Source organism: Aristolochia californica, unplaced genomic scaffold (assembly GCF_029961685.1).
Source record: "Aristolochia californica isolate CCGP_79_NKW_82.1479 unplaced genomic scaffold, dmAriCali1.0.hap1 SCAF_11, whole genome shotgun sequence".
NCBI classification, from domain to species: Eukaryota; Viridiplantae; Streptophyta; class Magnoliopsida; order Piperales; family Aristolochiaceae; genus Aristolochia; species Aristolochia californica.
In genome coordinates, this window is record NW_027181782.1 from 8,066,889 (window position 1) to 8,138,977 (window position 72,089).

General features: G+C 36.0%; 4 protein-coding genes across 5 annotated transcripts; 3 read left to right on the plus strand and 1 right to left on the minus strand.

Annotated features, from left to right (window-relative positions):
• The first annotated feature begins 16,061 nt into the window (after window positions 1–16,061).
• On the plus strand, window positions 16,062–17,185 carry LOC137944610 (uncharacterized). Of its 2 annotated transcripts, none has more exons than XM_068790303.1 (2): window positions 16,062–16,677; window positions 16,825–17,185. In XM_068790303.1, the coding sequence occupies exon 1, from the start codon at window positions 16,307–16,309 to the stop codon at window positions 16,664–16,666; it is 360 nt and encodes a 119-aa protein (XP_068646404.1). In that variant the 5' UTR covers window positions 16,062–16,306; the 3' UTR covers window positions 16,667–16,677; window positions 16,825–17,185. The 2 variants fall into 2 exon arrangements, with proteins under 2 accessions (XP_068646404.1, XP_068646405.1); XM_068790304.1 differs by having other exon boundaries at window positions 16,833–17,185.
• Window positions 17,186–25,345: 8,160 nt separating this feature from the next.
• On the plus strand, window positions 25,346–26,426 carry LOC137944316 (cyclin-dependent kinases regulatory subunit 1-like). Its single transcript, XM_068789965.1, has 4 exons — window positions 25,346–25,455; window positions 25,535–25,655; window positions 25,739–25,799; window positions 25,936–26,426. Exons 2-4 carry the CDS (start codon window positions 25,603–25,605, stop codon window positions 26,083–26,085), a joined length of 264 nt encoding a protein of 87 aa, XP_068646066.1. The 5' UTR covers window positions 25,346–25,455; window positions 25,535–25,602; the 3' UTR covers window positions 26,086–26,426.
• Window positions 26,427–41,857: 15,431 nt separating this feature from the next.
• Window positions 41,858–47,588, minus strand: LOC137944665 (uncharacterized). The gene is made up of 9 exons (XM_068790379.1): window positions 47,215–47,588; window positions 45,543–45,687; window positions 43,989–44,160; window positions 43,781–43,869; window positions 43,594–43,636; window positions 42,912–42,968; window positions 42,728–42,821; window positions 42,354–42,448; window positions 41,858–42,259 (listed from the first exon to the last, which is right to left on the minus strand). Exons 1-9 carry the CDS (start codon window positions 47,315–47,317, stop codon window positions 42,110–42,112), a joined length of 948 nt encoding a protein of 315 aa, XP_068646480.1. The 5' UTR covers window positions 47,318–47,588; the 3' UTR covers window positions 41,858–42,109.
• A 17,067-nt stretch (window positions 47,589–64,655) lies between these two features.
• On the plus strand, window positions 64,656–65,782 carry LOC137943563 (protein SENSITIVE TO PROTON RHIZOTOXICITY 2-like). Its single transcript, XM_068789048.1, has 2 exons — window positions 64,656–65,431; window positions 65,470–65,782. Exons 1-2 carry the CDS (start codon window positions 64,656–64,658, stop codon window positions 65,780–65,782), a joined length of 1,089 nt encoding a protein of 362 aa, XP_068645149.1.
• Window positions 65,783–72,089: the final 6,307 nt, after the last annotated feature.

Consider the following 72,089-nt stretch of genomic DNA (forward strand, 5'->3'; position numbering starts at 1 on the left):
TGTATGGAGTGTTTAGACTATTTTATGGAGTGTATAAACAATTTCATAAAGTGTTTATGGAATGTATAGATAATTTTATGGAGTGTTTATGGAGTGTTTATGCAGGTATTATGTATATTGATTATGCCCAATTTGAAGTAGAGGTCATGCCGAATTTTATATAGGTATTATATACATAGATTATGCTCAATTTTAAGAAGAGGTTATGCCCAATCTTATACATGTATTATATATATAGGTTATGCCTAATTTTATGTAGAGGTTATGCCCATTTTATGTAAAATGTATGCATTATTTTATATACAATTTATTTGTTATATATTTTTTGAAAATTTTTAAATGTATGTTGATGCTCGAGTTCCGCTCGAAGCTCGGCTAGAGCTTGGTTAAAATTTTTGGGCTCGAGCTCAATAAAAATTTTAGGCTCGAGACGAGGCTCGGCTCGAAGCTCCACTCAAAATATTTAAATCAAGCTCAGCTCAAACATACGCAGGTTCGAGCTCGGCTCGGCTCGGCTCGATGCCACCCCTAATTGGGACAAATATAGTTTAATTGTAATTGGACTCTACTATTTTCCTCGATTATAAAGAGGGGTTGATGTATTCAGATTACATAAAGTTAATGAAATTTTTATCTTTTCCATAAATCCAACATGGTATCAGAGCAAGTTCTGCGAGTTGACTCGATCAACCCATAGAGATAATGTGAGAATTTTCTGATCTATTATCTCTATTAGTTTAGGTTCATATCCATTCTTTTTAATCCCTATACAAGTTGTTTGATTTGCATTTTCACCTCTATATTTAGTTTTTCATATTTCATATTATATATTGATGGAAAGATATTCGAGTCTATTTTCCAAAGAAAAATGAATTTTGGCATTCAGAGTTTTCTACAAATAGAAATTGATATTTGAAACAGAAAAGGTCAGATTGCAAGAGAGGTTTGAGCAACAACAAAAGGCTTCCACTTTCGAGCCGGCTTATGCAATAAAAAACGAGACTTTATTGGGAGAATTATATATTCAAAGAAAGATCTGTTAGTCTATTTTCTTACTTATTCAACCAATTCTCGATATGAGTTTTATAGATGGATATATCGATCTTCGAAAAGTCAAGAGCCACTGGCCAAGAAGAAAGAGTACTTAGTTCAGCCAGATTATAGATTCCAAAAATCTATAAGTAACCTATCCATTTATTTAGAAGCTCATGAAGAATGTAAATATTTTTCACATTTTTTTAGTTGAGATTTCATCAAGTTTTATAGAAGGACTTAATGTCCCTTTTCAAGCTCAATGACTTAGTTTGCGATGACTTTTTTATTTTAAAAATCTCTTCACTCATATTGCAAAAGCAATCACTCCTCATTGATCTCACACTTTGAAAACAAAATTAGTGATTATATTTGAATTTTCAAAAACATAATCTCCAAGGAGCAGAGTATTTTATGAGCCATTAATTTGAAATCTTTATTCACGTAGCATTAGAATCAATGTTTTTTTTTTTTTACTTTGAAATCATATTATTCATTCCAATAATTGGATTAGAAGTGGCTTTTGTATAGTACGAATCTTAAAGTTATTTCAAGCATAAACTTTGAGATCTATGTAATTTAAGGACTTACTAAGCTACTATTACATAGTGGGGGTAATAGGATTGATTGTACCTTTTAATTGGGGTGTCTTGTAAAATCAGCCTATTGAGAGGCAATGGTGAATTGTAAGGAAGAAATCCTTGGAAACATTGCTCCACCCATATGTAGGCAAGATAGTCCCCATCTTAGAATAATTAAAAAATCTTTTGCTAATAAGCCCTTTGTGGGTCTAAGCTAAGCTGCTTAGTTGACTGCTGAAATTTCCTTTGTGGGTCTAGATGACAATGCCTAGTTATTGAAAAACCCCTTTGTGGGTTTTGGTTGGAGAGTCTAACCGGGTACTCTTCCCTTCCATAGCTTGTAAGGGATTTTTCCTAGTTTAGGTGTTAAGTATTCTCGGTTGATAATGTAGCAACTCAGACTAACCACTTCTAGGTAGGAAATTCATTTAGCATAGTTCTACACATTGCTTGAAGAGTTCTATTTTTCCTCTTTGCTTCCATATTTTACTGAGGTATTCTAGGAACTCGTGCCTATATCGCTTTTTGTCATATTATTTTTCAAACTTTGCTCCTCTATCATTCATTCTAGTGGTTTTACGATCTATTTCATTTTCTATCAAGGTAGACCATTTTGTGAATTTCCTAAGTACAAAACTTTTATGAACAAGGAATAAGGTTTATGTGTTAGTGTAGTCATATCTAATGTTTTCTACCCAAGCTTGCATATTCTAATGTCTCCAAACAGATCGATATGAGTGATTTGTTGGGGTTGGGAGGTGGAAATTACTTTCTTGGGCGTGAATGCAATTTTTAAATGTTTTTCTTCCATACATGCATCACATAATTCTTTTTTTAAAACTAAGTTTAGGGCAAACCTTGAACACTGCATTTCGATGAAAGATTTTTCACATGATTTTTTTTTTTCAAACCTTGAACACTGCATTTTGATGACCTTATACAAATAAAACATCGTCTATTGTAGGATAAGGGTACCGGAAAATAGTTTCCAGTGTTAGTGTCCCAAAAATGAATAATATAACCAAAACAAGAGAATGAGTGACTTGTTATAATATACTTAAATAGAACATATATACCTAAATAAATAATTAACCAAAACAAATATGATTACCACACTAATAAATAATTTAATGAAGAATTGAACTATATTAGTATACTAATTAATTAAATAAAATATTATATTAATTAATGACTGTAGTTTATTGTACATTAATACAATAATTATGTGTGACAATTAACTGTGCACTGATTAATTATAAAAAATAAAAATAAAAAGTAAACAATAACAGAAACAAATATAATAAATAAATATATAAATTTAGTAATAACATAAGACACATTTTAGCATAAAAAAGGAATAATTAAACAAAAATAATTGATCAAAGGCTAACTTTAATAATATTTAATTACCACTCTTTAATCACTAATTTAATATAGTAATAAAAATAAAAAATAAAAAAATAAATTATTTTGTCAACAAAACAAGATATATTTTTATGTATTATTAATTAATAATATATTTCATCTAAATTTAAAACCATCGGTTTAATTAATTATTAAATGGGATAATTAAACCAAAATAATTGATCAAATGCTTACTATAACAATAATTCAATTACCACCATTAAATTACTAATTTAATACAATATTTTAAAAATGAATATAATGAATGAATAAAGATAATATTTTATTAATAACACAAGTTGGATTTTTTACATAGTATTAATTAATAATATATTTCCACAAAATAAAAAATGATTAGTTTAATTAATTACAAAAATGGGATAATTATAAAAAAATAACTGATCAAATGCTTACTTTAACAATAGTTTAATTACCAGTATTAAATATATAATTTAATATAGTAATAAAATTAATGAATATAATATATAAATAAATATGATAAATTATTAATAATATATATATAAAATTAAAAATTAAAAAATGCTTGCTAATGAACTGAGTTACTTGTAGTAGTCCAGAATTTACTGCATAAAAGAAAATGTTTATGCTTTGGAAGATAACAACGAGTTCATGCTTTTAATATTAAAATCATCAAGTTATTAGTTTAGTACATATGAACGACACGATACATGTTCACAAGGAATAAGATACAACCATCAATTATCATTCCAAATGCGAGTCACTATGATATTTTAGTATTGTGCGGTTTTTGTGGATTCTAATGCACGCTGCCTCCGAATGTTTGTTAATTGGCTGTCTTCATCCGCAAGACCATCACTTTCATCGCAAGACCATCATCTCCTCCACCAAGATCATCACCTGAATCATCATCTTTCGTTTCAAACATATAATTATAATCCTCTCTACGTATATAATTATGTAATATGCAACAAACAATGACAATTTTTATCTGGATCTTACAAGAAAACGGAGGAACGCCTTTCAACATTTGAAATCGAGCTTTTAAAGCATGTGGTGGATATTGATAACTCCCGAATCTCCCCACGACAAGGCAAGATCATTCCATAGCACTTCAAAATTATTCAACAACATTCTATAACATTTAAAAATTAATCAAACTAATTCCATTGTAGATGACTAGGTTAATGCAAAAACACACTCACCAAGTTCAAATTCACCGAACACCCCTATTAGAGCCCCATATGACTTTGCAGTCACTACGAACCGTACTTAGTCGGTGATAGGGTTCGGGTTTCGTTGGGTAATGGATGCCTGTGCTGGCGACTCAGCCTAGTTTGAATTGAACTCAATCCACCCTCGATTACCCAACATATCTTAAACCCTAAATCCTAACCCCTAAACCCTATTTCTAGAAAGTACACACTACTAAACTAAAAGCCCTAAACCGAAAACCCTAAACCCATTACCCAACATATCCTAAACCGTAATTCTTAACCCCTAAACCCTAATTCTAGAAAGTACACACTACTAAACCATAAACCCTAATTCTAGAAAGTGAACCATACTATTAAACCAATACCCTAAACCCCAAAAACCCCAAACCCCAAACTCTAAGACCTTAAACCCTAATTTCAATTAACCCTACCTTAAGACCGAGAACCCTAAACTAAAAACCTAAACCGTAAATACCATAAACCATTAACCCTAAACCCTAAATACCCTTAACCATACCCTAAATACTCTAAACCCTAACCCTAAACCTGAAATTATAACTTATAAAGACGAAATTGAACCCTAAATACCATAAACCCTAACCCTAAATATTGAAATTATGCAGTAACTAAACAATCAATACAAATACCGCACACGAAAATTAAAATAAAATCCAATACAATAGTAAATTAATTGAAAAAATTAGGGTTAGGATTACGTGATGAAATTTGGGAAAAACCGAAGCCGAATGTGGAAATCAAGGGAAATCGAAGAAATCAACTCCGCTATGGGGAAAATTGAAGGAAATAGGGAGGATTATTAGGGGAAAAGAGAGTGAGAAGCGAGAGAAAGGGAAAAAAGAAAGGTAGAGGCTAGAGGGGAGGAGGGTCAGAGACAACGTAGAGAGGAGGAAGGTCGAAAGGGGAGAGCAGTGAGAGGAAGAAGGGAGAGGGAGGCTGAGAGGGAGAAGAGAGACAAGAAGGGAGAAACGAGAAGGAGAAGGGAGAGGGAGGTCGAGTGCGAGAGGGAGAAGGAGACGATGCTGAGAGGGAGAAGAGAACGGGAGAGGGAGGAAAAGAAATTTAAGGAGGAAGAGGTCACGAGAGGCAGCGTCTTGATGGCTTCAAGTGGATGAATCAGGATTTTGGACGGAATCCTGATTCAGCTGCTTAAGCCTTGGGCAACTTCAAGTGAATTACATGTTTCATTCACTTGAACTTAGCAGAGGTGCACCACTAACGGGTTTAAATCAATGAGGCATATAATCACATGAACTTGAACTAGTTCAAGTTCACTAACCCCCCGTAAATTACTTCTTTTCTTTTGCCAAATGTGTTAGTGTTTCCTTTTTTCCTTTTTGTACCAGCAATCAATGGTGGTATGCCCATTTTTTCGACAATTGTTGATTTCCAGGGCCAACACACAAACACAAGAAATCTCAAGGGAAGGAGAGAAGAGAGGAACTCTAGCTCTTCAGAGATAGGAGAGAAGAAACCAAGGGAGATAAAGAGGAGGAAAAGAATGAGAAGTGTAAGGATAAATTTTAGCCAAGAAGAAGATGCTTGAATGCTATACCCTGTCTTGAGGTTGTATTTATAGTTGTGGGAAGATGTTTATAATGACTACAATGCACTTAGGGCTACTTGTTTCAAAAGGAAAAAAAGACATAAGAGGATGTTGATTTTCAAGATTCCATAGATCACATTGTTATGCAATGGATAGAAGAAAGAAGCAGATGTAAAAGTAAAAAAGAAAAGAGATGAAAGGAGAGGGAGAGAGAGCACGTTGAGAAAAAAAGGAGAAATAATTAGGTTGTTTATTTCACACCCTCCCCCATATGCTTTATTTATAAATTCCAAAACTACCAATATTACAAGTATACCCTTCACCCTAATAAGAGTGAAGAAGAGACAAAAAACTTAAACTAATTACATTAGTGACACCCTAATTACATCATATCTTCCAACACTCCCCCTCAAGTTGGGAGGTAATGGCAGTAATTTCAACTTGAACCAAATAACATAGATATAGTAATAAGCTTCTCCATCATGGTGTCCCAACACTGAGCATCGACTCTCAAAGGTATAATTGGGTGATAAAACATAAGTCAAAATCAAACTCAAAGGATTTTGAACAAATATATTGATAATAATCACTAAAGTGGGTAATGCCTGTCATTCACAGATGATGAAAAAACACCCACGAGTACCAATAAAAAGTCTTAATGGACTTAAAACACCCATATTAAATAAAAGGGACCAACCATAGCAATGCTCCAATAGAGGTAAGTGAAAGTCAAATAAAAGACGGTAAGAGAAAGGCTGCCAAATAACCAATGGGTAATGGGTAAAGATGAAGATAAGATGCTAAGGCCACCATGTGCTTTATTTTTCTAAGAAATTTAAATTCTGCTTCAAACGAATCAATGCCGACAACAATCAGTAAATAATGAACTCATGGCAAGCAACCGAGGAGTTCATCTTAAAAATAATGCCTCAATCAAAGAGACAAAATAGCAGTAGCATAAATGGGCCAATGCCCAAATAATATATACCGAATGTGCAGTTGTATAGCAGTAGATAACCGGTAAATAATGGAAGTTATTAAAAGTAATGAGGATACATGAAATAATTCGTAGTGAGTCCATCAGAAAGTGGTGCCCGAAGTAATAAGCTCGATATAATAAGTTTACATGAATTGTGCCAAGTCAGGTATCAGACCAATATAGCCATGTCATGGGATGAATCGATATAAAATTCGGGACCTGGACTAGTATGACAGAAGCAAAGAACAAGTGGACCGAGTCGGACTGACTCGAGTTTGAGTCGACATGAGATAACTCGACAGAACAATAATAATAAGCAGTAACACAGACAACAATAACTCTCCAGATTAAAGTTGTAGTTCGAGTGAGGAAATGCAAAAACTAGGATAGTAGTTGAAAGAGATAACTCAGATAAGTAATAATTAGGTTTGATGAATCATCGTCTGTTACAACCAGAGCGTGATCGGCGGCGGGAATAGAAAACAACAAATCAATCGGATCCAATGCCAGCGAAGAGATGAGGTAGAAAAGTTTCCAAAAAAATAATAGCAAGATCCTGGAGAAGCAACAACGAACGTGATGGAATAACAACAATACAAGATGAAATCAAATAATCTTCGGTTGTAGCTCAGATTATGTGAGCTGTTCTGGAAGATCACGAACCTTGGTTGTTTGGTTCACTCTTTTCTCGGCGGACATCAATTGGAGTGCTAGGTGTTGATTCCAGAAATAAGATCTCAATATCAGTTGAGTTTCTTCCACTAATGTGCAGGATAACGAAAGTGCCAATGAAAAGAATTTCAGAAATGATGTAGATAAGATCTAGAATGAAAGTATTTTATCGGATTTCTGGCTGATGCGTAGCTTTCCAAAAATTCTGGATGATACGTTTGTGGCCTGATCCTTCAATATATTGAATATGCTTACTGGATCCTTCAGTAAATCAACCATAGAATATACATGCCATGCCACACCATGGAAGATAGAGTTGATCCCTTAGGCGATGCCAAAAGCCATAGGAAGTTAATTGAGAAGAAGTCACTGCTGTTGCAAATAGAGAAGATACCGATGCTGATCTTCAATCAGCAACATGCCATAGATGCGCAATCTCTATTGAATATGGCTGCTCCTATAATAGATGTCACAAAGAAGATATTACAGAAGTAAGAGAGTTCTGAACCTAAGCTAAATCCCGCCTATAACATTTGACTTACAACGAGCAACAATATGGATTAAAACGACAAGTTTCTAATCAATAAGGATGGAAAGTTTCTCTAATTGCATATGTTACTAGCAAATAACAAAGATCTAGAAAGAAACCAAAAATCTGTAATAAGATTAAATAGAGCAGCATTTGATGATCAAAGCTGTTGATAGAATAATCAAATTCGTCTTCTGATGAATCAAAGGAACTAAAATCGAAATCCTTACTCTGTTGCTACCCATCGGTGGTGGCAAACACTTGTTAAAACAAAGAAGAGAACAAGCTCTGAGGCTTAGAATATCTTCTTCATATGGACGTTGGAATACACACAACTTCTTATTTCATGATTCATGAAGGGACAGAGGATCCTTCAAGGCATATGTTACAAAACCATGATCATCCACCGAGCAGAATTTGATTATGCTTTACAAACTTATTCACCGAGTAGCAGTAAACAAACAGAGAAGATGATTCTTAGAATAAGACTCATGTCTTCATGATTCATAACCCGAGCAAGGAAAATAATTTGTATCCTGAAAATCATAGTTCTGATAGCATGTTGATTTTCAGGATTTCATAGATCACACTGTTATGCAATGGATAGAAGAAAGAAGGAGATGTAAAAGGAAAAAGAAAAGAGACGAAAGGAGAGGGAGAGAGAGCACGTTGAGAAAAAAAGAGGAATAATTAGGGTTGTTTATTTCACACCCTCCCCCATAAGCTGTATTTATGGATTCCAAAATTACCAATATTACAAGTATACCCTTCACCCTAATAAGAGTGAAGAACAGACAAGAAACTTAAGCTAATTACATTAGTGCCACCCTAATAACATCATATATTCCAACGGAGGACATATACCAGTTTGCATAATGACAATTCAATGCCATCTCTATGGAATTTCTCCTTATTTACTAGCCATACCACCCCTACACACATGGGTGTCTTTTTACACTCACCCTCAAACTAGTGTTTGTAACTTCACTTTGCAAATAATCTTGGTCAATTTGTTTTTTAATATTGTGTGGGTTGAATAGAAATTTGATTGGCTTGCTTTGATTCATCTTATTCTTGTTCACATCTTGCTTGTAGTGTTCATCTTGTTCTCCCCCTTATTTGAATATTCTAGTCACATAAAATTTTATTACCGTAACACGTAGAATTCTTTATTGTTAATTATCTCTTTCTTCTACTTGTTGTACTTCCCCCCGTCAAGCTAGGTTCTTAAGCAAGAGACACAACTTGTACAAAATAATGGCGGGAGAAATAATTGACTCCTAGCTTTATGAAAAAGCTCTATACACCAGCCAAAATGGTGATAGTTTGAAACACAATTTTTAAGGCATAAAAAAGACCTAACTTTAGGGCACAATAAAAAAACTATTTAACTTTTAAGTGTAGGTCAAAAAAAAAAAATCTCTTGGGTGAAGAATAAAATGACTTGCCTGAAGCTAGATGTTGGGCACACTCCTACACTTTTAGGTAGTGTATCTATAGGCATTGCGCTAAAGTGATTTAAAAATATGAAAAAAATTACTTTGAGGAATTAAGGGTGTGAATAAAAAGATAGTAGCTCTCACACTTCAAATGGAAGGAGGAAAATAATGCAGCTCTTCATACTTCCAAGTAAGAAGGAGGTGCTTTTAGATTAATAGATGGATAAAAAGTAACTCGGTTTGACTCTAAAGGGAGATAAAAATAATAATTTTCTATGCATATGTTGATTAAGGAAACTTAAAAAACTCCAATAATAAAGTTTAGAGATGAAACATAATAATGAAATCTTTTTAAAAATTGAAATCTCATATAAGACAATTACTTTTTAACATGACTTGACCAATTTGAAAAGAAAATATTCAAAAGAGAAACTCTGGAATAAGGGAGATTTAGGACAGGATGGAACAATTTGATTTTTTAGTTAACTGGATGATTGCTAAGACGTTTAAAGGAAAATGAGGAACAAAGAGAACATCTTGTAAGTGAAGTGTAGGTGTGGCAAAGGTGGACCGGACATCATGTACTTTAGTTTGGGATCCATCTACTATAGAGACAAACTTATCAATTAGTCAAGAAGTATAGAACACAAAAGATTACCATTACCTGTCAAATGCTCAAAGGCTCTAGAGTCAATGATCTAGGATGAAGAGGGTGAAGTAGCAGAGACTATATCTGTGATAGTAGTTTAGCAGTCATGGGAGTGGCCTTGTTGGGTGTAGGAACCATCATATTTTTTAACCTTTAAAGTAATTCAAAATCCTCTTCGGATACAATCTTCTCGCATTTATCAGTCTCAAGTTTGACTTAATTCTTGTCTCCATTGTTTGTAGATGTTGAATTTATGGAAATGAGAAATACTTCATCAACTTGTTGTAATAAGAGTATATGAACCCTTATTTATAATAGAGGAAAATAGTAGAGTCTATTTACAATTAAATTACCCTTGTCCCAATTACACCCAAACTCTAACACTTAAAGATAAGTCCTAGCATAATTAAATAAATCAACATAAATAGAAGACTAACATAACTAAAACACCTTTAAAGTGAGAAATACTTCATCAACTTGATGTAATAAAAGTACATGAACCCTTATTTATAATAGAGGAAAATAGTAGAGTCTAATTACAATTAAATTACCCTTGTCCCAATTACACCCAAACTCTAACACTTATAGATAAATCCTAGCATAATTAAATAAATCAACATAAATAAAAGACAAACATAACTAAAACACCTTTAAAGTGAGAAATACTTCATCAACTTGATGTAATAAGAGTACATGAACCCTTATTTATAATAGAGGAAAATAGTAGAGTCTAATTACAATTAAATTACCCTTGTCCCAATTACACCCAAACTCTAACACTTAAAGATAAGTCCTAGCAAAATTAAATAAATCAACATAAATAGAAGACTAACATAACTAAAACACCTTTAAAGTGAGAAATACTTCATCAACTTGATGTAATAAGAGTACATGAACCCTTATTTATAATAGAGGAAAATAGTAGAGTCTAATTACAATTAAATTACCCTTGTCCCAATTACACCCAAACTCTAACACTTATAGATAAGTCCTAGCATAATTAAATAAATCAACATAAATAGAAGACTAACATAACTAAAACACTTTTAAAGTGAAACTCTTCTGTGAGACTTGCTTTTATAATAATTTTGGCTGTGTAAGACTTCTTATTGTGTAGAACTCATCATGCCATCATTGTATGGGCTTGGCGCCTTCTCCTTGGTCTATGGGCTTTGAGCCCATCTTCCACATCTCTTGGATGTGTGGGCCTTCCTTGGTCTAATGGGGCCCATATTCCAACACACTTGGATATGAGGACCTTTCTTGGTTGTGTGGGCTTGGGCCCATCTTCCGACAGTAGAGACCTGATTTCCTGTAACCCAATCCGATTTTCCATGGATTTTCCAACAAGTGTCCACCAAGTGATTTAAGCCTCCACAACTAGTACAAGTTCGGTTGTTAGATTTAGAAGAATTTTTTCCAATTTAATCACCTCTTTCATGACCACTTTTAGTTTTTCTTTCACATCCCCTATTATATGAATTTTCATGAAGATGATTCTGATATCTTTGGAAGAAAAAATGCCAACTGTGAGTATGGCTTGGATCACAACAGATCACCATTCAGAATTTGTGTTGCTGGTAATTCCTTTCGAAAACCTAACGGGTGGGCATTCAGATTGGAGATTCAGAAGAAGATTGTAGGGGTCTATTTGACAAAGCTTTGTGAGTAATTTCTGCAACTACTCCCTCATTTCATTCACTTTCACTTTCCATCGTGTGAGTTGTTGGAAGATATGGTGGATTGCCTTTTTATATGGGAAGATTCTATACACCATTTGCAGCAAGTTGGGTGTTTTTTATGTTCTCTCACCCCCAACTTGAGGGAGAGTATTGGATGATGGGCCGAAACCCACACAACCAAGGAGGCCCACATGTCCAAGTGTGTGGAAGATAAGTTCAACCGCATAGACCAAGGATAATGCCCATAGGCCCACACAATGGTGGCATGATGGTAATAAGGAGTCATCTCTTAAAGATGACACTGATGTAATTAGTTAATGATTTATGTCTCTTATTCACTGTAGATAGGGTGAAGGGTATTCTAGTAATATTAATATTTTTGATATTTATAAATACAACTTAAGGGGGAGGGTTTGGACAAGTCAATTACCCTAATCTTCCTCCTCTTTTCTTCAAATTTGTCACTGTTCCTCTTTTCCTCCTAAAACTTTCTCTCCACCACTTTTCTTCTTCTTCTCACCCCTTATTCCTGTTCCACTATGATTATACACTATGGAATCCTTATATATCATGGAATCCTAAGTTTCAACATGAGCAAAATAACGTTGGGTAAGTGAGAGTGAAATGGCTTTCACTTTCATTTTTCCTCAGGGCGTACTAACATCCCCTAAATCATAAACTTAATTCGACAAGTGATTTCACTTTCACTTGTCGATTCCCTCATCATTCTCTCGATATTTCATCTGCCTCTTGCCCATTTCAAGGAGATGATGCACCCTTTCTCTTCTTCGCTTGCTCTTCCTCTCTGCCACATTCTATCTTCTTCACTCTTTGCTCTCTATAGCCGTTTCTCTTCTTTGCTTGCTCTTCTTCTCTGTGACATTTTCTCTTTGTCTTTCCCCAACCTCCGTCTCTTTTCCTCTCATTCTTGATAACATCTATCTACCACGAGCCATGTCTCTTGCTTCCTCTTGATTCGAAGCTATGATATCACTTTTATGAAACATTTCTTGTTTCTTATTCATGGAATTGTCTATTTTCTAAAATAGATAGTGGGAAACCTGATTTTTGGGGGAATTTGTGTTTCTTTAACTATTATCAACATCATCTTGGGGGTGTGAGAATATCTTGCATGTGTTTAAAGTAGAAGAAACATTTCTAGTATTCCAAAGGAGCAGAATTTTTGGAGAATGTGGTCTAAACATTGTATCAAATACCCACTGAAAGCCCGATGGGAAACTAGCATCGAATGTAGCTGTTTGTCACATTAGCTTGCCATCCTTATCCCAACGACAACCCCTGGAATTTTGGAGCATCTAGGATGACCTACATTGTGACTACCCCGCCCATTCTTGACCGCCTCTCACGGGATTCGAACGCGGGACGTGGCATGTCCAGCTTTGATACCATGACAACGGCTAGCCAATACACCCAAAAGACCGATCTGTTAGGTGCGAAAAGCTACCACTTACAAGAGTGGACGGAACCACTCTGACACATTGGATAGTTTTTTGCCGAAGCAAGGTACCAAGATCTATCTTTATCTTCTTTCCTTTGATACTCCTTGATCATTGGAGATATTCTCTTGTGATTTTCCTTGATCTTCTTGCCCTTGATTAGTGCCAATGTTGCCTTCTAGGGAGAAATGTCTTGATTTAGTGTTTCCTCCATAATTGTGGGATAAGCTTGATCCTTGGATAGCCTATAGTGCTGGCCTAGTGGATGAGATTTCTTGACTTGAATCTCTTCTAAGTGCTCCATAATTGATGGAAGTGAATGTGATGTGGATGAACCATGTTGGCTTGGCTTAGCTAAAGTGGTTAAGCTGATTGTGCATGGTTGTGTGCCATGGTTGAAAGCTTATGACACCGACACAAGTAACTATGAAGTTATTCAACTAGCACTAGATAAATCTTACAATTAGCATGAAGGAGGAAAGAGAGAAGTGCAACGGAATAAACCAAGGTTTTAGAACCCTAATTAAACTAAATAGTTGCCCAAGATGGACTCAATGGGGAAGTGGATATCGTGGGTGTGTAGGAGACGTTTGAGTCATGGTAGAGTTAGCTTTCAAATTTAAGAAAGTTGTTGTAGACTTAAAATTAGGAGTCTTAGTTAGAGAAGGATAGAATTTTCCTTTCAACATGTGTGAGATCTTATTTATTTGTGTTCTTATTTCTTATATTTCCAAGATCTAGTATCAAATCCAAGGTTTGTGGATCATGAATAAATATATCCACTTGTCATATTCACTGAAATGAAAGAGAGGAAAAGCACACCTTTTCTTTGCCTTAACGATCAAATAGAAATACGATGACATGACAACACTGTTATGCTTCATGTGGAATATAATATTTTCTATTTTTTTAAATGAAGAGAATTAAAATCTTATTGCTTGAAATCAGGTGCAAGAGTTGTATTCGTTGGACTTAGACTCACTAATCAATCTCTGGTAATTTTTTATCTTTTGCACTAGCCTTTTCTTTTCTTAACCACTTTGTTACTTCATGTTTTAGTGCCATTTACTCTTTTTAAGTGGTAAAGTAAGGGGAGGGATTCCCCCTCCCTTTTGTTTTCTTCTCCCCCTCCTCTCCCCTTTCCTTTTTCTAAAAAACCAAAAGAGGGTGGGTGGTGGTTAGAGAAGGGGGGGGGGGGGAGGGGGAAGAGGGGGTCATTGAATAATTTTGATGAGTTTTACTATGCTGGAAGGAGGAAAGGTAAGGGAATAATGGATGGAGCTTCCAAGAGAACATATGACTCATGAACTTTTGAGAAAGATAGAAAAATGCTTGATTTGGTCATTGAGCAAGTCAATTTGGGTAACAAATTACCAAATGGAGTCTGGAAACATGAAGTTTCCAATGATTGTGTCAATATGTTTCATTTGGACTTTGAAAAAAAACCTATCAGATTGTGACAACTTGCCTCAACACTTGTGGCTTTGTGTGGGATCCAATAACGCAAAAAGTTTCTGTAAGTAAGTCATTGTTGCAAGAATGGAAGATTACGTGGATTTATTTGAAGATGAAGATGATGATTCAAGTGATGTTTCTTGTGCAGATGATTATCAAGGTAACAATGCAAATGAATATGAAGATAGTGTTTGTGGCAATAATTTGGAGGACGACGTAGACACAAAAAGAAGTACTGAGAGGGAGTGTGCAATACAATCTATAAGAGCATCATATTTTAGAGATGTATTGGCAATTTGAATGTGACAAAATTATTGACTTTTATGTTTTAATGAAATTAAAATTTTTTAGGTTGTATTTTGCATGTACAATTGTAGGTTTTTTTTATATTAAATATTTGAATGAGTTCTATTTATGTTATTTTTATTTTTATTATTATGTTATTTACATAGTATGTTGGATAATGATTCCATTATATTTGATGAATAGTTTAAGAGAGAATTTAAACATAGTAAAAATAATAATTTGATTGACTATTTTGATCTTATAAAAGTAAGAATTTGTTTAATTATTTTTAATTAATTAATATTAATTCAATTTTAACTATATATTAATTCATCACAAGTTAAAATTTATCTTAATTTATTTATAAAAATTTAAGTAAAACTATCTTATAAGAGTTAATAGACTAACTTTGTGTTGGCCGAGACGTGATATTTGTCTCACGATATTCCCTCCCCTACCTCTTAACATTTTAAGCATTTACAAGCTGAATTATTTAATTATTTATCTCTAGCTAGTTTTAGAAAAGTAAGCATTCGTTTAATTATTTTTATATATTTATTTAATTAAATATTTAAATTATTTAAAATTATTTATTAATTTATCGCAAGTTAAAATCTATCTTAGTTTATTAATAAAAAAAGTTAAGTACAACTATCTTAAGAGTTAACAACCTAACTTTATATAATAAAATATCCTTTTTATACAAATTCATGTTAGTTAATATTATTTTTAATTACTAGTTTATGAGTGAGAATTTAGATATTACAAAATTACAATTTCATCAACTATTTTAATATTATAAAAGTTAGCATTTATTTAATTATCATTATTTATGTATTTGATTAATTAACTAATATTAATTTATTTTTAAGTATTTCATAATTTATGACAAGTTGAAATCTATCTTTTTTTATTAAAAAAAATTTAAGTAAAAGTTATAAATGTCAAATTTATTAGATTATTTTATTAGTAAAAAATAATTTTATTTTTGTTTATTAATAAAATAAATTTAAGTAAAAGTTGTAAACAAAAGTGATGTTTGATTGCAATCAGCATTCCTGAAATGGGATAAATTTGTTTCTTCGCGGCTCGTGTACTGATTTTTTTTAAGATTACGAAGACAAAAGAGATTGTTTCTTTTTGCGGAAGCGGGTGAGGGTGGCAAGAGAGAGTCACCCTGTTGCTGGGTCGGTGGGAGGGAGAGTGGGGAGAGGAGCAGCTGCCCTCCGATCGCTCCCTTCTCTGTTGTGGAGGAAAAGAGAGAGAGGCTGCCACGTCAACCTCGTTAAATTTTATGGGTGCACTTTAGAATTTTCCTGAAAGAAACATATAAAGACTTCACTAAACTGTCAGAGAGCGCAGACGAGAAGCGTGACAGCACAATGTGTCCGACGAAGAGGTATGTGCTGCGGCTCTTCATCTCCCTGAAGCACATCACAGCTAACGTGATCGACCGGAACTATGGCCGCATTGTGGTATCGGCTTCATCAGTGGAGCACGCGCTTAAGGAGGGTTTCGAGTGCGGCCGGACTTGCAACGCCAAGGCTGCTGCTGCTGTAGGGGAAGTGCTTGCCATGCGGCTCAAGGTGGAGGGACTCGCTCAGGGCAGGGGTATCCACGTTAACGTGCAGAAGGAAGTGCTGAAGAAAGGGTTCAAGAATCAAACCAAAGTGTGGGCCATTGTCAACGCACTGAGAAACCACAACGTTAATCTTATTATCGACGATTCTGACCCTCAATGAAGAAAATATGAGTAGAATTTCTTGCTTTACATTGTTTATTTCAATGTACTGGGTTGCGGGTTTTCCAGATGTTCACGTGTTGCATGCAATATGCTCGAGGAAATGCGTCACTGTTGGACGTGTTGAGCGCTGTCTGATTTTTTTTTGTTTTCTAATAGGAATGCAGGAATAGGCTGATCCAGGCAAAGACAGAAGAGAATCTGGAAGAAGGGGTTGTTGTTTCTTGATCATGCCGATACAAAGTAGGGTCGCTGCAGTTTTAACTTTTCCGGGCAATCCAGTCATTAAGTTGTTGGCTAGCCTGCGGATGTGACTGCTTAACGTGTAAATGAGAAGTAGCTGAGGTACACTATTTCTCCTGAAATAAACTGTTATTGTGTACTGTTACACATCACATATTAGTGTTCGGGGTTTTAGGTTCTTAACTCGGGCCAAAGCCTAAGGATTATGGAAAAAGTTGAAGGTTTGGATTGTAAATGTAAGACCTTCCTGGAGGAGTATATTGACAGTTGTTGACTCTTTATTTCCCTTTTCCAATAAGTTGCATCTGAATGTTTAGATAATTAGCAAATAGCTTTTTTTCGCACTACATAAAACCGTTCTGATAAACCAACTATGTTTCAAGAATTTGGTTTTGTGATTGCTGGTTTTCTTCCAAAGTGAAGAAAGACTGGATAAATTGCATCTGTTCGAATGGCTACAACTAAGGACCTGGGAACTTCATTACTAGTAAATTTTTTGGTTGATTCTCTAAGAGTCGGTAATGTTTCTTGTGCATTTGCTCAGAATTCATTAATACACAGTTCATTAGCGACCATCTTGTAGAAATTCTCTCACCTGTCCCCTACTTTCTAATCATACATTAAGGCAAATAAATAAATTTGGAAAGATAAAAACTCACTTGTAACCTGCATTAATTAGACCATGACCAATAAAAATGAGACTTCTGACTTAAGTAGGACTCGTTCCTGTTATCAGATAAAACCTGGTTCAACAAAAGAAAGCATAGTGACAGACTCTAGATCCAAATAGTAAAACCACAGCTCCAAAGAAAAAGAATAGTATACAATCTAAAAGACTCTGGGTACTCACTTTTATGTTTACTGAAATAGTGCCTTCTGATCTAGTAGATCTATCATATGAAATTTGAGTTCTGTTGGATCCACTGGACTGATGTTACCACATGGCTCAATTGTTGAAGAAAAAGCTAACAAACATTAAGATAGAGCAATTTTTTTTTCAAAAACAAATATTGAAACTATACAAATGAAGGAAGAAAAAATGGAAAGAAGGAGATTAAAAGACAACAATAACTTTCTACATAGCTCAATTGTGGAAGAAAAAGCTAAAGAATGTGAACGTAGAGCAGAAAGTTTTCCCAAATAAATGAAACCATACAGAAAAAGGAAGAAGAAATGAAGGACAAAAGAAGACTAATGACAACAATTTACTATTTAGGAGAGATTGTTTTGGGAAAGTGCCCATAGTTAGTACTTTCTATCAATTCGAATTTTCTTTAGGAAAGTATTTAGTCAATAAGTCCATTCTTATTATTAGTTTTCATCTAAGACAATTGCTAGATTTTTTTTTTGCAAGTTGTTTTTAATTTAGCAAGTCAATATGCAATTGTAATTAGAAACTTTAGTCCAAGGCCACAAGGCTATGATTTTTTTAACTAATTTCATCAACAGGGTCCTAAATACATAGTCTCCATATCTTCTCTTGACACCTAATAGTACAATACATGTCCATGATTGCGTAGTACTTTTTCTATATGTCCTTGTTCAATAAAAGAAGTCCCATTATGTGGAAAAATCCAAAAGCATTTGAGATGGCTAATGCGAGTAGAAATGAAAAAGGTCATCAATGATGTCAGATTCTTCATCACCAAATTGAAATACAAAGGTATGAGATGATTTCCCAGCTGTGGAGATCTGCAGAGATATGTATTTCCCATAAAGCTGCTCTGGCTGAATGTGGAAAACTATTGGCAGCATAAAAACAGAAAATAAAATAAAATAAAATAAAATAAAAGAAAAGAAAAGAAAAGAAAAGAATCTGAGAGAGAATGCCTTTTTCCTGTGTTTGGCAGCTCAAAAGCTTTGATTGAAAACAAAATAGAATCTAAAATTCCTTGTAGTCCTAGTTATAGAATTTTCTCTAAAAAAAGCAAGGAATTTGGAGAGAAAGAAAAGGAAAATAAAGAGGAGAGAAAATTTTATTGGACTCCTCTCTCTCTCTCTCTTTCTCCCTGTCTTTTCCTTTCTTCCTCAGCCATTTCTCTGTTGTGCATGTTTTCTCCCCCGGCCACCGCTCAGGATGGAAACCAGGACTTGCTTCGGTCGGCTTCAGCAACTGATCTCCCTTGCCACAGTTGAAAGAATGGGGGGATGAGGGGTCTGGCATTCCCTCTTCCCCCTCTGTTTCTCTCGAAAACTTGTGATTTAATCTTGTGGTACTACCAGCACCAATTCACCAATGAGGGCTTGGCAAATGCCGGTTCACAATTTGATGCCTTTGACAATGGAGATGACCCACATACTTGTAAACCAGTCAAAGTGGCAGAGCATTTGGTGAGCAAAGGTGTGAATATCGGAAGTGCTTGACAAAACTAGCAATTGTGCTGAATCCGCGATGGATAGGAAACTTCAGTTAGGGAATTGTAGGACACATAGATATCCATGCGTTGTGTGTGCACCACAATTGTGTTGCTTTAAGCCTTAATGATGATAGATTTGCATTCAAATTCATACATTGATCAGCCTCATTTCTTTCACATCAAGCCCATCAAATTTTGTTTTTTCTTTGTTCATGTAGTCATATTAGAAATTGCTTAGAAAGATCAACAATCTATTACTTTTCCCCCTAGAGCAAGCATGAGTCTTGTCCAAGAGATTAGCAACAGAGGGGATGTGGGCGATGATGGGGTATAGGCATGAGCAAGTTCCAGCACCATCAGGAGTGTTGACATTGCGGTGATCGCCAAGGAGCACAAGGGATGACAAACCGAGCCCGTCTCTGACAAAAAATGTGGTGAATTCATTGAAGGAAGGGGAGGCATTCGTTGGGGAGGAAAAGCCTGACCAGAAGGTTGGACTACTTGACCACCTCCAACAAGTAAGCTGCAGAGATGTACCAGCAACAGTTCCATGGATCAATTCCCTTGTAATTAGAATAGCAGGATGAGGTTAGGGTGGAGACTGCCAAGAAATCGTAGGGGCATGTTGAATTTATTGAAAAAGATATATACTTCATTGATGTCATTAACTTATTATAATCAGAGTACATGAACCTCTATTTATAATAGAGGAAGGTAGTAGACTCCAATTACAATAAAACTACCTTTGTCCCAATTACACCTAAACTCTAACACTTAAAGATAAGTCCTAGCATAATTAAATAACTCAATATAGATAAAAGACAAACATAACTCAAACTAGACCTCTTCTAGGACGTGACCATAAGATAAAAATGCTTTTGTGAGTCCTTCTTGATCTTCCAACTTATATGATAAGGATGCCAGCTCATGGTAATCATGGTGGGTCTTACTTCTTATGGGCTTGGGCCCATCTTGTAGACCTTCCTTAGTCGTGTGGTCCATCTTATAATACTCTTAGATATGTGGGCCTTATTTGGTCGTGTGGGCTTGGGCCCTATCTTCCAACAGGTCAGGTCGCGTAGGTGGCTACAGAAAAGAGGACGATGAGGATGACTGCCGGCAGGAGCTGTGGCAGCTGAGGTAGACGATGGTGCATTTTTTCTGGAATGCAGCTTAGTAGTTGTCTAATTTTTTGCAGTTAGGACTGGTGAGCAGTGAGTTTATAGGAGATTTCTGGGTTTGACTTTGTGACATTAGAGTCAACAATTTTTAGTTTAAACAAGGTATATTGACGAACACATGATGCAGGGCTCTGGGCCTTTTCGAACTGTTTGATTTGTTATGTAGGTGTGCCCTGTTTATGTAAGTATAGACTGTAAACTTCTCTTTTTACTTTCTTTTATAGTTTCCACCTGCATCAAACAAGAGAAGTTTGTCTCTTTTGTTTTCTTTTCTATTTTGTCTCCTTTCACAAACAAGTGAAAAAAGCTCTTATTTCTTTTCATTTCTTTTATTTTCTTTTTCTCTTTCTTTTATTTCTTTTGTCTCTGCTTTCTATGCTGCCAAATGCAGCCTAAAGACAGAAACTGGAGTTGAATTAATTCATCAGGGTTCATCTCCGTTGTAATGAGACAGGTCTAAGCTTTCCATTTTCTTGAATTATGTTGGAAAAAATTCTGCTAGAAGATTTGATAGATAAGTCCACTGACGAAGAACTCATAAATCCTGTAAACTATCGTAATCTGACCCACTAGTTGGTTGTTTAATGCATCCATTCCACTTACTTTTCCTTTCATTTTGAATTCAATGCCAGTTTGTGGTGGCTGATGGAAAGAAATTTGAGGAGAATCTTGGTCCTCTACATGTAACTTCCTTGGCTCTAAGAATGCAACAAAAGTAGTTTTGTTTAAGCAAGGAGGCCATTTTCTAGAAAAATTGTTAGGGGAGAGGATCTGCATGTTGCATATTTGTAACAATTTCTCTTCCAAGAAATGCACTCAGAGAAGAAAAATGCAAATACGCATGAGAAAGAACCCGGAGACGTAGTTATAGCTGACATCCAAGAACTGTAGATTAGGCATGTTGGACAAGCTGGTGAAATTGTATCTACGAAAATATTTGTTGTGATGGACCAGATATTTCAGATTTTTCATGTTTGAGGCTTTCGAGCCCCTTTGTACTATCTCCTCCTCAAGGTTTTTGTTTGAGAGGTCTAAGAGTAGCCACAATTGGCATTATTGTTAGACAAGTCCAATATTCTCATCTCTAATGTTGAGCAAATGCAGCTGGGAATCTGGGATGCTTCCTTACAAAAAAAAATTAGAAGATAGATAGCAGTAATATATCTCTTGAAAGTGGATGTTGATATTGGGAGTGTACCAAAGATGTAATTTTCAGAAATATGAAGAAAATATATGCTTGATGTTAAATTTTGCTGACTGTCAGGAAATGGGTTCTCCACATTGTTATTTGCTGAGACCAAGATGCTAAGGCTCTTGGGAGAGCGAATTGTGGGATACAGCCAGCAAGTTCAAGTAATTGGTGGGAAAGGAAACTTGGATGTTCTTACCCCTATTTTTGTTGGCATTTCAGTTTACAAATCGAAGGATCTCAATGAGAAGGTGGGAATCAAAGTAAAAGGTTCTGTTTCAACCTCTACGACATGCATGAGACAGATTTTGCAAAAATGGATAGTGATAATATTCTGAAAAACTCATTATTGGAAAGATCAACTTCCAAAACTGCCATTCGATTGTTAAAGAATAGGAGAAATGCCCCCACTGAAGCTGTTACTCTTCAGGCTCAAGGATATGCGTGAATGCAGGCCTCCAAAACTGTTAGGGATGATACCCTCCTGAAATTCATTAATGTTTGAAGGGAAACAAGTTTGCCAAACTGCCAATAAGATGATTGTTTGAAAGACAACGGGATTGTTAAGGAGCCCAAGTTTCCTACACAGGGAGGAAGACTGCCTTTGCAGCTAATAATTGAAAGATCTAGTGCTTCAAGTGAAAGCAAGTTGCCTAAACATTGAGCAATTTCACCTTCCAAAAAGTAGGGAGTAAAGTTTCAATTCTTTTAATAAGCCAAGCGAACAAACCATTGCATGGGTATCACCACAGATCTGAAGATTTAGATCTTCAAACAAAAAAGAGGAGGAAAACAGTTCCTTTATCACTTTGACGTGAAGGAGATCCGTCCCGTTATAATTTTTTGGTAACTGAGCAATGATTTTAGTTAAAGCCATGTTTAGATGCAGCAGTCCCTTACGATGGTGTAAAGGAATAAATTCAGCAACAAGATTGCAGCTTTGTACCTTATGAATTGAAACTTTACTACAATGAGTCTCTATTTATAATATAGGAAATTAGTAGTATCTAATTTTAATTAAACTATCCTTATCCCAGTTATAATCAAAATTAAAAACTAAAAATGTCTTAGAATAATTAAACAATCAAACATAAATAGAAGACTAACATAATTAAAATACCTTTAATTGAGATTCTTATGTGAGACCTTCTTTCGTGAGACTTTTATTAGACTCTACCAATTTAATTTTGGTTTTCTGAGACTTCTTATTATTAGAGTCATTTAAGACTCTTCCATATATGCTCTTTAACACTATTCCTCAAACTGGAATTTATAACTTCACTTTGCAATGAAAAAAATTCTTGGTATTCAATTATTTTATTTTATTTTTTATGAAAAAAATATTCAAAGATGCAAAAACTTCATCTTTATGCAAAAAAACTTTTTCTTTTGTGCTCCATCTTTCTTAAATATTTTGGTCAAATAAAAATTACTGTAAAACAAAATACCCCTTTTTGTACTTCTCCCCCCTCAAGTTGGGGATAAAAAGGACATAGAGACCCATCTTGGACAAAACACAATATGGGAGAAGAAAATCACTCCTAGCCATACGGCAAAACTCCATACACTAGTAAATACTTGTCATAGTCTGAAACACACTCCCCTCAATTTTAAAGGCGAAAAAATGGCTAAACTTTAGGGCACAACAAAGAGATTACTCATTTTTTAAGGGTAACTCAAACATAAATCACCTTTTTGGTGAATAACAAAAGACTTGACGCAAACTGAATGTTGGACACACTCCTATTCCTTTTAGGTATTGGGTCTAGGCATTGCACCGAAGTAATGAAAACAAAATAATAAACTTAAGAGATGCTAGAGGAAAACAACTTTAACCGGAATGAGGTGACTATGCAACACTCATACTTCCAAAGTGACATTAATTTTTTTGAAAACTAGGAAAAACTATAATGGTTGAACTTAATAAATTTGACCAAGTATAACTTTTTTTGGGTGACAATTTTTTTTCAGGGTTAACTATGCCAAAGATACACAACCAAGTAACAAAAACGCAAAACTTGAAAACAACATTGAAACAAGATTTTTACATATCTTGAATGAGCACATCATGAAGTTTTTCTCCTTCTGAAACTAGACTTCGATACCTTTCAGGCAAGTTTAACTTTTCTTCATAAAATTTTTGAAGGAAAGAATTTGATAGGTTTTGGGCTCTTTAATCTGTCTGAATTGAGTATTCTTTCTTCTTTGGCCAACATGACCATTGACTTTTCCAATGTTGAAATCTATATTTAAAAATCTTAGATTGAGAATTGGTTTAATAGGTAAAAAAATAGAGTTACAGATCTATCTTTTGACATATAATTCTCCATATAAAAGCACGTTCTTGATGCAATGAAACACCTCGAAAGTTGAATATTTTTGCTATTGTTCTAACCTGTCTTGCTGTCTGACATTTGTTGCTTCAAATATTGATTTCTCTTGTAGAAAACTCCTATTGCCATACTTTTTTTTTCGCGTTGGAAAGTAGATGCGAAGATCTTTCCGCCAATATATAATTTATAATATGAAAAGTTCAATATCGAGGTGCGAACGCCAAAAAAAAGGGGGTATTGAAACAAAAAATATTGAATACGAATCTAAATTACTAGAGATATAGGTAAAAAAAACATCACATTAGAATCCGCTCTGATACCATGTTGAATTTGTAGAAAAGAGAAATACTTCACTAACTTATTGTAATTTGAATACAATGAACTTCTATTTGTAATTGTGAAAACGAATAGAATCCAATTGTAATTAAACTACCATTATCCTATTTAAACCCAAAGTAAAACACTAAAAGATGAATTTTAGAATAATTAAACAACTGAACATAAATAGGAGATTAACATAACTAAAATACCTTCAACAAAGACTCTTCTGTGAGATCACTTTCTTTGTGACTCTTCTTAGCCTCCACATGTTATTAATTCCGGCTCACAAGACTTTTTACTATAAAAGTTATGTAAGACTCTTGTATATTTGTTCTTCAACATACCTCTTATGTAATGTGGACTACAACAATAATCAACATCGTCAATGTTTTATAACTCTGTTGTATGAGTAATTGTCTAGGGACGAAAAGTGAACTACACTAAACAAGACACCATTATGAGTAAAAGCCATAAGCATTATTGGTTGAAAGCAATCATGATAGAGTCTGGGCATCACATGTCTATGGCATTCTTGTGTTTTCTCTATAAGTATCGGAACCTTTTTGCCATTTTTCTACAAAATGATGATTATGATGTTGGAAGGGTTAATTATCATTAAAGTAATCCTCCATTTTCACATTAAAAACAAGTGGACATTTGACTAGGCTTACTAATAGAAAACCATGTTTAACTCGAATGACTCACCTAGTTAAAGCTGAGACTTGAACTCATTCGACTTTTCTTACAAAACCTCTGCTAGCTTTTTGACCTTCCCAGTTGACTCGGTCTAGTTCCGAGTGGACCAAATTTTTCAAAATTAATCTTTTTAGTCTTTTTATGGTATTTATAAAATTTTAAGGTTGATAAAAGTTAAAATATTTAATTTTGCATTAATGAAATCATGATACCTTGGGTAAAAAGATTTCATGTGTACTACTAACGTGCCCTCAGGCCTCAACGAGATTCTTCAATTTAAAATTTGAAATTCAAAGCACAGTTGCGCCTCAGGGAAAGGTGGATCGGATAAAAAATGAAAAAACTAACCGTTGGAGTAAATCTGAGCAGCCTGAAAGTCTCTCCATATATAACTGTTTTGGCATAAATCCGAGTTTCTTGTGCCCTCACTTTTGTTTTTCGCTGATTCTCGCCCGCGCTCCCAGCTCTTGGTCCGATTTTCTCTTTGCTTTCTTTCTCCTAGTCTTCTGAAAACTTTGATCGTTCGCTGACGGGTAATGTTTTTCGCAGATTCGTGGCAATCGCTTATATTTGCTGCAACTCTCTTGATTTTGGTTTCCTTGCTACGAAAACAAGAAATGGGCCAGATCCAGTACTCTGAGAAGTACTTTGATGATACCTATGAGTACAGGTACGTTTTTCTCTGTTTTTTCCTTTAAAAAAAAACGGTTTTCAGTCGCTGTTTAGGTCTAAAAGGTTTTCTTGATTTTGCAGGCACGTTGTTCTCCCGCCGGAAGTTGCAAAGCTGCTCCCCAAGAATCGGTTGCTTTCTGAGGTGTGTGATGTGCTAATTATGGTTATTTTATGCTTGGGTATCTTTCTTTGTGTTTCATGAGGGAGGCTGAAGTGCCTTGGAGATTTTTGAGGTTCTTGTTACTTGTGTGTTGAAATTCTCTCTGTGGAAATGTTAGAACGAATGGCGCGCGATCGGAGTCCAACAGAGCCGCGGTTGGGTGCACTACGCAATCCACCGACCGGAGCCCCACATAATGCTCTTCAGGAGGCCGCTAGGCTATCAGCAGCAGCTGGAGAACCAGGCCCAGATACTCGCTGGTAAATGAAGAAAAAGGGTTTTACTTCTTTAGTTGTTCAATCTGTAGAGAAGGAAGGAATATGAGAGACGGAACACTTTATTGTAGTTCGAACACAAACTTCACCTCGTTTGGGGATGTTTGCTCTTCTATCTTCAGATTCCATCTTGCTGTTTTCTGCTTTCTGTTCAGACATTAGATACGTTGGATATATTAGATATGAAATTAGAAGTTTACAGATTATATGGTACTTTTAACTTTTATTTGGTTGCATAGTTTTGTCAGGAATTCTCTGTGTTTTGCCTTTTCACATCAGGTGTTTGAATACACTTTATCTGTGATAATATACTGAGAAACTTGGGAGTGTGAAAGCTGGGCCTTTTTTCTGTTAAGTTGGAATTGAAGATAATTTGGAATATGAATTATATTTCAGTCATCTTTGTAGAACGCATCGCTTTACACATCCTGTTTTAGTTGTAACCAGTTGGTGAATTCAATTAAGTGTTCTTGCTTCTGCCTCTCTCTCTCTCTCTCTCTCTCTCTCTCTCTCCCTTTTGGAGTTTTTGGGTGGTGTTCATTTCAGTTTTAAAATGGAATGATCAATCAGTTCGATGTCCAAGAATTTTTCGGAAGATTTTTTAATGCAGTGGGCAGCTTGTCCTTTTTAATGGATTGTGTTCTTTTGCTATAATTCACTGATCCTGGGTGATTCTTAACTGAAACTAATTGAAATATTGACAAGGATGATGTTTTGCCTCAACTAATTGCAAAGTACAACTCTGGAAGTTATGGATTCATCTTCCATTTTCAGTTCAGGCCCTTGGTGACATTGTTTAATGAAGTGGTTGTTTTAAATAAAGGCAGACAGAATTCTAATTTACAAATTTCTTGTGCTATTTCAGTTTAAAATGGCAGTTTTAGGGGTTAATCGATGACAAATCATGGCTGAATGCCTAGCTCGGTCAAATTAATCTATCCAAAGATCAATCATAAGTGGCGCCATAGAGAGAGCGAAGTTCATAAGTATCTTCACCAGATTCCAATAGCTACGATTGAACGAGATTAGGGCATGAGAGAGATAAGATAGAAAAAAAGGAGAGAGACTAGAGGGAGAGAAAAAGCAAGTAAGAGACACTTTGGCCCTTTCAAAGACCTGCTAGAAAAATATTTCTCGGAAGAAGCTGGTTTATGTGGGGCACTAATGATATTTGTTACATGGAAAGGTTTGTTTATTTTCTAGGAAGAGATTTTCAGCCTGGATTGAACAAATCATCTTACTCGAAATTAACTTGATGTAAGTGTCACTAAGCACAAGCAATCAAACACACAAATAACACAAGTGTGATTTACAGTGGTTTACATCCTATTTTAAATTATTAACATACTTCTAAGGTATTTGTACTGTTAGGAATTAGATGCTCTAATTTCAAAGTAACGAGAGCAATAATAATAAACATAGAAGAAAAAACAAATACTAAAAAACACAACAAGATTTATATAAGAGAATTTCCAAACTGCCCTTAATGAAACAACAGTTAATATATCGTTGATCAGATGGAGGCTCTGCCTCCGCACCCCCGGGAGGGGGGCGGGGAGGGGGTCTTCCCGCCCCCCTTCCAACCCCATTCATAGATTTTATAGGAGAAGAAGAAAACTATTCTATGGTATCATGGACGGTATAACTATAATTCTTACATATTTACAACATAATTGTATAAGGGTAGTTTAGACCATTGGATTTTTCTTCTCTTATTATAAATAGACATGGGAGAGGACTCAAGCTAATTAAGTGCACCAACTCTGCTCTTTGGCTTTCTACCACCTCTTTACTCGTTCACACTCAAACCTTAGTCTTTCTCTCATATCTCTCTCTCTCTTCCATCTCTCTTGCTACTTGTTTCTCACTCTCCCTAACACTTATTCTACTTCATTTTTAAGTATAAAACCCTAAAATTCAATATGGTATTAGAGCAAGGGTTCTAGGATTTCATGATGTTACTCTACATATAAAAAAAAAAAAAGGAGAAGGAAGAACTCTCATATGGGACGACCAAATTCCAGCCTATGGAAGACAATACCAATTTCAGAATTCCAGCCATTATTATGGGCAGATGAGTACAAAAAGGATTTCTCCTTCTTCGGTCTAAAATCAATTTTGTTGAGTATAGCTTGTATCATATGTCATACATGCATTTCTTCTTAAGAAACTAGAGCTTCTATCTCCAAAACACTTAGTAATTTTCGTTTGAACAACATACTATCTCAAAGCTTGATTTTTTTGTCTTAAAAATCCCTTACAAGAATTCAAGAATTCCCCTTCATTGTGGCCTTACAGAAACCTAATTTAAGGTTTCATGATATTCTTATAATAAGTTGTCTTTATGCTTGAAGGTTGAGAACTTGCTTTTTCTATACCTTTTTCATGCTCTATAATCTTTTTTTGACTGCCATCTAGCAATGATTGGAGTCTATGTTGCCTGATATAAGTTTCAATGCTGATTTTTTATTACCATGCATGTCGATCTTCATGCATACATGGTAGTTAAAATTATTGCATTATAAGTTTCTTAAGTTGAGTTGATTGTGATCCGCCCTCAATTTGTCTCTTATTCTCTTAGCTTTCCAAGGTTTCACTTTTAAATGTCAAAATTTTGTTCAGTTTAAATTTCCTTTACGGTCATAGCCTGTGAAACATTTTTGGATCTTGAGAGATATTGTTGGACACCTAACCCAACCACCTCCCTTTGGTGATGAAGATGATCCCTTCTACCAAAGGTGGTTGAAGGAGGACACTATTTGTTATAATCAGTCTAATTAATAGCATGGAGGAATTTGTTGCCAATAATTTTATTCACTTGGATACAATCAAACAAATTTGGGACAATTGTCATAAACTATATTCCACTTTTAAGTCTTCAAAAGCTTTATGATATTTTTCAAGTAATCTATATGTTTAAGACCAACAATCATGCTAATCTCCATTATTTTGATGATAACAAAATGGGTAGTTTGAAAGTGACTACTAACGGTGATATCAATGTATTTTAGACAAAATCCTTCTGACACAAATATTACATGGTCTAAGGAAAAAACTCAAGACAAAAAGATGATTAATCAAGTTGCCAAGTCAAGACCCAAAACAAAAACACATTGAAGATTTTTGTTAAGAAAAAAACTTACAAAAAGAAGTTAACCGAAGACTTGAAAAACTAGAGTCCAAGTCAAATAGAAATATCTCAAACACTATAGCATGGGAGTAGATAGCCAACCAAACCTCGATTCTTAAGCCCATTTATTTTATGGAGTTTTAGGGCATGAAATACTTCAAAACCAAGTAACCAAATGCATATAAATTTTTTATAATAGTAAATCCCTTGTTATAGCCGATATCATGCTAAAATGTCAAAATAGTAAACTGGCATATGACATGATCGGGCAACCTAGATGGGCTCGACTTATAAAGCATGATCGATCATTGACTCAAACATGTTGGATCATACAAAATCCTGCCACATAATGTTATGAAGCATGATTGATGATTCTCTTTTGCATGGTCAATCATTAGAATTTTTCATAGTCTATGCTATATAAAATGTGGTTGATCAATCAATCGTTTTTTCTAAAATTTTGGAAACTCATTGATTGATGCCCTGATCGATCAATAGACTTATGAGACCTAAAAAATATTAGCAGTAATACATCGTTACCGATCATACCTTTTTTAGTGATTAATCAACACTTTTAATAGGTCTTTGTTAATAGGCAAAAAACAACTAGTTTGGCTGGAAAACTTATAAATAGGCTCCCAAAATTGTAGAGGATCAAGATTTGAGCTTATATTGCCATACAAACCACTGAAAGATTATTTTTGAACTTCAAATTTCTTTGTTACCCTTTATAAGACAAAAACCTCAAAATTGCCCAAGTCCTTTCTTTTTTCACCGATCTCTTTGCATTCAAAGTTTCATCAAGCTCAAAATAGTTTGTCTTATGTGCTTAAAGATCTAAAAGTTTGAATCTCACTTGGAGAAGGGTTATCTCTCAAAAAAGTTGTAAGTTTATTTTTTCTTTTGTATTTTATACTTTCATTTATAGAGGTTCTCTAGTATCATAAAGCCAGATCAATTGGCAGTCTAGAGCCTAAAATCTAGAAAGTGAGTCTCTAATAGACTCAAAATCTAGTTATATTGAATCTCTAGAGGAGATATCAATGTTCGTAATTGGGGATTACGCATGGCTTAAAAAGAGCCTGAAATTCTTTATACTTTTTAGCTAATAGAGTAATTAGTTGAATTTTTCTGAGCAAGAGTTCTTGGGCGGTGACCACGATTAGAGGAAATTGAGAACAAAAAATCATCATCTCCTATGTGAAACATGCATTCTTGATTGGGTACATTCAAGGAAAAATATACGTGGAACAACCAGAAGGATTTGAAGACGTGAGCACGCTAGACCATGTATACAAATTGCACAAAACCTTATATGGGTTAAAGCAAGCTCCTAGAGCATGGTATGAAAGACTTAGTGAATTCATATAGAAAAATGGATCTAAAAGAGGAATTTACTAAAGTAATGAAGAATGAATTTGAAATGAGTTTGATGGATGAACTCACATTCTTCCTTGGACTTAAAGTTATGCAAATTGAAAATGGAGCTTTCATAAATTAGTCCAACTATGCAAAAGGATTCATAAAAAGATTCGTCATTGAAAATTTCAAATAAATTAGCACACCTATGAGTTTGTCCTTAACGCTAGAATCAAACAACTCTAGTAGATCCATAGATAAAAATTGTATAGAATTATAATAGGGTCCTTGCTTTATTTATTAGATAATAGATTGAATATTATGTTTCGGGTAATGCCTACGTGCTAGCTTTCAATTCAATTCTAGAGGATTACACTTAGTGGTCATGAAAAGAATTTTTCCAATATCTACTTGAAACACTGACGTTATGACTTTGGTACTAAAACTCATCTACCATAGAACTAATAGTGTACTCCAACACTGATATTATTGGTAACTACTAATTACTTGGAAGTATGCTTGTTTCTTAGTTTTCCAAGAAGCCACATTCGCTTGCTTTATCTACCACATAAGCTGAGTGCATAGCTGCTGGAAGTTGTGGACAAATTTTATGGATGAGACAACAACCAGAGGATTATGGTTTAGAGCAAAAACTAAAATAAAAAATGTTAGTCTATTGTGAAAACATGAGTCCTATAAGCCTAAGTAAGAACCCGATTCACCACTCTTGGTCAAAACACGTTGAAATCAAACACCATTTCATACGAGAGATGGTTCAAACAAAAGTAATTAAAGTGAAATTTGCTTGTAGGCATTTTCCCCAAGCCATTAGGATTTGATGGTTCTCTAAGCTAAGAGGAGAGCTAGGCAAGTGCAACCCAACTTTGTCTAGATAGTTTGATATATATTAAAGTAGAAATAATATCCCATATAATTCTTGCTTAGAGAGTGAAATTGAAAGACTAAAATCACCAAAATTCACTCTACTTATGGCATGATCAATCAATGTTGAAGGTATGATCAATGAATGCAGAGTGCATGATCAATCAACTTTGACCTTTTGATCAATAAAAAAAATTTGATTGATTGATCCACCATGACAGAAAATGGTTTTAAATAGTAACGTTATTGCAACCACTTTAAATCCTTTCCAAAATCCTCCTCAATGCTGCCATACCTCTGAAATCCATCCTCCTTCACTTCTCTATTCAATTTGCCTTCATTTTTGTCAATTTTTACCAGATTCCATCATCCTTTATCCCTAAAATCCCCAAAATCTCCTTGGGCAACTCCACTTTTTTTAGAGAATCCATCCAAAAAGTCAACCATGGTTTAGACTAAGAGGACTTTTGGAAGGATCCCCCATTTCTGGTAGAAGAATACTTCACCAAAGTGCCCCATTGGCATGACTACTTTTGGTCAATGGGTAAAAAAGCTAATACATAAAGAAAATTTTTGCTCAGAGTATGGTAGAGCCATCTTGGTTTGACCTCTACCTTCATGGGAGAGAGGCAAAAGGCTTTGAGGAAGGATTTGGGCCATACATGTCCATTTTAGAAGCTAATAATCCCATCTACCCTACTTTGATTAAGGTCTTCTATAATAATCTTGAAGTGAAAGACAAAGAGAAAGGCCACTTGAAGATGACTAATTTTGTAAAGAAGACTTCCAATGCAAGGGCTCAAACGTTAAATCAAGGAAAATTGGCCTCATGATGAATTTGAGGTGTATCCTTAATCAATTTAAGATGCCATTTAACTTGCCTTTTATCAGATAGTTGGTAGCTCTTATGAGATTAAAATCCAAGATTTGAGTGTTGAGCTGTGATTCGTTATGGAGATAGTGACCCACATTCTCAATCCAAGGAAAGAGATTTTTTCATGTCTCACCATAGATGACATCTTTGGCTCTGGGCATTGACCCAACACTTTGAGCTCAACTTCATCTACTTCATGGTCCTATAGATGGTGGATATAGCAAACACCACTCGTGCTAATGCTCTACCCTTCTAACAACTCATCACTACCATTCTTGAGTATCCTGGAATCGATCTTGATGAGCAAGTGGCTGTGAGCCTCACCAAAAAGATGACCATTGGAGAAGTCAAAGTGGAAAAATTTGGCTTCTCAAAGTATAGAGGCAAGTGGGTTTTTAAGGACTCAATTGGTAAGAAAGTCTTAGCAAAGGAAGGCTCGGTAGATAAACCAATTCCTGATTGGTTTCAAGAGGAGCAATTCAAGTTCAATAAGAGAAGAAGAACTGAAGCTTCCTTGAGCTTGAACGACTTCAGAAACATAAGGATGGTGTAGCAAAAATCAAGGAAACACTCATGGAGATTCAATCTCTCCTACATTCTCTCATTAACTTCATCTCTCCACTGGACTAGCCTCCACCTTCGGCATAGTTGACCTACATTTGACCTTTGTATTCGTTTTGTATTTATGATTGAAGGTCAAGACATTTTGTATAATTTTAAAAATTTTAATTTTGAAGGAAAAGCCCTGAACCATCTTTTGTGCACACCGCAAGTCTCCATATTTGCATATATTTTTAATGTATGAGAGAAAAGGGAGAGAAAAATCTGAGCTAAAACTGAATCTTGTAAACACTTGTATGCATAAATTTAGGAGGAGAAATACTCAAAATGCTTATGCAAATCATTATTTATAGTTTTTATAAGTTAGGTTTTGTCATCATAAAAATGGGAAGATTGTTGACCTTGGTTGACTCCCTTCTATATTTTGATGATAACATAATGTAATTGAGCTAACGATTGTAAATTAAGCCTTTCATAAGCTATGCCTTTAAGAGACACAATTTCAACGATCTTTGTAAAGGAATTGACAAATTTATGTAAAGAACTCAAGCTCAAAGAAGTGATAAGTCATCTTGAAGAAGCACCTATAAGAAGTTTGACGACTTGAAGACTACAGTCAAGTCAAGTAGAAACATCTCAAGAACTCTTGCAATGTATGACAAAAATCAACCAACCTTCAATATAAAGGTACACAAGAGTTTTGAAGTTGTAGAAAAAAATCTTTGAAGAATGTGTTTAGCTTATGCATACTAATTGTTAAAACTTGCTAGAACACCTTAGGATAAATTTTATCATGCTTAGAAGCCATTTCATAATATTGGCAACTGGCATGAATGATCATACTACTGGTTATGATGGATCATAAAAAAATGCAGTCTGACAAGCAATATAAAGCATGATGTATCAACTTAACTGGCTTGACCGATCATACAACATCCTTCTAGGATGATCTATAAAACATGATCAATTATCCTGACTGGATTGATTGATCTTACTAAATCCAGGCATAATAAACTATAAACCTTGACCGATCATACCAATTAGCTTGATAATTGAACATAAGTATGCCATAAAAGAACATAGAGCATGATCAATTGTACCTCTTATGTATAATCAGTAATACTGACTTCTGCATAGCCAAGGCCACAAAGCATGATAGGTCAATTGCGTAGGATTGAATGATCAGTTAGGATTCATTAATCAATCGAGATTTTTGAAAGATATGAAAACCTATTGATTGATGCTATAATAAATCAACAAGTCTAAGGAGTCATAAAAATATAGCCTTTACACACGATTTATCGATCATTGTTTTTCAATGATAGATCAATACGTGTGTTAGCTTTTTTCAAACAACTAGATAATGGCTAGTTTGATTTGGGAACTTATAAGTAGCCCACCGAACATCTCTAAAACATTGATTGAGCATTTAATAGCAAAATAAAAAGCCTTCAATAGCTATTTACTTGAAAGTCCTACTCAAATCCACTTTTGAGAGAAAATAGTCTGATTTTGCAATTCCATTTCATATCTCTGAAAATTTTCTTGCTTCCTAGTTTACTCAAGCTCCATCAATTTTTCTCTCAAAAGGATTGAAGACTTGAATCTCATAAGGAGATGGTTGTGTTAAGCACCTAGCCAATACTACCCAAAACACCAACTTGGTAGGTAGCGGAAAACCAAGTACTTAACCCAGGACCATAACATTACACACCCCTTGGAGAAAGAGCTTTTAGTCAAGCTCTTACAAGCCGATGCTCAACAAGCTCATCCATTACGAGCCGACGTCCATGGCGGCCCACTCTAGCGATGACCTACTCTAGTGACACTGCTAGGTTGCCCTCTTCGGGATTCAAACTTGCAACGTAAGTAGTGACCCTGATACCAAATTTTAAGCACCTAACCAATACTACCCAAAAGACCGGCCTGGTAGGTAGCAAAAAACCAAATACTTAACCTGGACCATAACAGGTTGATTCTCCCAACTCAAAGGTGTAAGTTTTTTTTTTTTTTTTGTACTTATCTTTAAATTTTCGTAGAGATTTTATAAAACCACAACTTTAGAAAGGTAAGCCCACTAGAGCTAGAATCTAGTTATTCAAGTCCTTGAGAGATTTTTTAATACTGTAACTGGTTATTATACTTGGCTTAAAGAGAGCCTAAATCTGTTTGAAACTATAATTTTTCTACTAATAGAGCAATTAGTGGAATTTTCCCAAGCAAGGGTTCTTGGGTGCTGATTACCAATAGGGGAACATCGAGAAAACAAATTCTTTGTGTTCTTCTTGTGGTATGTTATTGCATATTTTATTAAGCACCAAAAATTATTTTTGTCATCCCACTTTTGAGAAGCCACCTAGGCCAACACATTCTTCATACATTCATGAGATGAAAAATGAAAACAACAATTTTTTCTCTATGATTTTATAACTTCTAGAAGAAATTTTTTTGCTAAAATATCACAAATGTGTAGCTAAAAGAAAAGCCCTTAACTTATTGGTAAATTCACTTTTGATCAATTAGAATAACAAATAAAAAGTGAGAGAAAAATGAAATTTAGAGCTGAAGGCCATGAAACTAGAATAAAAAGAAAATCTAGTAATTGTTATAGGAAAAATGTGACAAAGGTTACAATATCACCTATGCGTATTGAAGCGTGTAACAAATGTAGAAGCATTGGCCATTATGCATTTGAGTGCTCAGCTAGAAGATGAAAGCCAAAAGAGGTGAAGCAAATTCGGAATCCCAACGGGCAAAATTTTTCAAAATCCAAATCTACCTTCAAAAATTGAGATGGCAGGACCCAAACAAATTTGGCTACCCAAGGTCACTTGATCTTCAAGCAAAGAGTATTATTCTTCGAGCCAAGTTATATACTAAATGAAAATCACCTTAATAGTTTGTGTGGCATAAATTTTGCAAATGAAACTCTAATTTGATGTTCATGTCAATTTAGAGATTCCTTACATGGGACTTGGTTTTGAGGATTGATTCAATGATAATTTCATCATATAACCTCACATGCCAATCCTCCTTGTCTAGTTTATGTAGACTTGGACTTTTTGTGAAAATCATAAATCTATATAAACTATCACTTTAGAAACCATTGGCTTAAGGAACATTTGTTTAACATTAGCCAATGAGATGTCAAGAAAAGATCATGTTAGTTTCCAACCCAATTTGAATTTTGGTGATATATGTTGGAAATAACATTGGTTGTTCTTAAGTATGGTTGTACATATTAGTAGCATGTGATTAATCTTGATCCATACTTCTTGTTGAATTAAGAGGTTATAGCTCAAGTGATTGACTTATATCATATTTTCAAATCCATGTTTATCTTATTCACTACAAGTGATTCATATGAATCCATCCATGCCCAACTAGAATAACTAGCTTGGGATAAGGCCTACTCACTAAGACAAAATAAACTCTTTTAAATGAGTGGCATTTCTTGCTCATGTGTGAATGCATTCCCTCCTTTCTCATAGCTTCAAACAAGAACTCAAATTGCGAAAGGATTATACATCTTGTCTTTTGGAATCTCTAGAGTGTATAATAAGTCACTTTTGGATATTAGATACAATCTACCATATGATATTATTGGTTGAATTTGGTCCTGAATTGCAAGCATCCACTTTCAAAAATTGGATACATAATTAATTTAGAAATGCCTATAATCATCTGATAAAGGTAGACTAGAAATACCCAAGTGACTTGAGTAAAGTCATGAACAATGGTGACAAAATACTTAACTTGAGATATGTTCAAGACAGTTAAGGGTCCCCATACATCTGAATGAATTAATGAAAAATGGGCAACATCTTTAAGTTTAATTCGAGGAGAATATGGTGTCCTCTGATGTTTGCTCAACTGACAGACTTCACAATTGAAATTTGGTAAAGTTTTTAAGGATGGAAATAAGTGTTGAAGCGATGTTGCGGATGGATGACCAAACCGGTTGTGCCATAACCTTGACTCTATCAGAGAAGTGGCAATCATAGTGACTAGAGGTAGGTTCAAGTAATAAAGGCCCCCTATTCATGGCTGGCACCAATCACCTTCTTTGTTGTGAGATCCTAGAAGACACAAGAAGAAGGTGAGAAGATGATGGAACAATTAAACTATTTTTTTAACTGGCTAAATGATAACAAATTTAAGAGAAATTGAGGGACAAATAGGACATTGTAAATGGAAGAGATGGTGTAACAAGGGAGGATCCCTTCCCAAGAAGTTTGGTTTGGGATCCGTTCGCAATGATAACAAACTTGTTTGGTAAACATGGAGATAGGGAATGTAAAAGACTCTTATTACCTGTAAGATGCTCGGAGGTCCTTGAGTTGATCCAGGATGAAGAGGAGGAAGTGGCAAAAATCATACCTGAAGCAGTGGTGGCAACAAGAGTAGTTGAAGATGCTGGAGAAAATGGAGGAGGTACCTGTTAGAGTGGTTCCGTCCACTCTTGTTAGAGTTTGTGATCTGAGTTAGATACTTGGCTTTCCGCACCTTAAACGGCTAGTCTTTTCGGGTTGTATTGGCTAGGTATCTGACTCAGAACTCCGAAGTGAAGCGAGCCTAGGCGAGAGTAATTTTAGGATGGGTGGCCTCCTGGGAAGTACTCTTGCCTAGGACTTTGACATGGTATCAGAGCTAGGCATGCCACGGCCCACATTCGTATCCCATGAGAAACGGCTCTAGAATGGGCGGGGTGGGTGTCAGAGTGGTTCCCTCCACTCTTGTTAGAGTTTGTGGTATGAGTTAGATACTTGGCTTTCCGCACCTTAAGCGGCTAGTCTTTTCGGGTTGTATTGGCTAGGTATCTGACTCAGAACTCCGAAGTTAAGAGAGCCTAGACGAGAGTAATTCTAGGATGGGTGACCTCCTGGGAAGTACTCTTGCCTAGGATTTTGACAGTACCATCAAAGTTTTCACCCTTTGTAAGAGGTCATAATCATCATTGGTGATAGTCTGTTTTGCTTGTTGTGACTCAGGTTGGGCAACATTCTTCTCATTTTGAACCGAGGCTTGTTTGGCAATGACCCAATCTGGTTTGCCATGAAGTTTCCAACATGTATTCAGTTTAGTCCACCATAGTGAGTGCAAACCCGGTTTTTTGACCTTGAAGGACCATATCTACTTCCACTACCTCTTGCTCCACCTCCTCTATAATTTCTACCATGCCCTTGGGTAGTAGAAGATGTACCCTTATTTTTTTAGTACATAGCAGATGATATTTTAGTATGAGAGGCGGAGGAAGGATTTGGTATCCTAAGTAATGTTGCACTAATGTCATCGAATGATGGAAGTGAGGAGGAGCTAAGGAGTTGGAATTTGGCCACTTCAAGATATGACTTGATATTCAACAAGCAAATGCTAATAGCTAAGACCTCCTATTACTTTTCTAGAACCGATATATATCGGTTGAATAGGGCTAATTTTTTTTCCACTTCTTAATCAGCCCTCTAAACCTAGCGAAGAACTCATCAAGTTTTCTCCTTGTTTTTTTAATAAACATGTTCTGAAACACATCATATAATTTCTGTAAATTCTTGATGCTAGTATACAACTTGGAACAAGTGTCCATATCTGCTTTGCAGTCTCAAGGTGGATAACATTATTTGCCACATGTTCCTCCATACTATTAATTAGCCAACTAATGACAAGTGTGTCATTCTTGAGCCATTTAATATTGGAATTATTATCTTCATCTATGGGTGCTGGTTTAGCCAAATGTCCTAAGAGATCTCTAGTGATAAGGAATCTTTTAACCAACTAAGCCCACTCAAGGGTATAGTGGTAATATGAAGTAAGTCACTTTTACCACTCATATTCATATATTCTTCACACATTACTAGTGAATATTCAATGTACTAATTTACCAACTTGAACCAAACCAACAACTCAAAGAAACTGACCCAACTGAGAAGGGAAAGTGGAACCAACCCAAGCTTTACAATCATTCATCAAATAGAAAGAATCCTTATGTTGGCTATTATTTGGAAAGGTAGATCTCATACCTTTCTACGCATGGAAAGTCTTAAATCCTCATGCACTAATTATTAGCTGAACATGGAAGGAGTAATTATTTCAGGTATCAAATGAGAGATACTTAAGGTAAGTTGAATGTAGCATCCATCTTGACCTATTCAAGCATTCAAAAGTGGAAGGTTTGGGTAATCCACGTATTATCATACCATTCGGGAAGATGCTCAATATTCTAAATTTTTTTTGACTCCAAATCAAATATCTTTTAAGAATGAAACTTTCCGTCTATGTTGAACATTCCAACTTGCATGCCACCTTTAACTTTCAATTGTCTTTGAGAGATTTTAGGCAAGATGATCCAAGAAATAGCTCAATTATAGAAGGTTTGAATTATTTCTGGATTCACCATATTCTTCCACAAAAAAAAAAGGTCACGGCAGCATGTAACCAAATCAAGGATGAGCAGTATATAACCAAATCAAGGATGAGTAGTATATAACCAAATCAACAGCCCAAAAACACATTAGATCAATAAGCTTCAATTATGTAAATCATAAGAGCTTCTTCATACCTATTTTCCAAGCAACTAAAACAACTTTTATGCACAAGAGCAGTAGCATAATCGAGCTTGATTAATTGAACCAGAATTTGCAAACCAAGTATAAAAATGCCATGAAAGAGTTACCACCAAAGCAAAATAAATAACTTTCAAACTTTTTATCCAAATTAAACCAGAATCATCATCCCTTGCTCAGCTTTCTGAGATCAAAGCCTCGGTAAAAATGACATTGGAGAGAAGAAAAAAAAAATAACAAGGATGAAGAACTTATCTTGGTGCAGCCAAATCCTTGTTGCTTCAAAAGTACTCTAACGAAAGCTTGATAATCTTAATCATCATCTTAATGGTGGGATCCTAAATCCACTTATCTGATAGCATGTTAGATTAGGATCCTATGACAAGGTCTTCTACCAAGGTGGTGAGAGAAGAGAGGAAAGGAGAGGAAGAAAGAAGAAAAGAGAAAAATAGAGATGGAGAGAGAGAGAGAGAGAGAGAGAGAGAGAGAGAGAGCTTGGGAGAAGAGAGAAAGGCTAGGGACGAATTTGAGAGAAGAGGGGAGACTTGAATCATTTACCCCTTGCCTTGAGTGTCTATTTATAGTCTATACTTTGTGCCACCTCCTTGGCATGGGTAAGGTATGAGGTGTCTTCCAACAACTCTCTTACATAATATGACTGAGTCTACCTATTTATCTATTGAAGCTTGAACTCGAGTCTTGACGTTGATTTCTTCCTTGTGGGTGCTTCTTCAAGAGATGTTCTTCATTTTGGCTCGAATGCTTTAGACCTTGAGATGCTCTATGAAACACTAGTTTTACAAGTTATTAGCTCAATTAAGTTTTATTATAATAAAAAATAACGTGAGAGTCAACCTATGGTTAACACATGTCAACTACTAAAATAAGGGGTCATATTGTTTAAAAAATAAGGACATAACAAGGAGATTGTTTGATTGTCATCTAGAAATATTTATGATTGGGGGTTAATCATTAATATACTCAGCTTGAAGTCTGATACCAATATAATCTCGACTGCTCTAGCCTTCATAAGGTAAGTATTCCCATCTAGCTTGACTATAGTGACCTTGTTTAGTTAGTCAATTTGCTTATTGGATTTCTCTTAGTCACTCACTGGACTAATCACTTTAGTAGACTAACCATAAAACTTGTAATAGCACTCGGGTTAAGCACTTGTAACCCACAACAACATATGAACCCTGACCAGCGAGATAATTCACAACACCCAAACAATCAAAGAACTAGCATGTTGTTACAATAGTACTCATGCACACATACCACAATACACAAAATTAAGCCTCTCAGCTTGTATAATGTAGCAACTGACCCTTAGGAAACCATACTGAGGATCACATAGATCACAAATACGTAGGAGTAAAGATCGCAATGTATCAAATACTAAATTACGAGAAGAAAGGACCTTTAACACTTCATATCATCACCCAATCGAGCGATAATAGGAAAGAAAGAAAAAGAAGAGGCTACCTGATGGTGGAGTTTGAGTGTGAGGGTTGAGGCAAAAAAATATGAACTTCTTATAGGTTGTGTCTACTTCTTCCTCTACTCCCACTTTGATATCATGAATGATGATAGGATAGAATGGATAAAGAAGGTTGGTTGAAATGAGAGACATAAGATAGAAAATAAAATTGAGAGAGATTTAGGGTTTGTGAGAGGAATAGGAGAGAATAAAGGATAATATCCTCTCTCTCAAAACAACTATTCTATTTAAAATTTAGAGAAAGACTTTAAAGAAAAAAACCTACCCTACCCTTGTACTTTTTACTCCTCTTTTCCAAAACCATTTCATGTTTGTCTCATTATGAATTCCATCTTTTGCTTCTACAAGACAGGTCCTTCTCCATTCACTCTTTTCTTTTTTCTTTGGTTGGGTCTAGTGGTGACAATAAGTCTTTTGGCATATTGTGGTTGTCATTTCTCTGTGTGAGGACCAGTGGCTGGATCACTAGTCTTTCCTCGTACTAACCCAAAATGAGTGTGGAGTTTCATTTCTTGATCTTACCATGTAGGAGTTCACGAAATTACTTCATAATTGTCTGGGGACGTTTAAAGATGGTTCTGAGAGTAAATTTTTTGAGAGCTCTTTGACTCCATGAGAGAAGAGGTGGGGATTTCAAGATTTAAAAGCACAACTCCGCTCTTTTGCTTCTCCTTTTGGCCTGTCTCAGTAGGACAAATTTTAGACAAATGAAGCTCCAGTAGACTATCAGAACAAAAGATTGACATTAGATCTCAATAGTCAGAGATGATGCACAAAATTACTGGCGAGCCATTTGCCTCTCTTAATTACAACGATCCATCCAAGTTTAGTTGCATCAGGTTGGAGCTTCAGGTTTTCAGTTGGAATTTCAAGTTTTTCTCCCCTTCCATACATTTCAGTTGGAATTTAGGAATTTCGGCTTTCCTCTGGAAACAGGATGTAGTTTCGAATATGGCTGACTTATCGATCATCCTTTCGTGAATCGATTGCTCCAGATACTATAATCAGTTGATCACCCAGAGGATTCAATTTACTTGCGTTTGTTTTTCAGAGAGAACGTCTGCAATATCAAGAGTCCAAAGAAAACAACAACAACCAAGAACAGGACTTGTAATCCACGTGTAAATCCCTGTTTTACCTCGATGGCTAATTATACATCTAAAACTCTGCACGACTTGTAAGCAGTTCTTACATGAGAAGTGTTAGAGAACGGAGACCCAAGTGGAGCTGTGAGGCCGAGGAGCCGCATTATCTTCAACCGGCGGCCTTTTTTCATCGACTTGACTGGGATACGTACATCCTACAAACACGTTAAGAGTACCACTACAATATTAATATGACATAAAAAATAAAAAATATGGTTCAAATTGATGAATAAACAATAGAAGACTCACATCAAAATGAACTTTTGGCTTCCTTTTTCTTTTGCCCCGACCCCGCTCGTCACAATCTTCCTCGGATCTGCTTGAACTTGAACCGTTTGATTTATCTAGAATAAACACCAGATTGAAGTCCTCTTCAGTAAAACTCGTTAGGACGGACTTGTATAAACCTCAATTGTGTTTTATCAGCTCAATTAAATGATTGGATGTTATCCAAATATTACCATGCTTTGACAACAGTATCCATCAGTGTTCCTCATGTGCATGACTTTTTATCATAACTTAAAAGCTTAACATTTCAAAAAAATTATATTTTTAAAAGGGTCCAATGGCTGCTCTTCTAAGTCCAGAGACGGCAGGACTAATTCCCATCTACTGTTACTTACAAGATGTTGGGACCTTTTCGGTTGATCCTTTCCACATATCAGGGCTTTCATATGAATGTTTGCATGAACTCATCTGCTCGACCTTGTGTAAGGCCTGAAATGAAACACAATGAATTTCAGAATCCATTAGAAAGATAGCAAAGAGAAATCTGCTCAATCAAAGAAAAAGAACAATGAAACTTACGTGTTTTAGAGCATCTTGGAATTCTTCCTTGCCGTTACAGCTTCTTTTTTCAAAACACTGCATAGGAGTGAAATAAATATTATAAAGCAGACTGGAGAGTAGGAGATTCCTGAAGTTAGTCTCAGCTAAATAGGGAATCTGATGTGGTGCAAGAATGACAATTTTCAGTAGCTAATAACCACATGTTAGAGCAATGTGCATGAAAGAACACCGATTATTTTTTTATTCATGAAAGAAACCATCAGTGCAAACAATGTCTCCCATAATCAAAATGTGAGGCAAATCTTAAGCATTTTTTAAAAATGATCTCGAATTTCTTTTTGTCTCAGACCTGTGGTGACATATTTATAATCTCAATGACTATAGGAAACTTCCCAAAGTCAAGAATTTGAAGCATATATGAGTAATGGCAGTAAGGTTGCAGTACGTGTATTTCACGTGACGGCATTTTTGATATTTGCAGATAAGGCTCCTGTTAACCAAAGGCATTTCATTAATTTTCTGTTACAGGGTCTCCAGAACTCAAAATCTGCACTTTTTAAATATTTACTTTCCGAATGATTAAGGATATTAACATGAGAGAGAAAAAAAAATCTAAAATGTCAAGTGCCTTCTTTTGGTGTCAATATATGAAATAGTTTTCTTGAGCTGGTAAGAGATTCTATTAAGAACTCTTTCTTACTTCATCAAACCGAGAAAGACTCCCCACTGGATCCAGCCAACAACTGAAGAAAAAGTCAAAGTGATTTAGCATCCTCAAACTGATATCATATGAAAACAGAAAAGACCTTCTATCAACATTAAAACACTGGGATAAAAAGGTAAGATGATAAAAATTTTGAGAAAAGAAAAAGAAGAAAAAAACTCACTATCTGTCTGTTTGAAACAATTGAACCAAGACATGCCCATCACTGCTTTGATCACTTGAATTTGACTGAATCTCTCTTTCATCAATTACCTAAACATCAGCAGGTATTATTTAATAATTTGATTTACATGCAATTTTAGAAGTAAAAACACCGAAGTGACACTTTTTATCATTCCTGTATATGACAGGTGGAGGAAAAAAAATCCTACCTCTGCAGGCCACCACACGTGGCTACCAATTTTAGCCCATACTACACTTCCTGGAGCTACCCAATCATTACAAGTTTCTGTAGACTGAGATGTTGATTTAATAGGAGTATGAAGCAATGGACCTGTATTAGAGTCTGTACTACTGCGATCATTTTTATGACCTCCAGGATCTCTGCAGGCAGAACATTTCAAAATAAGTCCACTGATTCTGATGCATCAGTCAATATTACTCAACAAGACTGATTAACAATAGTATGAAACCAACCAATAAAAGCATTTTTAGCCTTCACATTTTTGGTTTGGTCTAGAAAAATGTTCAGCTTTTGCTGTTTGGCACATGAATACCAAAAACAACTGCATATGTGCATGAGTACCTAAATGCCAGCTCTAATATTGGCTAAGTAGGTCTCTATACTAGGAACCACAGATTTCTCTTCATTTTTGAGGTCTCAGGGACATTTTGTTTTCTACTTCAAGAATTGAAAAAATTATTTATATCTCTCCCTGAACCTTTTCTTACTTTCCTTTGCTTTATGACTATTCATACAATGTAGAATAACAGTACATTTCATATCAAAAGGGGCAAACACAGGAGAACCATATCCAGAAAAGGTTGGCTAGACTGAACTATTTCCTTCTTTAAAATGTCAAGCTGTTTGTAAAATTGCCACTTGGATCATCATAGCTAGGACAATACCATTATCTCCATTACCATCCAAAAATAAAAAATAAAAAATTCTAAAATTAACATACTTCCTGAAAACATAGCAAAAGACAAAAAAAAGTGGTTAAGGAGAACTAAAATTTAGCCACTAAATATACATCTAATGGCTCAATTAAAAGAATGGGTGTGTCTCACTTTCAAGATGTATGCTATGCTCCTTTATCTCTGTATTATATTTTAGCCATCATCCTTATATGCTACATATTTTGGAAAGCACAATAGAATTGGGTAAGAAGATGTGTATAGTAACACTCTCATAGAAAAGCAATTGCAATATCTGATTAATTGCCCAAGGTAGAGCACACTGCTCATAGCTAGTAACTCAAAATTATCTTCTAAATAGCTCCTAACAGTTTCTCCTGCAGCCTTTCCTTTTTTGCTTTTGTTTCCATCTTTTTGTGGACAATTTATTCTCAATATTTCTCTATCTGGATAATGAAAATAGTGATTAATTGGATAATTTTCAGGATACCATTTCAAAAAATAAAATAAAATTACAGAATAAGAAAGTTTTATTTGGTAATGAATGGACACCAAATACATTAGTAGTGAGTGTTCCCTTTCAGTATAATTCGTGATTGGAACACTCATTAGGCTCAAATCTAAGCAACATTTTATTATTTATTGGTGCCTAAAGCTAACTTATAGCTGGATATGTTACATATGCACATGTGTACGTCTCCATGAAATTTGTAAAGAATGCAACATAGCAATCAAACCAAAAGGAGCAAACACAAAGCAATTTACACTCATGCAGCAAGATCTAACAAGACAACTAAACAAGAAAAATGTTAATTCCAATCAGAGCAAAATAAACAAACAAAACATACCCACTCTTATGGGAGTCCTGGGATGTATTTAGTGATGCAGCTTCTCCGATTAATGTTTCAGTGGCCCTTAAGCAGAAAACATCTACAGGAGCAGTTGAAAGACTGGATGAACCATATTTGCCGCTTGCTGAATCAAACATTGAACCTGTTGTAGCAATTATTTTGAGAAACGTGAAAAAGAAAAGTGAGACCAGACATCTTTATTTCTAACATTTAACTTCAAAGGAGAGCAGAAATCAATTGATGTAGGACATGTATGACGGTGTTGAAGGACAACAAATCACAAAATCATCAGTGACAACAGAAAGTCACCTCTAAGTGAACTATTAAAGTACAAACCCAGTTCAAGAACACTCTACATCAAAAATTAATAATCCAACAATAAGCTCAAAAATTAAATTGACAGTGAAAGACAAATGAAAAAGGTTATCTTAGAAAGACCAATGAGTAGCACACTTTATAGGCATGAGAAAATCAGTGTATACCAATAAACAGCATACTTTGTTCATCAGCAGAAAAAATGGAATAAGAAATCATAATTATCAGGCTAGAAGTTTTGTGATGAACTAACAAAACAGTATTTCCAAGAAACCCTACTCCTATGGGGATATTTTTTATTTGTTTTAAAGATGCTGAAGAGGCACATATAATACTTGTTACAAACATTCAAAGACTGCTGAACTAAGGATACCATGGATGTTCCCAAGTTCATGAATCATCAACTTGACAAGTCTAGCAATCTGAAATACAGCCTTTTAAGTTTGCTCCTAGAGTGCTCCAAAGTTTTGATTTTTCTATAAAGAGGTCTGCGGCAATGCACATGTTTAACGGCATTGCAAATGAAGCCAGGTTGATACAAGCTACCCCGGTGTGGCACAAGTAAGTCCCTACGGCTCGATACCTTTTTATAATATATAAAAGAGAGATCTAACGTTACTTTCCTCACCCCCTTGCAAAACATGTTGCATCAAAGTTAAAAAATGTTTTCTGTGACACCAGTCTGATAAATAATTTACTGTTTACTCTAAGATTTGAACAATTTCTAAACAAAAAATGAAAACAGAGTTTATGGGTAATATGGTGGTTGTCATTGGGCCTCAGAACAGTATCATCCATTATCCATCCCCACAAACTGAACACAAGTGATTAAGCTGTATAAAATCCACGCAGAAGCCTGCCAAGAATAAAGCATAGCACAAAGCTTTTGTTCATCCAAACCACAAGGACTTGGTGCTTTACCAGCTGATACGGATTTAATCAAAACCTCTGCCAAAAACCACATACCCTTAAACTGAGAGATTTTTAACCATAATGATCAGGGGATGTTGGCAACAAGCTACCTTAACTTCTTCACATCAAGCTACACAAATGGAACTCTTGGGGCTGTTTCGTTCCATAGAAGAAGAATGTTCCAAATTGTTAAAATATAGGTATCTACTCAAGTTCTAAAGTTCGAAGGAAACAGTTCCAAATTGTTTACACGGTGAATTCAACCCACATTATCCTCTTAAACAAGGAACTCTAATAACACATGACCTGAATTCTAGTAACGATTCTGAACAAATATAACGAAAACAATTACAGCCTAATGCGCAATCCCAGGCTGTTCGCATCGAGTTGAAATAGGAAAAGGTCACGGAAGAGAAAGGAATAAAAAATCCACATAAAGAACCTGGAAGAGGATGTCGACGAGGGCGTGCGGACCCTCGGCTTCTGGGCTGCTGGCAATACTTGGGAATGAATAAAACCTGCTGTAGTTTGGCCGAATTCCTCATTCTGTACAGAGGGAATCAGAGAGACAATAGCGAAGGGAAGAGTAACCCTAAGAAGGTGAACGCTAATCCTGGAAAACCATCTCTCCTGGAGAAAAGGGTCCCTCGACGGTCCGCGAAATTTGCGAGTGCCACATTAGAGAGAGCAGTTCGTGTGAAGCTCTAATTCGTATTTGTCAAGAAAACCGTCCACAGATTTTAGTCAATAAGGCGAAAACTGTTGAGCTCACACAAATCAAAATTTTACGAAACTTTACAACGATAACACATCAAATAACCTGCAAATGGAACTATTTTGACGGGGCAATGCAACACAGGTGGGCAGGAGAAACTCCCGATAAGGGGTTGAGGCTCGAGTGGGGCGGCCCATAGTATATCTATCATCTTCGTGTAGCTCATGCCACTTTTTTGTGTATGGCAACTTGTGGGCATCAACATCTTAGTATCCTTCTAATATCATACTCTAGAAAAACATGGATGTAGTGGTCAATTTCTTTGAAGTAACTGGTTATGTAAATATATCGGCTACTTGACTTGAGATGATACATGCTTAAGGCTTCAGATACCAAACTTGTAATTTTTCTTTTATAAAGTGGTAGTCAACCTCAATATATTTTGTCATCTCATGGAAAACAGGATTGGAGGCAATATGAATGGTTGTTTGGTTGTCTTAGTGAAGCTTCATTGGAGTATTTCTACTGAATTGAGAGACTTGATCCGTATCAGTTCATTCATTGCATGTACCATGACTCTCTATTATGCTTGTGCACTGGATCGAGCCACTATATTTTTCTTTTTGCTTTTCCAAGTTACCTTATCTCCTTCAACTAGTACAATAGTTAGAGGTAGTTTTTCTATCATCTATAGAACCTACCAAATCAACATCTGCAAAACTTTCAATATTAATATCTTCATGGCATTTATATAAGAGTCCCTGTCTAGGGGATTTCTTTAGGTATCGATGACTTGATTTAGAGCTTGCCAATGAGAGCCTTGTAGCTTATGCATGTATGGGCTAACAACACTAACTTCAAAAGAGATATTTGGTCTAATTACAATGAGGTAGATTCATTTTCCAACTGCCTTTGGAAATTTCTACATCAACATTATCTTTGAAACCAAAACATAGTTTAACATTAGTGTCCATAGGAGTGTCAACATAATGGCATCTCAATATCCTTGTCTCATTAAGAAGATCAAATACATATTTTCTTTACAATAAAACAAAGTCATACCTAGATTGCAATACTTCAATGTCAAAGAAGTATTTGAGGAGTCCTAAGTATTTCATCCTCAATTTCCTACACAATTTTTCTTTCACCTGGCTAAAACTTTTAGAGTCACTCCTTAATATAATAATATCATCAACATATATGATGAGGAGAACAACCCCCTTATTAGTATGCTTAAAAAAGACTGACTGATCCATTATACGTTCGGTAAAGCCAAATTGCAACATTACTCGACTAAACTTATCAAACCATGCTCTAGGTGATTGTTTGAGCCTATATTGAGATTTTTTTTTTAATTTGCATACTACCTCCCCCTTAACCACAAAATTAGGTGGTCGATCCATATAAAATCTTTTATTTGATATCACCATAAAGGAAAATATTCTTTACATCAAGTGGATATAAAAACATTGAAAATTAGCAATGAGAGAGAACAAAATCCATACTAAATTTAATTTGGCTACAAGAGAGAATGCCTCCTCATAGTCAATACCATAACACTGAGTGTATCCTTTAGCTAGTAGTCGAGCTTTAAGTCATGGATTTATCCTTTTTCCAAGTTTGATTCTCATATAAGGCCACCATTTCTTCTTCCATGGCTGCCTTCCATCTTGGATGTTCAACAATCTCCTCATATGGCCTATAGAAGACAAAGAAGCAAGGTGGGTGAAATAAGCGGAAGCCAGTCAATGAATAGATGAAATATTAGACAAGAGAGGAGAAACAAATGGTTGGGGTGCAAAACAAATGTTTTTCCCAAATAGCAATGAGTTTGTTGTCATAAGGAAGACCATACACAATAGGAGAAGAAGGAGAAGAGTTTACCTCAATAGATTTGTAGATGCCATAGGTTGGTGGGAAGCCAATGAATCAGGGAGATGGATATGGCTAGCTATGCTAGAGTTGAGTTGATATTCTAACGGTACTATAGGTCTTGAAAATATTGTACAAAGTGTTAATCCAGGTGGTGCAGTACCCAAGGGGTAAAAAGATCGACCTTCAATAAAGGTCGCATCTACTGACACAAATAAATATTTTAACTATGGATTATAACACACGTATCCTTTTTGGGTATGAGTATCCTAAAAATATACATTTAATGGCTCAAGGAGATAGTTTGGTTGTATGAGGAGATGTGTCATGAACAAAACAAATACAACCAAATACCTTCAAGGGAAGAGGAAAAACATTATCACGAGGGAATAACAAAAAGAGTATGGTGACTTATTATGGAGAACTAAGGAAGGTGATCGATTAATTAGGAAACAAGTAGAGGGGATTGCATGTGGCCAGTATATTTGAGGCACATTCATTCCCCATAGTATAGCTCTAACAACTTCAAGCAAGTGCCTATTTTTCCTTTCGACCACTCCATTCTATTGGGGAGTGTAAAAACAAGATGTTTGATGAATTATGGAGACTTTTTATTGGTACCTAGGTTTTTATCGTCATCCTTTGAGTGATAGGCATTACCCCTTTTAGTGATTATTATCACTATTTTATTTGAAACCCTATGAGTTTGGCTACAACTATTTTTTTTTTATCACCCATTTTCTTAATTTTTTGTTTGAAGTTTGGGTCACTACCAATACCTCCTAGCATGAAGGGAAGAATAGAAGGAAAAGTATGAAGGATCCTACTAAATGAATCAAGCCTAGTCGCTTTCATTACTCTATTGATTTGATATATATTTTCTTCAAATTTTTTATATGCATAAGAATTTGTGTGTTGTATTAGTTGTGCCTCCTTTTGATTTTTTTTCTTTATGTGTAATAATTTTGTTTGAAAGTTGAGTGTTGTAGTGGTTGTGCCTCCTTCCAAAATTGAAGTATGGATGTTGTTATCGCTTGAGATAAGAAGTACAATCTACAAAAAAATATTCTACATGTTGTGGTAATCATATTTTATATGACCAAAATATCTATGTAAGAGGAATTGCAATATGAAGAGTTTATTCTTTAAGACAAAAAAATCTTTTCATTGCAAGGTAAAGTTATAAACTCCAACTTGAGGAGTATTGAAGAACATGTATGCAAGAGTTTTACATGACTCTCACAACAAGAAGTCTCACGAGACCCAAAATTAATATGGTGGAGTTTTATAAGAGTCTCACAAAAGGGTGTATCATAGGAGAGCCTCAGTTTAAAAGTGTTTCATTTATATTAGTCTTATATATATATATATATATATTCAATTGTTTAATCATTGTAGGACTTATCTTTAAGGGTTTGACTTTTGGTGTAACTGGGATTTGGGTACTTTATTTGTGATCTGATTCTATTTGTTTCCTTTATTATAAATAGATGCTCATTGTACTTATTATCAAGTCAATGAATTTGTTCTATTTTTCAAAAATTCAACAATTGAAAAGGTAGAGATCTTTGATACTTAGTCTTTTATTGACTTGCTAAGTATCTATATTAGTGTTGCCATAAGTCCATGTGTGGGCATGTGTTGCTGTAGCCATAACTCCCTGAGTGAGCAAGTGATGTTGTGGCCATAAGTCTCTATGTGGGCAGTTGTTGTTGTTGTTGTAAGTCCTTATGTAGGAAGTATTGTTCTAAGTTTTTTGCTTGAGATTTTGCTGACAATAAGTCCTTGTGTTTGGGATAGGTGTTGTAATTGAACCTATGTGGTTCTGATTTTTAGATGACATTTGGCTTTACATAGTGGATCCTTTAACTCCAAAACAAGAAATATCTAGGATTGGAGTAGCAATCTGAAATAGTGACTGTGAACCACTATAAATTGTGGTGTTATGGATGTGAATGTGTTGAATCATTTTAAAAACCATAATCTTTGAGTAAACCTATTCACCCCACCTCCTTTAGGTTTGCTTGAACTAATCCTTCTCATATACTTGTCGAGTTCACCTACCAATTCATTATACATGGCATTCATGCTCTCTTTTTCAATTTTTTTGGAATTGTCTAACTTAACTAATATTCTATTTTTATTAGCAAGTATTCACATTTTTCAATAAGTTACACTCATAATTTCTAGTTAAGAGTCTACATCCGCTTCCAATGGCATGAGGGCCACGTTGGTTACTTTTTCTTCTTGAGTTTCATTGTCTGATCCTGAGAGTGTTTCATCATATATTTTTGCTTTCAATGACATCTTTTTTTGACATTACTGCTTCCTTCTTCTTCATGTGGCAATCGACAATGAAGTGACTTTTGTTTCCACACTTGATGTTGGAAATTTATATGTGCAGACTCACAAAATTTCAATAAACACTCAATAAACTCAAAATTAATTTTGGTACCGACGCATACCTTTTTCTGACCCATTTCACCAATAAGATAGAAACCCGAGGCATGTATTCACTGTCTTCGAAAGAGATTTGCCTCCTATAGTGCACATGATGCTGACGATCCCTTCTCAAGATACAACAGACCATTTTGGCCTCGTAGATGTGCATAGTGCTAAGCAGACCAACAACCTTTTGTTTCAAGAACGTTGACAAATATGGGAAAAACCACCTCTTGATATGACCATCTAGATCTGTAACCTCTTTGATCTGACAGTTCAAATCATTAATTTCAATCTGATCGTTAGATCTGTAACCACTTTGATCTGACTTCAGACTGATAACAACTTTTGATCTAATGTTAGATCTATAACAACACTATCTGTCCATTCAGGTCTGTAGCTGCTTGATCCGATGATCAAGATATGTAATTGTTTCCATCCAATGACTCCGATCTTGATCCATTCCGAATGGTTAGATTTATCCGATAGAAAATAATCATCCTGATTTGGCCCTATACGGGCCCACCTAAACATGTGTGAGCACACAAAATCACACCTTTGGTCCAACCAGGTCTCGAACCTATGACCTTAGGTAACAATAATAAAGCTCTAACCAATTGAGCTCGACACACACACATATTTATAGTGCACATGCGTGCTTTATTGACACTCCCCACCTTTTTTTGAAAATTGAAAACTAAGACACTGTTAGATTTGATAAGATTCGACCAATCGATACACTATAGCTTTTGATTTCAAGTGTCTTTCGAATTTGAACCGGCATCTAGTTGGATTTTTGCCACCCACACCTTTCCTAAGTGAACAAATCTTTAACTTGGACTTTATGTGTAAGCTTTGAGAATACCGAACAACTAAGTGTTAATTCTGCATGTGAGTCCATCGGGGTAGCGCGTTATGACCATGTGCAAGTATCTTGAATTGTGAGTGCCTTTTAGAGAACAAGCCTTAATTCTCTGTTAGATTGTGGCCACACAGTCACATACTTACATCGATGATATCTCCAAGGGTGAACTACATCTCTATACCCTGCTATAATAACCTCAATATCATTAAGGTAATACACCAGCCTCATATCCAGTGCAGTTTAGCACCCACGTCATAGAGATGGGATGTGAATAAAATTCACTTTAATTTAGTGCTCCTACTAGTCACTCATTCAACATGTTTTTCCCATTGAACCTTCATCTTCGGATTTTCGGTTAGATAGGTTGGGTTGCCACTGATAGTGACCCAAATAATATGCTTTAATCTCATCCCCCTTGAAGTATATTGTACTTTTCCTCTCGACAATCCCTTGGTCGGGTGATTTGCCAAGTCTTCCACTGATTTAATATAACTAAAGGTTATAACTTTAGTGGATGTGAGCTTCCTCTAAATTTCACACTGAAGTTCATATGCCTAGACAACTTTGAATTATGATTTTTAATAATTTTCATAATAGTTGTCTAATTATCAAAATTAATTAAAATAGCTAGAATTGACTTATGATTGGAAGACCCCTAAGCCATTCAGCTTCTCCACCAGCCAACTCTAAGGCTACCATCATAGCCTCCATGGTAGATCTGGTGATCAAGGTATGATTGGAAGATTTCCAAATGACAACCCCACCACGTAGTTTAAATACAAAACCACTAGTGGCTTTAGTGTTATCGAAATCAGAAATCCACTTAGTATCACTGTACCCTTCTAGTACAACAAGAAAACTAGAATAGTGTATTTCGTAATTAACAATAACCTTCAAATATTTAAAAAGTTCTTCAAGAGCATCACAATGAGTTTATCAGGGTTACTGGTGTACTTACTCAGTCTTCCTACCGCGTAGGAAATATTTGCCCCGATATAGTTTGAAAAATACGTAAGACTTCCAATAATTTGAGAGTGCCTCAACTGTGAAACATTATCCCCACCCTAGGTATTTCATATCAAAGTTAACATTGTTGTATTTCTTTACCTCTAATATTTTGATATTTTCATTTTCAAATATTAAGATGTCATCAACATAAAGACATAACATAATGAAAGATCTATAATATATTTTCAAATATACACATTTATCAAAATCACATATTTTGAAACCATATGATAGGATTACCTTATCAAAATTTTCATGCCACTACTTAGGAACTTGTTTTAGACCATATAGTTTACACAACTTATTCTCATGACCAGGAACTACAAAATCCTCTGGTTGATGCATATAAATTCCTTTCTCTAATTTCAATTAAGAAAGGTTATTTTAACATCCATCTAATGTATTTTGAGGTTATATGATGTAGCTAGTGCAATAAGCATTTTCATTGTAGTTATCCTAGTGACTAGTGAGTAGGTATAGAAAATAGCAATCCCTTCTCTCTGACTAAAACCTTTAGCAGATAATCTAGCTTTGTATTTTTCTATGGACCATTAGCATAACATTTCCTTTTGAATATCCATTAGCATCCAATTGGTCTAGACCCTGGAGGCAAGTCTGTTAATTCCCTTGTGTGGTGTGAAAGAATTGAATCCATTTAACTTTTAACCGCTTCATCCCACATAGATGCTTCACTAGATTTCATTGCTTCAGTAAAAGTCCATGGATCATCTATGAGGAACGTGTAAAAATCATCTCCTAGGTTCTTTTCTATCCTAGGTCTCTTACTCTTCTTAAGTTCAGTTCGTGGCATTGAGTCGGTTGGTTTCTAGAAGTTTGTCCTACTTCTAATTTTCTCTTTTATTTCATAGGAAACACATTTTCAAAATATACAACATCATCAAATTTTTTAATAGTATTAACCATAATTTTAGGTAAATCTGATACTAAAAACCGATATGCATTACTGTTTTTTGCATATTCTATGAAAGTTGCATCGTAAGTCTTAGGACTTAGCTTCATCTTGCTAAAACTAATTTTAATTTAGTAAGAGAACTCCATACTTTAAAATATTTAAGATCAGGTCTTCTACCCCACCATAACTCATACAGTGTTTTCTAAGTGTCCTTGTAAGGAATATGATTAAGTATTCTACTCACTAAAAGTAAAGCTTCTCCCCACATATTGTTGGGAAGACTAGAACTAGACAACATAGAAATAATCATTTCTAAAAATGTTTTGTTTTTCCTTTTAGCAACTGCATTAGTTTTAAAACTTTCTAATGCTTTGTCCTTACTCCTAATTAGATATACATAGCAGTATTTTGACATATCATCTATAAAGGTAATAAAATATTTTTTTCCTCCTCTGGTCAAAATACCACTTATCTCACAGATGTCATTGCGTATAAACTCTAGAAGGTTATAACTTCTACTCATTGACTTAAATGGCTTTCTAGGTTGTTTCGATTGGACACATATCTCAAATTTATTTTGTAGCTCTATGTTATTTTTAGGATTTAAACTTAAATTCATCATTCTTTTTAGTGTATTCATATTTACATGTCCAAGTTTACTATGCCATAATTCAAAGGAGCCAACAAGCATGACATAAGATGAAGCTTTATTCTCATTGATATTTTTGGCAGGAATTATATTTAATTTGAATAAATCATAAAAAAATAACCCTTCCATACAAAAGACCCACCCCTGTTAATTACAACCATATTCGATTCCAACACTAATTTGTAGTCTAACTGACTCAGAAGGAAACTGTTAACAAGATTCTTTGTATGCCTAGCACAAACTACACATTATGAAGAGGGAGAAAGCATTCCTAGATGTGAACTTCTACTCTATTTCTCCTTCACCTATCACTTGAGCAACACTGGAATTGTCCATTGTCTCAGTTCTCCCTTTGATCTCTTGGTTGGAAGAAAAACAGGAAATATTAGAACAAATATGGACAATTGCTCGTGTCAATCTACCAATAAGTTGGATTAAATACCATATTTATTTCTGAGCCAGTTGTTACTAACCTGTCATCGGTTCCAACTGAGCTAGTTCTGGTTATCATGTTCGCTTGAGGATTCGTACTATCACATTTGCCTTTATTTTTCTTGTGCCTACACTATTTGGCAAAGTGACCTAGTTTTCCATAGACATAACATGCGCTCTCGTTCCGTTCCTTTTGAATTTTCTATTTAGGCTTACCAAGGAGTTTCTTAGGCTTCTTCTTTATGAAGTTAGTCTACTTTGATTCTATCAAATTTGCTCTTCCACTAACTTTTGGTTCGTTGCCCAAGTTTCTCTTTGTGTTGTTTCTATGTTTTTCTTCCATCTGAATCGACACCAATACTTCATCTAATGTGGGAAGTTCTCTTTTATGTTTCATCTCGATCTTGAAGTCTGACCATGATGGAGGAAGTTTTTCTATGAGGGAAAATGCTTGTATTCTATCATTAATAGGAATATCCTTGCCAATAATCTTAGGTTAATATTTTAAATTTCACATACTTGATTGATTACTGATTTCCCATTTGCCATCATGTAGGTGAAATAATTTCCTATGAAAAACTTTTGTTCAGACTCTGTTTCTTGCCCGTACTTTGACTCTAAAGTCTTCCAAATAACTTTTGCGCTTTTTGCATCAGAATACAAGTCATATAGATTGTTGCTTAGTGCACTAAGGATCATACCACGACACAAATAATCATTTTTCTCATATTTGCACTTAACACCTGATATTGTTGGTTCATGGTCCTCTAGGCTACTAATTGGTGGGGCACTAAAAAATATATAGAATTACTCTAGAGTTGTTAATCAGTACTCCATCCACTTCTGCCATCTATTGAAAAATTTCCCATTTAATGGTTCGGGTTTCAGTGTTTTGTTCAATGATTTTTTTTCCATTCTAGAGCTCTTAATCTCTTTCAAAATTGTTGGAAATTAATGTGCAGACGCATAGAACTTCAACAAACACTTAAATAAATCCAAAATTTAATTTGGTAGAGACGCGTACTTTTGTCGATTCGCTTCTCCAACCAGACGAAAAATAATTAAATAAATAATTCTTTTGTCAGACCCAAGATGTGTATTCACTGTATTCGAATGAGATTCACTTCCTGCAGTGCACAAGGTACTGAAGATTCCTTTCCAAGATACAATAGAACTTTCTACCCTCTTAGATTTACACAGTGCTAAGCGATCCCACAAACTCTACATAATCTTTTCTGTCTGATTGAACCGGATCGAACGAAAGATTTTTCCTCGTTTTCTTTCAATAATGCTAGAAACTCTCTCAAGAACTTGAAGATCTTTTCATAACACTTTTCAGAGCTCAAATTTCTTCTTTGTACCTCTCTGAAGTTACGAGGCTTTATTTATAGAGCTTTCAAATCTTAGAAAAACTTCTCTTGATTTGATAGTCCAGATCCGTAACTGCTTCGATTTGATAGTTCAGATCTTGTAACCACCGATCAATCTAATGGTTTAGATATGTAACTGATTGATCTGGTGGTTCAGATCTCTAACCGCTTAATCAGTCATCCTGATTTAGTCAACAAGGGCCCACCTAAACTTGTGTGACCGAACATGTGTTAGCATGAGAGCCTTGAACGTGTGCGTCTATGAGTCTCTCACAAACTCAAAGAGGATTGATGGGTGGTTTGTATTTAACTCAGGAAGTACCTATTGCTTTTACCAATGTGGGACTAAAAGAAATACAACCAGAATAAAAACCACACCTTTGGTCCAGACAGGTCCCAAACTTGCGACCTCAGGTAACAATAACAGAGCTGTGACCAACTAAGCTAGGCACACATGCATATCTAAAGTGCACACTCATGTGTTATATTTTCAAAAACATCTGTCACTTGAAGCATTAGTTGTTCTCCTTGTATCATGTTTGTCCTCATTTCTTCAATTTGTTTTTTCAAACTTGGAGAATCTTTTGAATCTTTTGACATGCAATGCTATTGCGTCATCCATATTAGTATCATAAGTTAACCATAGGTTAACTCCCTTAATGATATTGATGATAATAAAACTTAATAGAGCTAAAAACTTTCAAATAGAGTATTTCAGATACTTCTCCTTCAATAGATATACATCTCAAGGTCTAGAGTTTGAAAACAAACAAGCCTACACAATGCCTCAAGCAACTTTGAAGGACATCTCTTGAAGAAGCACCCATGAAGAAGAAGACAGTGTGAAGACTAGAGTTTAAGTTTCATTGATGTATATCAAAACTTAGTAAAAAATGTAAGAGAGCTTTCCTCACTCCTTTCTCAAAGTACAATGGTATACATGGATCTTTAGGACACGCATTGCATATAAACATGTTTAAAAACATCATACACATCTTCTAAAGTATGGTAGAGCACTTAGATTCAATTATTCTCATGTTTTAAAAGTCAAATTAGTTGAACTGGCACTGGAATGATCGATCAACCTCTGTCATTGATTGATCATCGAGAAATATGCAAGCCAAGACTATAAAGTATGATCAATCAACTATAGTCGATTGATCAATCATCCAGAACATGGCCACTTTTTTTTAAAAAGCATGATTTGCCATCCTATTTGGATTAATCAATCAATATTGTCTAGACAAGTAAAATTAAAATGGAATGATCGATCATCTCACATGATTGATCGATAAAACATAATCTTACCAGTCAAAGACATAAAGCATGATTGATCATAGGAAGTTCACTTATCGATCATACTTGCATTATACAACCAGGGGTAATTTTGATTGATCGATCATCCCTTGGTAATGATCGATCAACTTAACTTTTTTGGACCAATGTTAGCTCGTTGATCAATTATTCTATTGGTCAATAAGTCACATCCTGATAAAAAAAGAGCCGTTATGATCAATTGATTGATCAATCAACGTGTCACTTTTTTTAAATAGGCAAAGAACTAATAGTTTGGCTTGGGGAAGTTATAAATACCCTACCAAAGTACACATAGAGAAGTTAATGAATATTTATTGTCAAATCCATAAGCCTTCATTCTCAAAGACTTGCAATCTTCTCTGAAAATGTTTTTGAGTAAAAGAGAGCTACACACTTGCATAATTTTCATGTTTTCCTCCATCTATCCTTGCACTTCACATTATTTGAACTCCCATATACTATACACTATGATGAAAATAAGCGGATGCTTTGATCTCTCAAAGAAAAGGTACTCTCCAAGTATTGGGTGTAATTTTTTCTTTATTTATTTTTCATTTGATAAAGGTTCATCTAGAACTAATTTAATCTAGATAGAAAGGCCTTGCTAGAGCTAGAATCTAGCCAATCTCTTTGGGAGATTGAGTTTGTAAAAAGCATGTATTAGTCTACATGTGGGTTAAAGAAAGCTTGAATTTCTTTGTGTAATTTCAGCTATTGGAGACTTTTAAAATAGTGGAATTTCCCATGCAAGGATTCTTGGGCGATGAATACCAATAGGGGAACATCGATGACAAAAATTCTTTTGTTTTCTATGGTGTGTGAATGTTTGTTTTACTTTGTGTTGTTTTCAGGACCATCATCTCTGATCTTGAGGGTCATGTGTGATAGAGAAGAGGAAGAAAGAGGAGAGAAGAAAGAAGAAGAAGAAGAAGAAGAAGAAGAAGAAGGAGAAGAGAAGAGGAGAAGAAGAAGAAAAAAAGGGGACAACTAGAGTGGAGAAGGAGGAGCACATAGAGGAGAAGTAGAGCAGAGATCCAGGCTCTAGTTACAAGTGTACCTTCGCCCTAAAAGTTGTGAATAAGAGACAAAAAATAAAGGATTATTACATTAATGCCATTGAAGCTTGACCATATCTTCTAACAATCCCCTTCAAGTTGGTGGTGAGAAGACATCATATATGCCCAACTTGGTATATTTAGTGGAGAGAACGTTTGAGTTGATTATTTTTGTTAGTATATTCGCTAGTTGACGATGAGAAAAAACATGTGTAAGAGATATAATTCCTGTATGTAGCTTTTCTTAGATAAAGTGACAATCCACCTCAATATGCTTAATTATTTTGTGCAAGACCGGGTTGGAGGCAATGTGGATTGCAACTTGACTATCATAGTGGAGTTCCATCGGTCATCCGTTGCTGAAACCCAACTCTACAAAGAGGATTTTAATCCATAAGAGTTCACTTACTGCATGTGCCATAGCTCTATATTCAGCGTCAACACTGATCTTGCAACTACATGTTTTTTTTACTCTTCCAGGTCACTAAGTTATCTCCAACTAGAGTACAATATCTTGAAGTAAAATTTTTGTCATTTGGAGATCCAACCCAATCTGCATTAGTGAAGCCTTCAATTTTGAGGTGTCCATGGCACTTCTGTAATCTAGTATGAAGAGGAGGTGGTGGCAGAGTGTATACCTGAAGTGGTGGTGGCAGCAACAATGGTGGAGGAGCTTGGACGTGCTTGGAGGAGAGACCATCAGAGTTTTCATCCTCTAGAATACGTCATACTCATAATCAGTAAGGGTCTTTTTGTCTGATGGTGGTGCAAACTTATCCTCCTTTGTGCCACTAGCTGAGGCTTGATTAGCCACTGGCTTGCCATGTAGTTTCCAACAATGTTCAATGGTGTGGCCAAATTTCCCACAATGAGTACATTGAAGGGACCAGTCCTTCCACCTCTTCCTTGGCCTCCTCTGTAACTTCTACCATGGCACCAGTCTCGGTCAATTGGTGTGCCCTTATTACTGGAGTACATGGCTGATGATACTTCAGTAGGAGAGGCGAGAGAAAAGTCTGGAATGCAGAGTAAGGTGGCACATACATCGTCAAAAGTGGGAATAGCGAAGGAGCTAAGGAGTTGAATTTTAGCAACCTCAAGATAAGGCTTAATATTCGCTAAATAGATAGCAGTTGTTAAAGCTTCCTTCTACTTGTCTTGAATAGAGACATTGGTGGTGTTAGGTTGGGCTAGCTTCATCCTTGAATAAGGCCTCTGAACCTTCTCAACTACTCATGTTAGTTGTCTCCTTATTTAATATTAAACATACTTTGGAAGACATCGTACATTTTTTATAAACTATTTGTGCTAGAGTACAACTTGACACATGTGTCCCAAACTGTTTGCCTGTATCCAAGTGGACTACATTGTTGGCTACTTGCTCTTCCATGGTGTTGATGAGCCAACAAACCACCAAGTTGTCATTCTTCAACCACTTATTGTAAGTACTATCCTCTTCATTGATAGGTGGTGTAAGGTAACTTAGTAGGTCTCAAGTAATAAGAAATCTTTTAACCGATTTAAACCACCTTGAGCAATTGGATAACCCTCTCAAGGGTATAGTCATGATATTGAGGATATCACTCTTACTACCAATGTGTTCTTCAGCCATTGAAAAAAAAAACTGTTTATAATCTCTTCAAAAAACAATGAGAGAATAGGAGATCTTTCTTGTAAAGGACGGAGAAAAGATGTCCAATGGTAATGTTCAAACCTTGGATAATTGAGCTAGCTTGAGGGGATGTTGGGCATAGGTCAATATTCCATCCTCTATGTAAGAAGGATAGGCGAAAAATGACTTTTTCTTTAAAAAAGTGAGAGTCAACTGATTCACCATATCGTGATCTTTAGAAGATCTTCCATAAAATCAGCCACTTTCTAAAAATATTTTAATTTTTCTTGCCTTAATTTGTGTAGGCAAGGATACCAAATCAATTTTTTGTAATCTTTCGGAAAAACAAAGATCTCAAGCAGCTAGAATAGAAGATCTTGTGGCTGGAAAACATTCTTCTAAATGAGGTAGTTTCCTTAGATTGGCGCCAACTTAGCAACCAAAGATGACACCTTCCCTTGCCTTTTTTTCTTGAAATATTTTGGCAAGGTAATCTTCCACTGATCTCAACGTGGAAGGGAGGAAAAATGAAAGATTCATTCAATTAAAAAACTACCAAAGCAGCACCTTAGGCTCGGCAAACCAAAAATATTTCTTGAGCTTGCTTGGAGGAGAAAATTTCTTCAAAAAGAGTGGTGCCACCTTGGTCTTTCCAAGATAACCTCTAGAAATCCTTTTTCTTTGCTTATTTTTTGTAAACTGATCCCCCAATCTTAGCTTCACGTGGGGATCTATGCAAGAAGAATAAAAACTCCAAGAAAACTCATGGCTTTGGAACAAAACAATCAAGAGTCTCGTAAAAAATAGCTTTCCAAAGAAGCATCGAGGGAGGAAGAAGTATCCAACATAATCATCTTCTTAAGACCAACAAAAATGTCAAACTTGGATCATAAGCAGCACGAGAGAGTGTTCTTCCAAAATTTCCATGCACGAGTAGTAACTCTCCAAGCAAAAAATAAATAAATCTAGATATAAACCGATTTCTGCCAAAAACTTGCAAACCGGCTGAAAAAAATCAAGCCTTCACAAACTTCTTCCAAACTGAGATATATGATTCCAAATATTCTCATAGTATGAAGAGAACAATCTCTAAATCATCTTCTAAAAATAAAAAAACCAAGATCAAGAAGCCATCAATAGATAATAATAACAAGAACAAAAAAACTTATCTCAACTAGTTTCAATTTTGCTTCACACCAAGCCTTGCATGAGTAACTTTAATCATAGAACCTTTAGAGCATCATCTTGATGTGGGGATCCTAAATTCAATGCTCTGATACCATGTTGAATTTAGGACTCCATGATTAGAACCTCGATCAAAGTAAGTGAAAGAGAGAAGAAGAGAAGGAGAGAAGGAGAGAGGGAGAGGAGAAGAGAAGGAGAGAAGAAGAGAAGAAGAACTCGAGTAAAGAAGGGAGAAGGGCATAAAAGGGATAGAACCTTTAGGCTAAGAAAGCTTGGACAAATTGAGAGAAGGGGAGAGAGACTTGATGCTCTACTCCAAGCCAAAGGCCTCTATTTATATTTTTGAGAGGATGTTACAGTATGTATAATGCCCTTAGGGCAACAAGCTTTGCATGAGAAAGGACATAAGTAGACATGTTCTCCTTGACTAATTGCACCCTTGTGCCGTCTTTATGAGATGCCATCTTATTTACAATCATACCACCTCTTGGATGTGTGGACCTTCTCCATACTTGTGTGGGCTTGGGCCCATCTAATAGGAAAAAGACATAAGATAATATACACGAACTTGCATAATTACAATTCTACGCCATCTCTATGGAAGTTATGTTTATTTACTAGCCATACCACCCCAACACACGTGAGTGTCTTTTAACATATAGAATCCATAAAGCTTCTTTTCCTAAATAGAACAAATAAGCAACATTCTTCAATCACGAAGTAGTTTTATGGAACACCAATCCGACGACAAAAATTCTATGCGAAATGTAAACAGTGAAAAAACCTCATTAACAACAATAGACTAGTTGTTGGAAGATATCTCAAAGGGGCATTAAGGTAAATACCTTCCCCACATCAAAGAGATGGCAAAGGGTATAAATTAGTATCATTTTCATAGGGAAGGCACAATGGTGTAATTAGAGAAGATGATGTGTGTCTATTTATGTCTTTTTATTTTGAGAGTTTGTAGCCCTTAGGGTAATGTAGTCATTGTAACCTTCCTTCATAAACTATAAATAGAGGCTCAAGGCAAGGGGTAGATTATTAAGTCTCCCATCTTCTCTCTCAAATTTGTCCTTACTCTCTTCTCTCAAACCCTTTCTCTCTCTCTCTCTCTCTCTCTCTCTCTCTCTCTCTCTCTCTCTCTCTCCATCTCCCTAGTCGTCCTTCTCTTCTTCTCCTTCTTCCTCTTCTTTTCTTATTCTCTCCTTCTTTTTTCTCTCCTCTCTCACTCCCTTGGCCGATTACCTATCATGGGTCCTAAATCTAACAAAAGTGAAGCTTTATCCACCAATGCAGTAGAGGGAGAGGAAGGAAGAAGGAAAGAAAGGAGGAAGGAAAAAATGGAAAAAGGAGAGTAAAAGTGTTTCCAATGAGTTTCTTTTGCCAGCGAATTTTTAAATTGGCTATTAGAAATTCTTCTCTTTCAGAAAATTTAGAATTCATTGGGAAATGTTTGATTTTTCCCAGTGAATTCTGAAATTCACTAGGAGAAATATTTCCTCTACTGAATTCAAATTCTCAGACAAAAATACTTGTTGATAGAAGTAATTTTTCTTGTAGTATAGATACACAGAAATTGGGATCAGTTGTCTGATACTGCTGTTAAGGCTGTTCATGCCCTTCCCTTTCTTTTCTTTCGTGGCCAGGGAAAGGAAGCAGAAGGTAGTTTTAGGAACAAAGCCCCAGATTGCAAAACTTGACATTGTACCTCCACCTTTGAGGCTTAGGCTGAGGAATAGAACACAAGAGAGGACACCACTGGCTATATACAAACCAGGGATCCATGCGACCAGGACCCAAACCTACAATTCATTATTTGTCGCATAAGTTATAGGGGGACACATTAAAAATGAAAGACCGAAAAGCTTTATTAGGTGTCTTTGTATTTTAATTTGGGAAGGTAAACGAGACGCAACGAACTGATTCTCCAAGCATCACAGCCGAAGGGGACCTGGAAAGATGAAGCTCACAAATTAAACAAGCTACGTATTCAAGTAATAAAGAATTAGGGGTCGCGTTGTGAGCATACTTGTAGTATCCAATTACATAATTTCTCTGCTGGTCATTGAAGGGTGTGAAAGTTGAAGAAATTAGGCAAATATATTAAGGCACAGAAGTAAATGACTGTTTCTAGTTTAGGAATAGTTTAATGTTTGCGTGACCGTATTTTATATCAAAGGGTCGTCTGATATGGGATTGGTAGGATTTGAGGGAGGCTTTGAGTGGGCTGGACATGCAAGCGAGATGCAAGTTGACTTAAACCTTATGGCTTCGTTATCTTCTTTACAAACTGGTGTTATTTGTTATCATGTCACCGCAGAGAAGACGGAGATTGAAGACGCGCATCCTGGTGATGCTGCAAGAAGAAGACACCAATAGAGTGAGAAAGCGAATAGCTGAGAAGTTAGAGAAAGTGCAGAAGAAGAGAGGAAGGTGGAGAAGATGATGGGTGGTGCTGGTTCAAGTCTCGGAAATTTCCCCCAGAGCTTTCAAGTCTGTGGTGTGATAGATAATATGTTGTCATCATCGGCTGCCGGAACCGGTGCTGTCGATGCTACTCCGACCTTTGAAACTCATCCAACCTCACTAATATGCAACCTCTCAATGCTGAGTGAGAAAGTACAACAGGTTCAATCCATGGTCAACGCAGTGATCTTCCCTGAACAAGGTTCACAGGAGTCTGCAGCCATGGCAGTAGTTTCAATGGCCACTCTTCTTCAAGAAATTGTAGTTATCGCGTCCTCTATCATGTTTACTTGCCAGAAGATGACCCTTGATACTCAGAACACCCACAATGGAGAAGCTTGTAATAACATTGGGGCATCAAGATCCAGAAGAGAAGAGGGAGTTGATGGTGTCTACCTAAGAGAAGCCGCTGATAGACCCTTCTTTAATGCCGAAACAATTGATGGACTCCATGATGCTAACATTCTTAATCGGAACAATGAAATGAGAGAGGAGGGATTTCGACATGAGGTAAGAATCGAAAATGATTCCCAGAATTTTATAACAGAAAATTGTGACAACATAGAGGTGGATGCCGCGGATTTGTTGGCGAAGTACACACACTATTGTCAAGTTTGTGGCAAAGGTTTCAAGCGAGACGCAAACCTAAGAATGCATATGAGAGCACACGGAGATGAGTACAAGTCCTCCGCTGCTCTGAGCAATCCGGCAAAGAGTGGTGGTGGTGGTAGTAGCAGTGGCAGTAACTCGGCGCAGTATAATAAGGAGTACATGGGTATGATAACTCGTCGAGGAAGTACTCTTGTCCACAAGAAGGTTGCAAATGGAACAAGAAGCATGCGAAATTTCAGCCACTAAAATCCATGATATGTGTTAAGAATCACTACAAGAGAAGCCATTGCCCAAAGTTGTATGTCTGCAACAGGTGCGACCGCAAGCAATTCTCCCTCCTATCCGATCTCAGAACCCATGAGAAGCATTGTGGTGATCTCAAGTGGCAGTGTTCATGTGGAACTACTTTCTCCAGGAGGGATAAGCTGATGGGTCATGTGGCTTTGTTTCTGGGGCATTCTCCGGCACCGAATTGCTTCCCGGACCAAGGGTAAGGCAATCAAAAGCTTTCTTTTTTGTTGAGTACTTTGGGTTGTTCACTGTAATTAATAAGATTCTCCTTTTAATTAGATGGGATAAGGTGGTTTATGATTAGAAACTCGTATACGACTTGAAATATGAGAATCCTAATAGTAGTCACTGTGTCGTCCTTTCAATGGTGGAATCACTGCTCCTATAGGTCTTGTTTCGTCCTTTTAGGCAAGGCTGGGTGGGTGAGTTCGGAGAGAGAGTGAGGGGCTGAGCCTTTCTCTTTGGCTTTATAGGGAAGCTGTTTTCTACCTCTCCTACCTAGAAACACTCCCTTGAAATTAGGTTTAACCTGAAAATAGATTTCTATCATTTCTTGAAAAAAGACTTGTTAGAAGGTAGGAGCCAGCCCACACGTCCTTGAGGTGTGGCATGAGGTATCATCTCATAAGGATGCAAGATTCTCTCCCTTGATTTTGTAATCTTCCCTTAATTGAAGTAATTAATCTTCCCTTGATTGAAGTAATTAGGGAACTTAATTGATTGAGGAGTTTCCCTAAATATGTAAAAAAAAGTATAAATAGGGGTCTTGGTTAAAGGGATTTCAATCAAGCTTTTCTCTTCTCACAATTCGTGGAAGACTCTCTTCCTTAGCCTAAAGGCTTTATTTCCATTTCCTTCTTCTCTCTTCTATACTCGAGCTCTCTTTTCTCTTCTCTTTTATTTTCTTCTCTTCTCATTCTCTTCTTCATCTCTTATTTTGCTCGAGGTTCTAAGCATGAGGTCCTAAATTCAACAAGACCTAAGAAAGAAGGATGACATATGTATATTACGTGTTGGTCAGTTATTAACTGTTGGAATATAAGCTCAAGCCCACATGACCAAGGAAGGCCCACATATCTAAAATTATTATAAGATGGGTCACACGACCAAGGAAGACCCACAAGATGGGCCCAAACCCATAAGAAGTAGGACCTACAATGATTACCATGAGCTGACATCCTTTTCACATCAGTTGGAAGATCAAGAAAGACTCACAAAAGTATCTTATCTTATGGTCACGTCAAAGAAGAGTTTTAGTTTAAGTTATGTTTGTCTTTTATCTATATTGAGTTATTAATTATGTTATGACTTATCTTTAAGTGTTAGAGTTTGGGTGTAATTGGGACAAGGGTATTTTTATTGTTATTGGACTCTACTACCTTCCTCAATTATAAATAGAGGTTTATGTACTCTGATTACAACAAATTATTGATGTCAATGAAGTATTTTACTTTTCCATAAATTCAACATTAACCTTGCTACAAGAAGAGCAAAATTCAACTTTTTTAATGCAAAAGGGAAGAGAGAAAGAAAGAGAGAGGAAAAATCATAAATTTGGAGAAAAAAAATAGAAAACAAGTTTCTTAAGTGTTTTTTTTTAACTTCGTTTAGTAGTTTACTTCAGCTCCTTAAATAGATATTACAATAAACTGACTCTCAAGGACAGGCTAGGGCAGGCCCCAACATGTGACACCAGATACTAACTTCTACTTTGTTACCTCTTAATGCCCATTAGATGACTAATTAATGAAAATGATACAAAACTTGTAGTAGTTACTCGTACATTTTTACACCTAAACTCTCTACTCTACCCTTATATATAAAATAACTAAAATACCATTGGGCTGACTATACTTCTGACAATGGGTTGTTGACATTCTTCCCCTCTTTGAAGAACCTTGACATTAATGTTCGGCTGTAATTTTTGTTTGCATCAACCTTTATCATTCTAAATAATATGATCATCATCTCCATTATGGAGTCAATACTTCAAAAAGTGGTGATTTGGAAAAATAACTTCATAACAATGAAAAACTTCATCTTGTTGCTGTTGGAAGGCCATTGTCATTGTTGGAAGCATGGTGGGAAAATTCGGTGAGGGACATAATATGACAGAAAGATAAATGTGAAAGCTAATTTTGGGCTTTGGTGTGGTTAAAAAAAAAAAAGAAAGGGTCGTTTGGGAGATGTCATGGGAGTTGGCAAGATAAAAGGTAAAAGAGCTAGCTTGGGTGGTGTGGGGGTTCATAGTGGAACTTGTTATGAAAAACCGATGACAATAACGAGACAAGTAATCACATAGCACAAAGATTTTACGTGGTTCGGCAAATTGCCTACGTCCACGGAGCTGCAGAGGATTTTATTTCAAATCAATTGATCACAATAAAATAGTACCTGATTTCCACAAAGAAATCACAACGACACAAATACAACGTCCCAAGAGAGTCTCTCTTTGTCTTCTCATAGTAGGACACAATGCGTCACCCTTCTCTGTTCAAACAGAGTCGCCTTTCTCAGCCTTCTCTTGTCCGGCAATGGCGAGGCACAATAGCCTCTCTTCCGGCACCGACGAGACACAACAGCCTCTCTTCAGGCAATGGCGAGGCACAATAGCTTCTCTTTAGGCAACGACGAGGCACAACAACCTCTCTTCAGGCAACGACGAGAATGGACCCGAGCTGCTGTTTCTGGGCTGCAACAACGTCGACCTCACTCTTTCGGCGACGATGAGGCACAACAACGGCGAGGGTTTCTGATCCAACAACGGAGTCGAAGTCCCGAGCTTCGCTATTCGCACACTCTTATTTTTTGCTCATTCTCTGTAAGTTCCAAAGACAGACACAGAAAATCAAATCAGACTGAGGGAGATTTAATTTTCCCTTGAGTGTAGCCCACGCCAAAGGGCAAAATGAAATCACAAATGCTCTTCATGTCCTGCTCGCACGTGTGGACCAGACTCCACTGTGCTCAACAATTCTCCCACTTGGAGACTGGTACACCCACTGTGTCACCCTCTTCCTCAAACATGATATCCACTACCTCTGCAACTCACTGCTCCTGTCTTCATGCTAGAAGACCAACTGAAGTTGTACACAACTTCAGTTTCTCAAGTGTAACACCCTTTGTCAACATATCAGCAGGGTTCTTACTTCCACAAATTTTCTCAAGTACCAACAGTCCATCATCTAACAATGATCGTATAAAATGATACCTGATTTGAATGTGCTTTGTTCTGGAATGAAGTGTTGGGTTCTTGGCAAGGAATATGACACTCTGACTATCACTGTAGAGAGTGCCCTTCTGATTCTTCTTACCCAATTCCTCCAAGAAGCCCTGTAGCCAGATCACCTCATTTGTAGCTTCTAATACTGCAATGTACTCAACTTTTGTGGTAGACGAAGAAACAGTTTTTTGTAGATTTGAACCCCATGAAACTGCAGTACCACCCAGATTGTAAACAAAACCTGTGGTACTTTTCTGCTATCAATATCTCCAGCTAGATCAACATCAACATAGCCCCTCACCTCTAAGCTCTTTCCTGAGAAACACAAGCACGTATCTGAGGAGCCTTTTAAGTACCTCATAATCCACTTCACAACTTCCCAATGTTGTTTTCTTGGGTTACTCATGTGTCTACTCACAACTCCCACTGAATGGGCAATATCCAGTCTAGTGCAAACCATAGCATACATAAGTGAACCAATGGTTGAGGCATAAGGAACCTTACTCATGTAATCTAGTTCCTCCTCTGACTTAGGTGACTGATCCTTGCTGAGTCTGAAGTGATTGCCCAAGGGTGTGCCAACTAGTTTGGCCTTATCCATATTGAACCTGCTGAGTACCTTTTTCACATACTCAGCCTGCGAGAGTCTCAACGTGCCTCTAATTCTGTCTCTAACAATTCTCATACCAAGGATTTGCTTCATAGCTCCCAAATCCTTCATTGCAAAGTCCTCTGACATATGCTTCTTCAGATTATTGATCTCATCAATACTAGCCCCTGCAATAAGCATGTCATCCACATACAGTAACAGAATGATGTAAGAATTCTCAAAATACCTGACATAGAAACAATGATCTGCCTAACATCTGACGTACCCAGCACTGCACATAAAGCTGTCAAATTTCTTGTACCATTGTCTAGGAGCTTGCTTCAGGCCATACAAGCTCTTCGTCGGTCTGCAAACTGAACCTTCCTTTCCCTATACTGCAAACCCTCAGGTTGGTGCATAAAGATGTCTTCTTCAAGGTCTCCATGAAGAAAGGCTGTCTTCACCTCTAACTGCTCAAGAAATAAATCTTCAGTAGCAACCATGGACAGTACTAACCTGATGGTTGTAATCTTCACAACAAGAGAGAAAATTTCAGAGTAATCAATACCCTGCTTCTACTAAAAGCCCTTTACAACAAGTCTAGCCTTGTACCTCTTACTGCCATCATACTCAATTTTCACTCGATTGTGCAATGCCTTCTTCCCTGGTGGAAGTTCAGTCAACTCCCATGTTTGATTCTCTAACAAGGAATCCATCTCTTCCTTCATTGCCAACTCCCACTTGCTAGAATTTTCATCTTGCAAGGTTTCTTCATAACTCTGCAGTTCTCCACCATCTGTCAGTAGAATATAAATCAAAATAGGTGAGAAATGTTGTGGAGGCCGAATAGTCCTGACTGACCTGCAAACTACAACTACAGGAGTTGATGGCTCTGGATCAGACTGCGGAATAATAAGAATGGACGCATTGGACCCACTCTCCCCGTCACTCGCATCTCTGCACTGCACTGTGGCCTTTGGTAGGTCATCCAATCTCACGAACTCGGACTCCTGAGGAACTGCTTCAACAACTGTACTGGACTTGTCCTTGTATACAATTTTCTCATTGAAAATCACATTTCTGCTTCTTATAATCTTCCGACCCTGATCATCCCAGAAACGATAGCCAAATGCCTCGTCTCCATAGCCAATGAAACAACATTTCTTTGACTTGGCCTCAATTTTACTACGAGCATCATAATCAACAAGAACATAAGAAAGACAACCAAAAAGTTTAAGATGAGAAAATTTGACCTCTTTCCCGCTCCAGGCCTCCTCTGGCAATCCAAAATCCAACGGAACTAATGGTACTCTGTTGATCAAGTAAACTGCAGTACTGACTGTATCTGCCCAGAAAGTAAGTAGTAATCCAACGTACAATCTCATGCTTCTAGCATGCTCATTGATGGTTCTGTTCATACGTTCTGCAACTCCATTTTGTTGTGGTGTCCCAGGGATGGTCTTCTCCATTCTGATACCCAGAGCTGCACAATATTCCTTGAACCCGCCATCAATATACTCATCACCATTATCAGACCTCAAACATTTTAGTTTCAAGCCTGTCTCTGTCTCAACCATGGCCTTCCAGATTTTGAACACATTGAATACATCAGATTTATGCTTCAAAAAATAGACCCATACCTTCCTACTGTGATCATCAATGAACGTGACATAGTAATGAGAACCTCCAAGGGATGCCACTGGGGACGGTCCCCAGACATCTGTGTGCACAAGGTCCAGTTTTCCTTTCTTCAGTGTTTTGCCACTCTTCAAGAAAATGACCTTCTTCTGTTTTCCCATAATGCAACTCTCACACATATTGAGATCAACTGATTTTAGTTCTGGTAGCTTGCCTCTGGACAACAGTTTTGTCATGCCCCTCTGACTCATATGGCCAAGCCTGCAATGCCACAAATCTGTTGTGCTTTCTGCAACAATAGTAGCAATAGTGTTAATCAAACCAGTAGTCGAATAGAATCTACCGATTTTCTTACCCCGAGCCAATACCAATGCCCTTTTGGTGACTTTCCAGGTGCTATCTGAGAACACCACTGAATGACCACAATCATCAAGCTGCCCAACATAAATGAGGTTCTTCTTCAACTCAGAAATGTGTCTGACCTTTTGCAAGGTCCATATGTTCTTGTTGGGGAGTGTAATGTCAATGTCTCCCATCCCCACCAAGTTCAAAGCCTCTCCATCAGCTAGGTACACCTTCCCAAAGTTACCTGCAACATAGTTTTGCATTATCTCCCGAAGGTAAGATGTATGGAAGGAAGCCCCTGAATCCAATATCCAATCATCAACTGGACTATGAACTGCAAGCAATAGTGCATCCTATACTTCTTCAGTTACTACATTAGCACTATCATTCTCGGTCTTTTTAGGGCTTTTACAGTTCCTCTTCAGGTGGCCAGCTTTGCCACAATTCCAGCAAGTTGCCTGCTGACCAGGCCTTGACTTGCTCTTGCCCCTGCTCTTGCCCCTGCTCTTTGATTTTGATCTGCCTTTGTTTGAGTTTCTGCTATGTGATCTCCCCCGAGAATAAACATTCAATGCGGAACTCGAACCCGAAGTCTCGCTTGAAAACCTCCTGCTCACCTCCTCAGCCAAAATCAAATCACGAATATCATCATATTTCAACTTTGATTTACCGACAGAATTACTGACAACCTTTCTCATGGCTTCCCAACTATTTG

Bases quoted from the DNA above. Each gene is read 5' to 3' on its own strand.
- LOC137944316 (XM_068789965.1), top strand. From the start codon at position 25,603: ATGGGCCAGATCCAGTACTCTGAGAAGTACTTTGATGATACCTATGAG. The intron at 25,656-25,738 runs GTACGTTTTTCT...TTGATTTTGCAG, and splicing joins GATGATACCTATGAGTACAG to GCACGTTGTTCTCCCGCCGG. The intron at 25,800-25,935 runs GTGTGTGATGTG...TGGAAATGTTAG, and splicing joins AGAATCGGTTGCTTTCTGAG to AACGAATGGCGCGCGATCGG.
- LOC137944610 (XM_068790303.1), top strand. From the start codon at position 16,307: ATGTGTCCGACGAAGAGGTATGTGCTGCGGCTCTTCATCTCCCTGAAG.
- LOC137944665 (XM_068790379.1), bottom strand. From the start codon at position 47,317: ATGAGGAATTCGGCCAAACTACAGCAGGTTTTATTCATTCCCAAGTAT. The intron at 43,870-43,988 runs GTAGGATTTTTT...GCTGATGTTTAG, and splicing joins ACGTGTGGTGGCCTGCAGAG to GTAATTGATGAAAGAGAGAT. The intron at 42,449-42,727 runs GTAAGTAACAGT...TGTTTATTCTAG, and splicing joins CGAAAAGGTCCCAACATCTT to ATAAATCAAACGGTTCAAGT.
- LOC137943563 (XM_068789048.1), top strand. From the start codon at position 64,656: ATGGGTGGTGCTGGTTCAAGTCTCGGAAATTTCCCCCAGAGCTTTCAA. The intron at 65,432-65,469 runs GTATAATAAGGA...TAACTCGTCGAG, and splicing joins AGTGGCAGTAACTCGGCGCA to GAAGTACTCTTGTCCACAAG.